This window comes from Oncorhynchus nerka, linkage group LG17 (genome assembly GCF_034236695.1).
Source record: "Oncorhynchus nerka isolate Pitt River linkage group LG17, Oner_Uvic_2.0, whole genome shotgun sequence".
NCBI lineage: Eukaryota > Metazoa > Chordata > Actinopteri > Salmoniformes > Salmonidae > Oncorhynchus > Oncorhynchus nerka.
The window spans coordinates 34,152,086-34,224,174 of record NC_088412.1 but is presented as its reverse complement, the minus strand read 5'-3'; the positions used below and the strand labels follow the sequence as shown (position 1 = coordinate 34,224,174).

Below are 72,089 nucleotides of genomic sequence, written 5' to 3'. Positions count from 1 at the left end.
TTTATTGTGGAACTGGAATTCCTGGGAGTGCATTCTGATGAAGATCATCAAAGGTAAGTGAATATTTATAATGTTATTTCTGACTTCTGTTGACTCCACAACATGGCGGATATCTGTATGTCTTGAAATGTTGTCTGAGTGCTGTACTAAGATTATTGCATGGTGTGCTCTTTCGGTAAAGCTTTTTTGAAATCTGACACAGCGGTTGCATTAAGGAGAAGTGTATCTATAATTTAGTATCTAAGTATCGGACTGAGCAGTGGTAGGCAGAAGCAGGCGCATAAACATTAATTCAAACAGTACTTTTGTGCGTTTTGCCAGCAGCTCTTCGTTGTGCGTCAAGCTGTTTATTACTTCAAGCATATCAACTCCCGAGATGAGGCTGGTGTAACCGAAGTGAAATGGCTAGCTAGTTATCGTGTGCTAATAACGTTTCAAACGTCACTCGCTCTGAGCCTTCTAGTAGTTGTTCCCCTTGCTCTGCATGGGTGACGATGCTTCGATGGTGGCTGTTGTCGTTGTGTTGCTGGTTCGAGCCCAGGGAGGAGCAAGGAGAGGGACGGAAGCTATACTGTTACACTGGCAATACTAAAGTGCCTATAAGAACATCAAATAGTCAAAGGTTAATGAAATACAAATGGTATAGAGGGAAATAGTCCTATAATTCCTATAATAACTACAACTTAAAACTTCTTATCTGGGAATATTGAAGACTCATGTTAAAAGGAACCACCAGCTTTCATATGTTCTCGTGTTCTGAGCAAGGAACTGAAACGGTAGCTTTCTTACATAGCACATATTGCACTTTTACTTTTTTCTCCAACACTTGTTTTTGCATTGTTTATACTAAATTGAACATGTTTCATTATTTACTTGAGGCTAAATTGATTTTATTGATGTATTATATTAAGTTAAAATAAGTGTTCATTCAGTATTGTTGTAATTGTCATTATTACAAATAAAGAAATTGGCCGATTAATCGGTATCAGCTTTTTTGGTCCTCCAATAATCGGTATCGGGGTTGAAAAATCATAATCGGTCGACCTCTAGTAACAACACATCTGCCACGCTGATCCCCAAAACGGGGGCCCCTCAGGGGTGTGTGCTCAGTCCCGTCCTGTACTCCCTATTCACTCATGATCGCATGGCCAGGCACGACTCCATCACCATCATTGAGTTCGCCGACGACACAACAGTGGTAGGCCTGATCACTGACAATGATGAGACAGCCTATAGGGAGGAGGTCAGAGACCTGGGCATGTGGTGCCAGGATAACAACCTCTCCCTCAATGTGATCAAGACAAAAAATATGATTGTGGACTACAGGAAAAGGAGGACCGAGCACGCCCCCATTCTCAATGACGGGGCTGTAGTGGAGCAGGTTGAGAGCTTCAAGTACTTGGTGTAAACATCACCAATAAACTAACATGGTCCAAACATACCAAGACAGTCGTGAAGAAGGCACAACAAAACCTATTCCCCCTCAGGAGACTGAAAAGATTTGGCATGGGTCCTCAGATCCTCAAAAGGTTTTACAGCTACAACATCGAGAGCATCCTGACGGGTTGCATCACCTGGTAAGGCAACTGCTCAGCCTCCGACCGCAAGGCACTACAGAGGATAGTGCGTACGGCCCAGTACATCACTGGGGCCAAGCTTCCTGCCATCCAGGACCTCTATACCAGGCAGAGCACGCATTTGAATATGAAGTACATGTACAAAAAGAAAGCATGTGATGAAAAAAAACATTCCACCTTCACCCAGTCTCAGTGTAATCCCCATCCATTTATTTATCTTTACTGATTTACTGTTGTTCTGGGTCATCCCAGACTGGGACTGTGTGTACCCTGTTCCCTCCCTATGTATGTGTGTGTACGCACAGGGGGCTGGGAGCAGGAGGGTAGGTGTCGGGTGTACCACAGGAGAATTGCAGTGTACCTTAGATAAATCATGCTTACTGTACTCCCCCGCCCCCTGTCTCTTGTTGCCCACTTTGCCCATCTCTTTCCTTTAACCCCACTGCGGTTTTTATATCTTCGAGCTTCTGGCTGGCAGGCTGTGGTGTCACCCCCAGCCCGCAGCCCGTAGCCACACAGTCCCCCCACACACAGAGGCACATGTTTCCTGAGCAGCTGGGTGAATGTGGGAAGTGGTGGTGACCCACAAACGCTCCCATATGTGACACTTACCTCCTCTCCACTACTCACCGTTAAACTGATCAAATTCAAGAATGATCAACAAAAATCTAAATTTAAAAAATATATATAGTAAAGAATCAGAATGTACAGGATGTACAGTGCAGCAAATTCTCTTTACTTGTTGTCACCAGTCACCTGTTGATTTAAGTGGAGTACAGACATAGATTTTTCACATTGGAGAGCGCATGATGTACCTTGCCCCAGGCAATTAAAAGCTGGATTGGGAATAGGTCCCTATAGTGGGGATCTATAGCTGGTCCCTATACCCGCCTGTTTAAGTATGGGAGTTTAAGATAATGAGCCATTGTCAAATTGTGATGCTAATCTTTTCCTATTGAATGCGATGTATTCAGATAAGCATCAGCATGGTGATGCTCATCTTTTCACATTGACTGCAGTGTATTGACATAAGCATAATGTGTTGTCATGCCTAACTTTTTGCAAAATTGTCATAGGATGTTTCCCGATATCATGTTAGCAGTTGTCACAAAGTGCTTATACAGATACCAGTGTTGTAGTACTCGGTCTACAGTCGGCTTTTGAGACGACATATTGAGTGTCTCGGTCTTGTCTCGGTGTCTGATTCATTTGTACTAGGTCTTGAATCGGACAGCGAGGATTCAATTTCTTCCCGAGACCAATGGAGTAAAACGCTCATAGTTATCAGCTTCCATTCATTTAGCGCATCGGACAGCGAGGATTCAATTTCTCCCTGAGACCAACGGAGTAAAACTCTCATAATTATCAGCTTCCATTCAATCAGCGCATAAAACCGTTTCGCCAGGCCAAATATATACACTCCACTGCTTTCTTGAAACAATATCTTAACAGCCTTATCTATTATAGGCATTTGCGCAGTGGCGAACCTATAGGCCTTCAATGTGTGACAGGTTCATGATTCTGAAAGGACATAAAACGTAATACCAGCTCACTAATGTAGGAGTGCACTTTTTGTAAAACACTAAGGGCCAATGGTGTATTGGAGGGTATACACCGTTATAAACAGCATACTGATGTTTTGCCCAGTGGGCATTACTTATGCTCACTTCTTAATCCCTACTAATGCGCATCAAAGTAGTGTAGTTGAGGTATACGATTTATCAATGATGTAGTACAATAGAGAAATCATGCTCAAAGTAGCCTAGAAAATCGCAAAGCACGTGTAATATATTCTCATGCGTACTGTATACATAGCGTAGTTTCAGCTGAATATCATCTGCAGGCAGGCAGCAAGTGTGCAGCTCTCAACTGGCTTTGGCATCAAGCAGATCACAGAAGAAAGACATCGGTAGCCGTTAGGGTAGGAAAGACGTTTCAACTTATGATATCTACCAGTAAATGCTAACTAAGGAAACAATGGGTATGCAAACCAGGTAATGATAAAGTTTAGCCTGAAGTGTTGGTTAGTAGGCTATTTGTGATGTGCAATTGTCATCATGCTCTGTTTGCATCAGTGGCGTAGACATGGATGGGCCTGGGTGGACAGAGGCCCACCCACTGAGGAGCCAGGCCCCGACAGGCCCACCCAATCAGATTGATGTGGTTTAAACATTGTTGTGGACTCAGACCATCAAAATATGTACATTTTTATAAGGTGTGAATTTGAGAGTGAACATCTGAAAAATCTGTAGGAAAACGAATAAAAAACAGGGTTTTCTTCACACAGGGTGTCTTTCCTTCGCTAGGTGGGCCGTTTGGGAACTTTCTGGCAAAATTTGAGCATTCACACTTTTCCAGGCCCCACTACACAGGGCCGATGGAAAGACACGAGTCACACAAAGCACGATGTTGAAGGATAAGCAGTCCATAAACTAGGTCCCAATCATAACAATACAAAAACACAACCGTCAAGAATTTCCCAATTGAAATGTACAACTATTACTTCCCATTGCAAAAAAAAACATTTCACCTTTAGCACAAAAAGTAACCGGCGACCTAAAGTCTAAATTGGAACTGAGTGTTTTAACTCATTTGCATATATGAAACAAACAGACAATCATAATATCAGTAAAAAAAATATCAAATTCCCAGTTTATGCTACATAACCAACTTTATTTGGTTATACAAAATAGGTTTGATTTGATTCAACGTTTCATGACACTAAGGCATTGTTGGCAAAATAGATGGATGCAGTTCAATGCATAATTAACATAATTCACCAAATACATTTCTTGGTAGTCCCAAAAATAATGCTACTGTATAAGGTTGTAAATCACAGTTGGTCTGGTACATTGTTTGCTGCCTCCATTCGGGATGCACTGTTTCAGTTTCAATGACTCAATGTTCTGGAGAAAAACGGACGAATGTAACTAAGGCTGGGAATGTCAATACAATCAAACTAGCAAAGGCAATGCCCACAAGTCAGTCATGTGGCTAATAGGCTAGTGTATATATTTATATAGAAAGCTAAAAACACAGAGGCTAACTTTAGCTAGATAGCTAGCTGCTAGGAGGATGTCAGGTCATGCCATTGGAGGAGTGAGTGACTGACTGACTCTTTCCCATCATATCGTTTTTCAGTGGCTATACACAGCTAGAGATTCAGGTGTCATTTTTTTTTAGCTAGCATGAACTTGAACGACTGTTATACAGTTAGCATATCTCTTGCATTCGCAAATTCACTCTGGCTATCTACTCTGATATCAGAGCACTCTCGTCTGAGTATGCCAGTGCGCAGAACAGCTGATGGATTTACGGACGTGCAACACCTGCTGAATATGACTGGTTTCAGTAAACGTAGGCAAAAAAAGTAATTGTTAGTCAAGAACGCTCTAAATGACATGTAAACAGCTTAATCAGCTCTGGTTCTGCAAGTAAAATGGTAAGAGTGAGGTGTTCTCTCATTTGTGTCTGGAAGTAGCTAGCTAGCAAGCTAGCCAACTTTAGCCAGTTAGCTTGGGTGCTTGGTTGGGACAAGAATGCATTGGCAAGCAAGCTGCAGAAGGACGAGGAGGCTACAATTCCCCATCTTTATCAGTGCAATTTTGACGGCTAACTAATGACTTTAGCTCATTTTGTTCTGGCTAGCATTAGTTGTTGATCTTGTTGTTGTTGATGTGCATTAGTGAGGGAGAGAGCCTACCTTTTCATGGTTGCTTGATCAATAGGACTGTAAATGTTCCCAATCTGGTGCTTACTTATTTGTAGAAATCCATTCAGATGTATTTTGTGGCATATGGCAAAGGTGTTCTAATGATCTAAAGTCGCGCTGTTGCAACTGCCTGTAAACACACAGTCCAGTTCAAAGTGAATGATGGCAGGCCCGTGTGGCAAATGGCTTGTTTGTCTACTGTAGCTCTGATTGGCTATAACACACCGGTCTGCAGTGATGTAAAGTACTTAAGTAAAAATACTTAAGTAATTTTTGGGGGTATCTGTACTTTACTATTCATATTTTTTACAACTTTTACTCCACTACATTCCTAAAGAAAAGAATATACTTTTTACTCCATACATTTTCCCTAGTCCAATTCACCCACATCAAGAGAACATCCCTGGTCATCCCTGCTGCCGCATATCTGTCACTAAACACAAAACGCTTCCTTTGTAAATTATGTCTGAGTGTTGGAGTTTGCCCCTGGCTATCTGTAAATTAAAAAAAATAAGAAAATTGTCCCGTGAAATGATTTATTCTTTTACTTTTGATTACTTAAGTATATTTTAGCAATTACATTTACTTTTGCATATTTAAAACCAAATACTTTTAGAGTTTTACTCAAGTAGCATTTTACTGGCTGACTTTCACTTTTACTTGAGTAATTTTCTATTAGGTATCTTTACTTTTACTCAAGTATGACAATTGGGTACTTTTTCCACCACTGCCGGTCTGTGTAGACTCCGGTCCTGAACAAGACAGGTGTTTTTTTCCCTGTTTTATTTCAAATCAAATCAAATCAAATCAAATCAAATTTTATTTGTCACATACACATGGTTAGCAGATGTTAATGCGAGTGTAGCGAAATGCTTGTGCTTCTAGTTCCGACAATGCAGTGATAACCAACAAGTAATCTAACTAACAATTCTAAAACTACTGTCTTATACACAGTGTTAGGGGATAAAGAATATGTACATAAGGATATATGAGTGAGTGATGGTACAGAGCAGCATACAGTAGATGGTATCGAGTACAGTATATACATATGAGATGAGTATGTAGACAAAGTAAACAAAGTGGCATAGTTAAAGTGGCTAGTGATACATGTATTACATAAGGATGCAGTCGATGATGTAGAGTACAGTATATACGTATGCATATGAGATGAATAATGTAGGGTAAGTAACATTATATAAGGTAGCATTGTTTAAAGTGGCTAGTGATATATTTACATCATTTCCCATCAATTCCCATTATTAAAGTGGCTGAGTTGGGTCAGTGTCAATGACAGTGTGTTGGCAGCAGCCACTCAATGGTGGCTGTTTAACAGTCTGATAGCCTTGAGATAGAAGCTGTTTTTCAGTCTCTCAGTCCCAGCTTTGATGCACCTGTACTGACCTCGCCTTCTGGATGATAGCGGGGTGAACAGGCAGTGGTTCGGGTGGTTGATGTCCTTGATGATCTTTATGGCCTTCCTGTAACATCGGGTGGTGTAGGTGTCCTGGAGGGCAGGTAGTTTGCCCCCGGTGATGCGTTGTGCAGACCTCACTACCCTCTGGAGAGCCTTACGGTTGAGGGCGGAGCAGTTGCCGTACCAGGCGGTGATACAGCCCGCCAGGATGCTCTCGATTGTGCATCTGTAGAAGTTTGTGAGTGCTTTTGGTGACAAGCCGAATTTCTTCAGCCTCCTGAGGTTCACGACGCTGTCAGTGTGAGTGGACCAATTCAGTTTGTCTGTGATGTGTATGCCGAGGAACTTAAAACTTGCTACCCTCTCCACTACTGTTCCATCGATGTGGATAGGGGGGTGTTCCCTCTGCTGTTTCCTGAAGTCCACAATCATCTCCTTAGTTTTGTTGACGTTGAGTGTGAGGTTATTTTCCTGACACCACACTCCGAGGGCCCTCACCTCCTCCCTGTAGGCCGTCTCGTCGTTGTTGGTAATCAAGCCTACCACTGTTGTGTCGTCCGCAAACTTGATGATTGAGTTGGAGGCGTGCGTGGCCACGCAGTCGTGGGTGAACAGGGAGTACAGGAGAGGGCTCAGAACGCACCTGTGGGGCCCCGTGTTGAGGATCAGCGGGAGGAGATGTTGTTGCCTACCCTCACCACCTGGGGGCGGCCCGTCAGGAAGTCCAGTACCCAGTTGCACAGGGCTCGAGACCCAGGGTCTCGAGCTTGATGACGAGCTTGGAGGGTACTATGGTGTTGAATGCCGAGCTGTAGTCGATGAACAGCATTCTCACATAGGTATTCCTCTTGTCCAGGTGGGTTAGGGCAGTGTGCAGTGTGGTTGAGATTGCATCGTCTGTGGACCTATTTGGGCGGTAAGCAAATTGGAGTGGGTCTAGGGTGTCAGGTAGGGTGGAGGTGATATGGTCCTTGACTAGTCTCTCAAAGCACTTCATGATGACGGAAGTGAGTGCTACGGGCGGTAGTCGTTTAGCTCAGTTACCTTAGCTTTCTTGGGAACAGGAACAATGGTGGCCCTCTTGAAGCATGTGGGAACAGCAGACTGGTATAGGGATTGATTGAATATGTCCGTAAACACACCGGCCAGCTGGTCTGCGCATGCTCTGAGGGCGCGGCTGGGGATGCCGTCTGGGCCTGCAGCCTTGCGAGGGTTAACACGTTTAAATGTCTTACTCACCTCGGCTGCAGTGAAGGAGAGACCGCATGTTTTCGTTGCAGGCCGTGTCAGTGGCACTGTATTGTCCTCAAAGCGGGCAAAAAAGTTATTTAGTCTGCCTGGGAGCAAGACATCCTGGTCCGTGACTGGGCTGGGTTTCTTCTTGTAGTCCGTGATTTACTGCGGTGTCTATTAATTGTCCAAACGCAGCGCCTCATTCCCACTCTATGTTGCTATAGAATTTTCACATATGCCTTAGTATACGTAATTCCCAAACATTCTAAGAATTGATGAAAACATGAAAATGACCATATCTAAATTCTGTTGCTTGTCAGATTGTTGTTGTAAGTATCATATCAAAGCAAAGCTTTCTTAGTGTCCAACAAGCGTTCTCTACCGTTAACCTTGTTCTGAACACCCTGTGTAAGAAGAATGCCCCTCTCCCCACAAGGAGGGTTTAGAGCTTGAGGTAGTCACCTCATACAAGTACTTGGGAGTATGGCTAGACGGTACACTGTCCTTCTCTCAGTACATATCAAAGCTGCAGGCTAAAGTTAAATCTAGACTTGGTTTCCTTTATTGTAATCTCTCCTCTTTCACCGCAGCTGCCAAACTAACCCTGATTCAGATGACCATCCTACCCATGCTAGATGACGGAGACATAATTTATAGATCGGCAGATAAGGGTGCTCTCTAGCGGCTAGATGCTCTTCATCATTTGGCCATCAGATTTGCCACCAATGTTCCTTATAGGACACATTACTGCACTCTATACTCCTCTGTAAACTGGTCATCTCTGTATACCTGTAGCAAGACGCACTGGTTGATGCTTATTCATAAAACCATTTTACGCCTCACTCCCCCCTATCTGAGATATCTACTGCAGCCCTCATTCTCCACATACAACACCCATTCTGCCATTCACATCCCTGTGTCTCTCCTCTTTTCAGGTCGATGCAGCTAGCAACTGGAATGAGCGAACACTCAAACTGGACAGTTTTATCTCAATCTCTTCATTCAAAGACTCAATCATGGACACTCTTACTGACAGATGTGGCTGCTTTGCGTGATGTAGTGTTGGCTCTACCTTCTTGCCCTTTGTGCTGTTGTCTATGCCCAATAACGCTTGTACCATGTTTTGTGCTGCTACCATGTTGTGTTGCTACCATGCTGTGTTGTCATGTGTTGCTGGCTTGCTATGTTGTTGTCTTAGGTCTTATGTTATTTTTAATCCCCCGTCCCCGCAGAAGGCCTTTTGGTAGGCCGTCATCGTAAATAAGAATTTGTTCTTAACTGACTTGCCTCGTTAAATAAAGGTTAAATAAAAAACATTTAAAAAGTATTCTTCCTGGGGTATAATATATATGAACAGATTTTAATAAGATTTCATGTTGCTAAAATGCTGTCAGTCCTCTTGAAATGCAATAACATTTATTTTCAAATAGATAACAAAAGCAAGCGCGCAGCAATAACAACCACAGTTCCACTCACCAGATGATCATTTGATACTTCACTTCTTGTTGAAAGTTATTCTTGAAAAGGGATAACCTAACAAATTAGCAACAAAATCCTCTTTGATAACACTTGCTGCAGCCGCTGCAAACTAGCCGACAACAAGAACTATTGCTCGCTATTGCGCAGTGACCTGTTGGCCTTCAAGAAAGCAGAAGTTTCCATACGTATTTGTAAAAACGGTCCCGCTCACGAAGTCAAAATGTGATTGGTTGATTCCACTGTCACTCCAAAATGTTGCCCTAATACAGTTGAATGGCAGATGCCTTTAGCGTCTGATGGCCTACTCAATGACTGATTTAGCTAGCCATATTTATCTCCACAGAGACCAGCAAAGAAGAATCCTGATTGGATCTTTTTTTCTCTTCAGTGTTAACCCTCCCTTTCCAACAAAAACTGAAGAGATTAAATCAGAACATAATTGAAAATAATAATGAAATCCTCTGAAGGCGTAGAAGGCCCAGTGTTCAGCACTGTATTTGGGTTAGTAATAATTTGTAGAGTGGCTCTATTTTCCATCAGCATGTGTTTTCTCACGTCTAAAGAATCCATATGTTGTTCTGAAATATGACCACAGATATACTGGATATTTTGAATTCTTATTATTTGACAAAATTACAACCATGGCCTTGAATTGGTCTCGGTCTTTACTCTGTCTTGGACCCCTTGCTTTCCCCCCTCCGTGCTTGGTCTTGACTCTGACTTGGACCCCTTGCTTTCCCCCCTCCATGCTTGGTTTTGACTCTGTCTTGGACCCCTTGCTTTCCCCCCTCCGTGCTTGGTTTTGACTCTGTCTTGGACCCCTTGCTTTCCCCCCTCTGTGCTTGATTTTGACTCTGTCTTGGACCCCTTGCTTTCCCCCTCTGTGCTTGATTTTGACTCTGTCTTGGACCCCTTGCTCCCCCCTTGCTTGATTTTGACTCTGTCTTGGACCCCTTGCTTTCCCCCTCCATGCTTGGTTTTGACTCTGTCTTGGACCCCTTGCTTTCCCCCTCAGTGCTTGGTTTTGACTCTGTCTTGGACCCCTTGCTTTCCCCCTCCGTGCTTGATTTTGACTCTGTCTTGGACCCCTTGCTTTCCCCCTCTGTGCTTGATTTTGACTCTGTCTTGGACCCCTTGCTCCCCCCTTGCTTGATTTTGACTCTGTCTTGGACCCCTTGCTTTCCCCCTCCGTGCTTGGTTTTGACTCTGACTTGGACCCCTTGCTTTCCCCCTCCGTGCTTGGTTTTGACTCTGTCTTGAACCCCTTGCTTTCCCCCTCCGTGCTTGGTTTTGACTCTGACTTGGACCCCTTGCTTTCCCCCTCCGTGCTTGGTTTTGACTCTGACTTGGACCCCTTGCTTTCCCCCCTCCGTGCTTGGTTTTGACTCTGTCTTGAACCCCTTGCTTTCCCCCCTCCGTGCTTGGTTTTGACTCTGACTTGGACCCCTTGCTTTCCCCCCTCCGTGCTTGGTTTTAACTCTGACTTGATTTGCTCCGGTCTTTTGTTTTGAATCGGTCTCGCTTTAGGTGGTCTCAAACGCAACACTGACAGATACCAGCCTAAAACTCCAAAGAGCAAGCAAAGCAGATGTAGAAGCATAGTGGCTAGGAAAAACTCCCTAGAAAGGCAGGAACCTAAGAAGAAACCTAGAGAAAACTGCAGGTCCGGGACATGGTAGCACGTCTGGTGAACAGGTCTAGGTTCCATAGCTGCAGGCAGAATAGCAGAAACTGGATCAGCAGCACGACCGGGTGGACTGGGGACAGGGCTCCATAGCTACAGGCAGAGCAGCAGAAACTGGATCACACAGGACACCAGATATGATATGATATGAGAGAGAGAGAGAGAGAGAGAGAGAGAGAGAGAGAGAGAGAGAGAGAGAGAGAGAGAGAGAGAGAGAGAGAGAGAGAGAGAGAGAGAGAGAGAGAGAGAGAGAGAGAGAGAGAGAGAGAGAGAGAGAGAGAGAGAGAAAAATATCCGTGAAGCCTTCCTGGACACAAGCGCAGAACCCTGGGAGTCTAACTTTCGACTCTTGTGCTGTCATACAACCAAACAGAAACAGTTAATCAGTCCCTCCAGGATTCTGCGATGGGATAATTCAATGCAAAATAAACCAATCAGCGCATATTATGTGAGAGGTCGCAATGTTGACCAATCCCCGAACTTTTAGCACATAAAAGGGTCCAATCGAAAGCGAGTTTGTAATTTTGACCAATTACTGCACTGTTACCGTGGAAAATGGCCCAATCCAACCACACGTCAACAAAGTGTTTTTCCCCCTGGCCTGTCAGCGTATTCACGTGCGAAGATGATGGGTGATTATTGGCAGTTAAATGAATGGAAATTAATCTCATTTGCTAACAAAAATAACAGCTAAAGACAGTGTGAAACAATTTCCAAAGGTTTTTGGAAACAAGAGAAAGTCGACAATAAACAGTAACTTCGAATCAGCAAAGCATATGAGAATGTCAGAACAGTTCCCACAGCAGTGGCAGATCACCATGACTGAAGTGGTAGCAGGGAAGATTGGGGCAAGTGCTGAAAGAATCATGGTGAGTGGTGTTTTACTCCCCTAACCTTGGCTTTAGTAGGGTGGTCGGCACTCTGCTCTCCCCAGTCTAACCTTGGCTTTAGTAGGGTGGTTGGCACTCTGCTCTCCCCAGTCTCACCTTGGCTTTAGTAGGGTAGTCGGCACTCTGCTCTCCCCAGTCTAACCTTGGCTTTAGTAGGGTAGTCGGCACTCTGCTCTCCCCAGTCTAACCTTGGCTTTAGTAGGGTAGTCGGCACTCTGCTCTCCCCAGTCTAACCTTGGCTTTAGTAGGGTGGTCGGCACTCTGCTCTCCCCAGTCTGTTTTTGGAGAGCGCTGCTCAAAGCACTGAGTGCAATTGGTCAGCTTTGCCATTTTAAACTCTCTGTAAAACTTCATACGGATCACGAAAGCACAATATTTCTGGATTTAAAAAAAGGTAATACTGTTTCAAAAGTACATATCAACCACAATACACTTTTTTTTTTAAACGTCTTCTGTTCTTTATCTCCCTTTCGACCCTTTCAGAAAACAATCTCAAACTCAAGTATTTTGAAGACAATTTATGCAAAATAAATATTGATCCTCAAATGGAAAGCGATCGATCAGCTTTGAATCTATTTGGGGTTTTTTTTAGCGAGAGAGTGTGTGAGTGGGAATGGGAGGTGCATCTTGTGTTGATAGCATGCCCCAAGCCTGATGGAGAGGAGAGGTGTGTGTGTGAGTGAATGTGTGAGTGGATTATGACAGAGCTGTTTGGTCAGAAAAATAAACCAAATTGAAGTCTTTAGATGTTTCTAATTGTATTTGTATAACGTATTCTGCTTAAAATCGTCCTAAAACTGAGCACATATTACTTTTTATTGCTTTATATGAAATTAACGTGAAAAAAAAACATTGCAATATGTATCGCAGAATTTCAGAACAGCTGCCGCAAAATGAATCATTTTTGGAGAAAATCACGTTAAAAAAAGCGACATCCTAGAGGGACTGGTTAATGATAGACATAGGCGGCAGTTAGCCTAGTGGTTAAGAGTATTGGGCAAGAAACCAAAAGGTTACTGGTTTGAATTCCAGAGCTGACTAGGTGAAATATCTGTTGATGTGCCCTTGAGCTAGGCACTTAACCCTAGTTGTTGTAGATAAGAGTGTCTGCTAAATGCCTGGAATGTAGACTCTGAAAAGACAAGGAGGCATCCAAACAACACAGGATACAGAGCGAACGCACTCCACCTGTCAGTCCCATGGGAAGGGGTGAGATTTAACCCCTTTGAAGGGAGCATGAAAAATCACTCTCTGATTTATCTCAAGTTATTTTATTTCCCCAGCTGTCTGGGAGAATCTGGTGTTTACCAAGAGCCTCAGCCTTCTCTTGCTGCCCAGCTGAATTATTTGATGGTTTCTCATCCATTAGAACCAACTCTTCCCTACATGTATCTATCTTTCTCCTGGGCTGTTTTTATCTCTCTCTCTCTCTCTCTCTCTCTCTCTCTCTCTCTCTCTCTCTCTCTCTCTCTCACAACAACATCTCCCCGTCCCCATCCTCCTCCCCGTCTCTCTCTCTCTCTCAGCAACATCTCCCCGTCCCCATCCTCCTCCCCGTCTCTCTCTCTCTCTCTCTCTCTCTCTCTCAACAACATCTCCCCGTCCCCATCCTCCTCCCCGTCTTTTGGGGCCAAACTGCCACAGTCACCACAATGCTACAGGACGGTGAAACACTCATTAAAATATAACCACAATATGTTACACAACGGGGTTTAGCAATAGCAGCTATCAAACTCTGTCAGACTAGCACTGGAGTTTTCACTAAAGGAGCATAGTACAAAAACATATACTGTACAATATAAATAAATATAAAGCCCCACAGTTTCACATCAGAACTTAAAAATCTGCACATCAGTCACTATATGCAGATACGTTTTTAGAAAAGTACGTACAAACACCCACCCCCAAATACAAACATGCAAGTATTAACACATGGCAGCCGGGAAAAAGAATCAACTCCACTGCTGGCAAAATGCTTTTATTTGAACCTTTATTTCACTAGGTAAGTCAGTTAAGAACAAATTATTATTTACAATGACAGCCTACACTGGCCAAACCCTAAAGATGCTGGGCCAATAGTGCGCCGCCCTTTAGGACTCCCGATCACGGCCGGTTGTCATACAGCCTGAGATCAAACCAGGGTCTGTAGTGATGCCTCTAGCACTGTGATGCAGTGCCTTAGACTGCTGCACCACTCGGAAGCCCTGCTTGAAGGTGTTGATGGTTTGAAATGTCTGAGTTTGAGGATAGATTCTGAATGACCTTTTGGAAAGCATATTGATTATATTATAAAACAATTAACTATAAGCTTGGGTTTTACTGTATCCATTAGAAAGACCTTAGTAACCCCACTGCTGCTTCCTATCCTAGACTATGGTGATGTCATCTATCCAAACACAAGTAAGACCTTACTTTGCGAATCAGATGTCATTTAAATCAATCTTTGGAGATACATTATTGGATGCAATTAAAAGACACATCATTGCACAATGTATGAATCACTAAATTGGTTGTCACTCCCCAACAGAAGACAACTGCAATGGTACCAATTTCCCTATATATTATGGAACACCTAACTTTACAAGACTCACACTACTCCTTTGGACAACAGCAGCAGAAATGACACAATTCCAAGGGTACATCATGAGGTTGAAGTAAGATCTTTCATATACAAAGGCCCAACTGACCTGAATAACAGTCTAGCGGTTAAGAGTGTCGGGCCAATAACCACAAGGTTGCTGGTTTGAATCTCTGAGCCGGCAAGGTGGAATAATTTGCCGTTCTACCCGTAAATAAGGCTGTTAACCCCCAACAATTGCTCCACAGGCGCCAATGATCTGGATGTCAATTAAGGCAGACCACCGCACTTGCGTTAAATATGAAAGATGCATTTTGGTTGAATGCGTTACTTTGCAAATGACTAAGTATCTCAATTTACCTATAGAAATCAGGGCATTAATTCACACAGGGAATTTAAGAAAGTTGTTTTTCAAATGTTAAGAACAAACTGTTTGTGTGTTGTTGTTTTTTGTTGTCCAAAAGCCAGGGAAAATGCAGAGCGCCAAATTCAAATAAATTACTATAAAAATCCAAATTGAATTAAATCACACATGTAAGATACCAAAATAAAGCTACATGTGTTGTGAATCCAGCCAACATGTCAGATTTCAAAAAGGCTTTTCGGCGAAAGCAAAATATGCAATTATCTGAGGATAGCACCTCCATAAACAAAAGAGAGAAAAACATATTTCAACCCTGCAGGCGCGACACAAAACGCAGAGATAAAATATAAAACATGCCTTACCTTTGACGAGCTTCTTTTGTTGGCACTCCAATATGTCCCATAAACATCACAAATGGTCCTTTTGTTCGATTAATTCCATCGATTATATATCGAAAATGTCCATTTATTTGGCTTGTTTGACCCAGAAAAACACTGGTTCCAACTTGAGCAACGTGGCTACAAAATATCTCAAAAGTTACCTGTAAACTTTGCCAAAACATTTCAAACTACTTTTGTAATACAACTTTAGGTATTTTTTAACGTAAATAATCGATAAAATTGAAGACGGGATGATCTGTGTTCAATACAGGAGGAAAACAAACTGTAGCTAGCTTTCTGGTCATGCGCCTCTATCTAACAGTACACTTCAAGTTACCCTCGTTCAAGATGGCCGCACTTCATCATTACACAAAGGAATAACCTCAACCAATTTCTAAAGACTGTTGACATCCAGTGGAAGCGATAGGAACTGCAAGAAGGTCCCTTAGAAATCTGGATTCCCAATGAAAATTCATTGAAAAGAGAGTGACTTAAAAAAAAAATCTGAATGGTTTGTCCTAGGGGTTTCGCCTGCTAAATAAGTTCTGTTATACTCACAGACATGATTCAAACAGTTTTAGAAACTTCAGAGTGTTTTCTATCCAAATCTACTAATATGATATGCATATCTTATCTTCTGGGGATGAGTAGCAGGCAGTTGAATATGGGCATGCATTTCATCCGGATGTGAAAATACTGCCCCCTGTCACCAAGAAGTTAATTGAAATGCATTCCAGGTGACTACCTCATGAAGCTGGTTGAGAGAATGCCAAGAGTGTGCAAAGTTGTCATCAAGGCAAAGGGTGGCTATTTGAAGAATCGCAAAGATATAATATATTTAGATTTGTTTAACACTTTTTTGGTTACTACATGACTCCATATACATGACTCCATATAATGTAATTTTATAATATAATATAATACAAATTATTATGTCATTGTTATTATTATTAGACAATAGTTGCCATATTATTATTATTTTTTTATTTTTTATTTCACCTTTAATTAACCAGGTAGGCCAGTTGAGACAAGTTCTCATTTACAACTGCGACCTGGCCAAGAAAAAGAAAAGCAGTGCGACAAAAAACAACAAAAAAGTTACACATGGGATAAACAAAAGTATAGTCAATAACAATAAAGAAAATCTATATACAGTGTGTGCAAATGGAATAAGGCGTTATTTGCAATAAATAGGCCATAGTAGCGAAGTAATTACAATTTAGCAAATTAACACTGGAGTGATAGATGTGCAGATGATGATGTGCAAGTAGAAATACTGGTGTTCAAAAGAGCAAAAAAAGTAAATAAAAACAATATGGGGATGAGGTAGGTAGTTGGGTGGGCTATTTACAGATGGGCTGTGTACAGCTGCAGCGATTGGTGAGCTGCTCAGATACCTCCACCAGCCAAACTCCAACCAGCACCACAACCCTCTCCTTCATTGCCTGGTCCCAGTGGTATTCGATTCGCACTCCCGAGGGAGTACGATGGGACGGCGGCCGGGTGCCAGGGGTTCTTACTCCAGATGGAGTTATACCTGGCAACCGTTCACCTGGCTCCTTCGGGAGGTCGGAGCGTGAACGCCCTCGTCTCCTGCCTCTCAGGCAAAGCCCTGGAGTGGGCTAACGCGGTATGGAATGATCCAGACTCGGCGAGGGACCACTACCCAGAGTTCACCCGACGCTTTCGGGCCATGTTCGACCACCCACCTGGGGCCGAGCGGCGGGTGAACGGCTGTTCCATCTAAGGCAGGAGAAGAGGAGTTTGCGCGAGGACATCCGTAGGGAGCTATCCTGTAGAGACACCACACTCTCCTTGGACCAGCTGATCGACATGTCCATTCGGTTGGACAACTTGCTGGTGACCCGTGGATGTCCGGATCCGGTCCTGCCGGTTTCATCCCTCAGCCCCTCCACTCCAACGCCCATGGAGCTAGGAGGTGTTGCAGCGAGGGCGACCGGAGGAGGAGCGCTTTCCTGTACCAGCTGTGGTCGTAGAGGGCACACTGCTGACCGGTGCTGGAGGGGACACCCCAGGTGAGTCGGCACCAGGCTCACTCAGAGCCCCCTGTTGGTCACATGTATGTGTAATTTATTTTTCTGAATTTTCCCCTCATTCCCAGCATAAGGCGCTAGTAGATTCAGGCGCAGCAGGGAATTTTATTGACCGCGGTTTTGTGCATTGTTTAGGGTTCCCCCTTGTTCAGATTGATAAACCCTTCCCAGTGCACGCCTTAGATAGCCGACCATTAGGGTCAGGGCTGGTCAGGGACGCCATGGCTCCACTGGGAATGGTTACGCAGGAGGGTCGTGAAGGAAATAATTAATCTCTTCCTCATTGATTCTCCTGCGTTTCCGGTGGTGCTGGGGATCTCCTGGTTGGCCCGTCACAACCCCAAGATTTCGTGGCAACAGAGGGCTCTAAAGGGGTGGTTAGAGGAGTGCTCAGGCAGGTGTGTAGTGGTTTCCATGGTGCAACGACGGTGGAAAGTCCAGACCAAATCTCCGCCGTGCGCATTCCCTCAGAATATGCCGAATACGCTATTGCCTTCTGTAAAAAGAAGGCGACCCAATTACCACCTCATCAACGAGGGGATTGTGCGATAAATCTCCTGGCAGACGCTGCACTTCCCAGGAGTCACGTGTATCCCCTGTCACAGGAGGAGACAGTGGCTATGGAGACATATGTCTCTGAATCTCTGGGGCAGGGGTACATTCGGCCCTCCACATCACCTAACTCCTCAAGTTTATTTTTGTGAAGAAGAAGGAGCGAGGTCTGCGTCCGTGCATTGACTATAGATGTCTAAATTCCATCACGGTGGGGTACAGTTACCCCCTACCTCTCATTGCCACAGCAATTGAGTCATTTCACGGAGAGCGCTTTTTCACCAAACTGGATCTCAGGAGCACGTATAACTTGGTGCGTATCCGGGAGGGAGATGAGTGGAGGACAGCGTTTAGTACCACATCCGGCCATTATGAGTACATCATCATGCCGTATGGGTTGAAGAATGCTCCAGCAGTCTTCCAATCTTTTGTAGACGAGATTCTCAGGGACCTGCACGGGCAGGGTGTGGTGGTTTATATCGATGACATGCTGATGACCTGTACTTAAGGCTGAGAAATGCTTGTTCTTCAAACATGCCGTCTCCTTCCTTGGGTATCGCATTTCCACATCAGGGTTGGTGATGGAGTGTGACCGCATTGCAGCCGTGCGTAATTGGCCGACTCCAACTACGGTAAAGGAGGTGCAGCGTTTTTTAGGGGTTGCCAACTACTACCGGAGGGATATCAGGGGTTTTGGGCAGGTGGCTGCTCCCATTACGTCACTGCTGAAGGGGGGACCGGTGCGTCTGGGGTGGTCGGCTGAGGCTGACAGAGCTTTTGGTCGCCTGAAGGCTCTGTTTACCTCGGCTCCCGTGCTGGTGCATTCTGATCCCTCTTTGGCATTCATAATGACGATCTGCCTTCGTCACAGGGCAACACCACGATCCTGGTCGTTGTGGATCGGTTTTCTAAGTCCTGTTTGCCCGGTCTCCCTATTGCCCTACAGACTGCAGAGGCCCTGTTTACTCATGTCTTCCGGCACTACGGGGGTGCCTGAGGACATCGGGGTCCCCAGTTCACGTCCAGGGTGTGGAAGGCGTTCATGGAACGTTTGGGGGTCTCAGGTCAGCCTTACCTCGGGTTTTCACTCCGAGAGTAATGGGCAGGTGGAGGGAGTGAACCAGGATGTGGGTAGGTTTCTGCGGTCGTATTGCCAGGACCGGCCAGGGGAGTGGGCGAAGTATATCCCATGGGCAGAGATGGCCCAAACCTGTTATCCAGCCGGTCCTGGTACCATGGCATCAGAGCCAGACCGAGGCTCCTGTGGTGGACGATTGGGTGAGGCGCTCGAGGGAGACCTGGGAGGCCGCCCATGGGTACCTTAAAGGGGCCGAAGGGCGGCAGAAGGCAAGCGCTGACCGCCACCGCAGCGAGGCCCCGGTGTTCGGAACCGGGGGACCGGTATGGCTCTCGATCCGAAACCTGCCCCTCCACCTGCCCTGCCGGAAGCTGGGTCCGCGGTTTGTGGGGCCGTTTAAAGTCCTGAGGAGAATAAACGAGGTGTGTTATAGGTTACAGCTCCCCCCGTATTACCGTATTAACCCCTCGTTTCATGTGTCTCTCCTCAGGCCGGTGGTGGCCGGTCCGCTTCAAGAAGCTGAGGTGCGGGAGGTCCCTCCGCCCCCCCTGGACATTGAGGGGGTGCCAGCGTATGCAGTTCGGTCCATACTGGACTCGAGGCATCGGGTGAGGGGCCTTCAGTACCTGGGAGGGGTACGGTCAGGAGGAGAGATGCTGGGTGCCGGTGGAGGACATATTGGACCCATCTATGCTGAGGGAGTTTCACCGCCTCCATCCAGGTCGCCCTGCGCCTCGTCCTCCCCGTGTCGGCCCTGCGGGAGCCGCGAGTCGGGTGGTACTGTCACGGCTTCCACCAAAGGTAGTTCCTCTCCCCGATCGGGCGGTGCCGGCCTACTAGCCATCACCGATCCTTTTCTCCTTTTCTGCTTGCTTTGTCTTTGGTTCTTTCACACCTGGTTTCATTTGCCTTCATTTCTGTGTGTATATATTTACCCTGTTGCCTGCCTAGGTTTGTGAGGGATTGTTTTATTTTGTGATGTAGCTCGGTGAGGTTGTGCCTAATTTTTTTGGGTTTCACCCATTCATAAGAGTGTGTTATTTAGGAGCTTTGTTTGTTCCTCCTTGCGTGAGTAACGGGTGTCTCTGTTGTCGAGGGCGTTTGACTTTTGGATTGTGCCATACCTGTGTTTGGTGGACTTGCCTATTAAAAGTACGCATCTCAGACATCTCTGTTCTCCTGCGCCTGACTCCTTCACCTACCTCCTAACGCAACATTGTCACAAATGTGCACCTCGATTAGGCTGATAGAGATCCTCATTATTTCTATATAGCCTACACTTTCTCGTTCTGAAGTTCTAAGGTGAGTGGGATGGGTGTGGTTTCGTGAAAATGATCAGGAGAGCAGTTCCACCTCTGACACTGCCAAAACATCAGCTATGCGGTGTCGTCTATCGCCGGTTAAGCCTTGATCTTATTGAATCTAGGCCTAAGAATTTAAAAAAATTGGGGGAGGCACACTTGAAATTAAGAGGCTGCACCTCAAGATGCAAAATGTCAAAAAAATAATCACTCACACGCACGCACACACACATGGTGTATTATTGACATACTGTACACTGAGTATCTAAAACATTAAAAACACCTGCTCTTTCCATGACATAGACTCACCAGGTGAAAGCTATGATCCCTTGTTGATGTCACTATGTTAAATCCACATTAATCAGTGTAGATGAAGTGGAGGTGACAGGTTAAATAAATACTTTTAAGCCTTGAGACAATTGAGTCATGGATTGTGTATATGTGCAGATTTAAGTGCTTTTGAACGGGGTATGGTAGTAGGTGCCAGGTGCGTCGGTTTGTGTCAGGAACTGCAACGCTGCTGGATTTTTCACACTCAACAGTTTCCCATGTTTCAATAATGGTCCACCGCCCAAAGGACATCCAGCCAACTTGATACAACTGTGAGAAACATTGGATTCAACATGGGCCAGCATGCCTGTGGAATGCGTTCAACACCTTGTAGAGTCCATGACCCGACGAATTGAGGATGTTCTGAGGGCAAAAAGGGGGGAGGGGTGCAACTCAATATTTGGAAGCTTTTCCTAATGTTTGGTATACTCAGTGTAGTGTGTCACATATTGGCACTCTGCCCTTGTAATCCAATCATGCTAGAGAAAAAGCAATGGAACTGCCATGACACAATTGGATGTTTGTTTTTCCATCTTGGTCAGAAGTATCATTTACCAGAGGCTGTTAGAAAACACATGAGACTATTGTGCTGGAATGAGGGCCTGATCAGAATTCTACCCTCACTGAGAGAGAAGGATAGACGATGGACAGAGAAAAAAGAGTGGTGCAGCACAATGAGCCTAATTAGACTGTATTGTGACAGCAATACATATCAAAATCCCAACTGGGCCATATAGAAATCCATATCAGACCCACAGTACAGTAGCTCAAGGGTGAGCAGCGTTTGCTGTCAAAGGTCAGTCTCTCAATGATCTACAAAACATGTGAGGAAATATTACAGAGAATATTCTTCCCTCTCTCTCAGCTGTTTTAAAAAAAAAACTTTAAGCGACCACTCAGTCTCACAAACGTGTTCATTCAACCACTCAGTATCAATGGTGGGATTTCCTGTCCCTCTTATCAGATATATGCTAGAACAATGGACTCAGCCCACGCAGTGACACGCACAAAGCCCTTCCGTCTGTCCGTACACCGGCCTGGCCTGCTGGACAAACCACTGTCCTCGCGGTGTTCCCCTAAAGCCAGATGTCCCCTGCTGGACCCAAGCCAAAGACCCTGACCATTCTGGAGCAGGAAACATGATTTTAAAAACAGATACAGTCCATGGCTATATACTAGAATGACTGTACACTAGCATGGGAAGGAGCTCGTCAGTGAGGTGCCCCGAGGCGTCACCTGCTCATAGGCTCGACACAGATGGCTGACAATATGTCCCTCAGATCTATGAGGGACAATTCAATATGTGACATGTTAAATAAAATGACTCCACCACAATATCAAACTGGATAAAAAAAGAAGACAGCAATGCCACCCAAAACAACTAACCTGCACACATATAAAATATTGTCATGAAAAAAGAAAAATACAAATCTAATACAAATCACAATTAACAAAACAATTTTATGCGTTTATTTTATTTATATTACAGTAACAAGAGACAGCAACCCATTGCAAATGTGCACAACAAACATTGCCTCTAGTAAAATAAATATACAACTAAATGCACAAAATAAACGTTGTATAGGGAAATATACAAATGTTCTAACATTTCTAAAACAACCGTCATATTGTATCAGCCGTCATATTGTATCAGCCGTCATATTGTATCAGCCGTCATATTGTATCAGCCGTTATAGAGTATCAGCCGTCATATTGTATCAGCCGTCATATTGTATCAGCCGTCATATTGTATCAGCCGTCATATTGTATCAGCCGTCATATTGTATCAGCCATTATATTGTATCAGCCGTCATATTGTATCAGCCGTCATATTGTATCAGCCGTCATATTGTATCAGCCGTTATAGAGTAAAATTGTTAGGGATAATCAGACAATATTTTGATTGTGCTTTTTAACAGCGTGATGAATGGCACAGATATAACCATGTAACCTCAGTGTTATTACTGTGTAATTACCTATTTTTATGTTTCCTATTCTACGTGGCATAAGGGAAAGAGCAGAGTATTGATGTAAGTTATTGCCCTACAGTTCTACTTGTTCTTTCTTGTAATTAGCCAAATTAGACAATATTTGCCATTTCCATGAAAGTACAAGGCATTCCTGTTTTCGGGTTGAAAACCAACTTGATTTGTAAGGCAAAGCTGTCCATAAGCGTTTAAAAAGAAATAAATGTGTTGGCTTGCTTGTTGAAGACAGAATGCAATGGTTAGTGCCAAGCCAAGGGGAAAATGACACTACACAAGGAATAATACATTCTACAGCAAAGCCCAAACAAAGACTATGTACAGTACAGGAACAGTTCGTTTACAGTAGTTACCACATCTACAGAAAAACAAGCAGCTTATCTCCAAAGAAGATGTACAGTAAATATTATGTGGGTGTACGTATCTGTGTATCTATTTCTGGTAAGACATTTTTCATATTACAGCATATCAGAGTTGTGCATTAAATGTACCATATCAATAGTGAATAAAAAATAAAACATGAAGACAGCATCCACATTACTTACATTGTATTCACACACATATTTACAAATATCCAGCTTTGGGAAGGACCGGGTTGAACAGTACATTTCATACATTTAATTCAGTGGCACCTACAAATAGCACACATGCAGACACACAGACATGCACACATGCAGACACACACACACACACACACACACACACACACACACACACACACACACACACACACACACACACACACACACACCCTTTCAGTCATTCAGACAGCATTTTCCTTTTCCAGGTGCTCTTCACAACAATATCTCAGTGTGGGAAGAGGGAAGTCCAAGTGATGGGAGTCTGGAGTGATACAGAGCCCTGGTTGAGAGATGTTGGAAGTAGCACTTCCGTCAGAGGAAGCAGCTGGACACAAAGAGTAGAGGGATGGCTGAGAAATCAGCTACTGACTGCTGGGACGGGAGCACTGACGCTACTATCCACAGGACTGTTGGGAGCTATAAGACATGTCACCACCTGGTCGGACTAAACACCTCTAACATCTAACTTTCAAATGGACTTTTTCTCAGAACAGTTCGCTTAGCGGTTGTCGGCCTGTACGGCAAGCTCCACATTGGCATTTGAAACAAGCATCACTGGCTTTACCTCAAAACAGAACGCCTTCTTTGACAATCTGTATGAGTAGAAAAGATCAAATGGCTAATACCTTGAAGTGTGATCGCCTGTTTCCTTGTACAGTACGCTCATTATAACCATGCACTGTTTCAGCCTCCCCCCGTCTTTGGAGACAGTACTAAGTGATACAGCAGTACCTGTCTGATGACAAATGTAAACAAGGGTCACACATACGCTACAGGAACGAAGAGGTGCTGACACCAGAAGCATATTTACATATTTACAAGAAATCTCCAGCAGGCGACCTCCCAGGCGGAATCTAAGCTGATGCTACCTCTCACATCATACACTTATTACTAGTCATACCCAAGGTCAATATGTACATATATACACAGGGACATCAACTGAAAGCGGAAGTCATAGTACCATACTTAAAACATCTCAATCTAATCAAGTGATAAGACTAAGCCCACTGAATGTCATTTAAACCATTGGCCCTAGAAATGTCTGACAAAATGTCTCTCCATCACATAGTCACCAAAACTGAACATGTGGAATAATACTGACATTGATTCTTAAAGGGTGGAAGGTGGAGCAGACAAAAGGTGAAAGCTTCGTTCCACGATGTCTACATCTGGAATGATGTTCAAATTTAAGTGCCTCCACCTCAAATAATAATTGTGCTCCAACCATTGACAACGCTATATGATTTAGTTTGAGATAAAAACGTCATTCAAAGCGACAACAAAAACATAGTCATTCAGTTTAACATTGACAACAGAAATGTGAAGCAAACAGAAACACTGTATGAAACATATTTAGAAACGGTGAAAGCAACATTGAGAAAAGTCCACAGAAAATAGCACTGCTCCGGAGCTATAAAATACACTGTCCATTTCTAACAGCACAAACGTGATACACAGTAGCTCAATGGCCTGGAGAGTAAAGACAGTTTGACTATATCCAAGCTTGTGCGAGACAGGACCAGATACTATGGAGACAGTGGGTGACAGGTCTCGTCCATGCACTAAAGGCGCCAGGAGCAGAGGTTTCGAGAGGACCTCGTCCTTCTTCAAGCCTCTGTCTGAAGAGGGAAGCTAATAGCTAGACATAGTATATGGTTGGGATAGGTGTGGTGGGGTGTTTGGGCTGCACTAAACAGGCACTTTATGGGGCAGCCATCGTGGGGGCGTGGCCTTACACCCGGTGGACCCTGAGCCTGGTGCCCATCTCCTCCAGGAAGACGTCATCGCTGGCGCTGGCCAATAGAGGCTGAGTGGAGGCGTTGCTGCTGCCCACCGAGTTGAGACGCAGGACGTTGGTGTTCTGTGTCCCCTGGTCCACACTGGTACCCTGGGGCCCTATTGTAACCGGAAACTTGGAGCTGAAATTCAGATAGATCTACACAGAGAAGAGAAACAGAGCGAAAGAGTGTTGGAGAGGTGTTTTCATTGCAGTTCTACGTACTGCGTAAGCAACATGCAGCATGGTGAGGAAAGGAGATGACAGTGTAGCACTCTGGTCTGAAGGTGTGAAGGGGAAGGCGTGAAAAGAGAAGACCTGCTCTGTGTTCAGAGCTCACTGGCATGTTTCAGAAGTGAGAGATGAGCTGAGTTCATGAGGAGACTGTTAGTTTGACCTCACACCCCTGTCACTCGCACCAGAGAGGACATGACACAGTGAAAGAGGTGATTATGGCACGAGTGATCGATCAATCATATTAATCTCCTCCTCTTGCCTTCGTGTCACGTTCAATGGGTACTGAGTGTGAGTGTGAGTGTGTGCGTGCATTAATGGAGGGTTGACACATTTCTGTGTGTCAACTGCTATACAGATGAAGGGCTGACTAGTCTGGTGGTATCCTTAACATGTGGCCCTTGGTGGTTGCAGTGGAGGAGCACACAGTCATGTTCTGTATGCTACTAAAACAAGAGGGCAGGTAATATTTTATTGAATTTGTATAGTAGTTCGCTACTATTAAATACAGCAAAATCTCAAGGTGCTTCTACGTCTAGTATGGTGACCTTTTGGTACTTACATTTTTTTTTATCTCAGAATATAGAAATGACTGCTGGTGAATAACTTAAATCCATAGTCTGTCAACATGTGTACACAAGCAGGTTAGATGAGAGTGACCTACGTGTTTGGTGGTGTCTGACAGCTGTTTTTCGATCCTCTCCACCACCTTGCTGAAGGAGGGTCTCTTAAAGGGGTCCGCTTCCCAGCACGACCTCATTATCTCGTACCTGAAACCACACCAGTCACATGTTCAGGGGCGGCAGGTAGCCTAGTGGTTAGAGCGTTGGGCCGGTAACCGAAAGGTTGCTAGATCGGATCCCCGATCTGACAAGGTAAAAACCTGTCTTTCTGCTCCTGAACAAGGAACCCACTGTTCCTAGGCCGTCATTGAAAATAAGAATTTGTTCTTAAATGACTTGCCTAGTTAAATAAAATAATACAAATATTTTCACACACTTGTTCTTTCTCTAAGTGTTAATGTTTTTAGTTTTAATATGAACTTTTATGGTGAAGACAAATTCATAAAATCTGCCATCTGCTCAAATCCCACATATTCACACCCATGCATAGTACACCCACGCATACACGTCTCCTACTCCCTGATTCTTTCTCAAGATACTTAGACACGCACACCACACACACACTCACATTTCACTCGGTGCAAACTCTGGTGCATCCATTCTGTATCCTTCCTTAATCATTTTGTAGAACTTTGAGTCCACAGGTATCCCAGGATATGGACTGCTTCCTATAGGCCAAATAGGAAATAAGATAATAAAAATCAATGAAAACACATATACACACACACACACACACACACACACACACACACACACACACACACACACACACACACACACACACACAGAGAATAATGTGTATGTAAGTACCGAGTGAGAAGATTTCACAGAGCAAGATGCCATAGGACCACACGTCACTCTCAAATGTGTACACACACTCAAAGATGCTCTCCGGAGACATCCACTTGACTGGGAGACGAGCCTGCGTGGAACACAAACCATCACAACCAGTCAAATATGTCAGACGCACTCCATCTATTCAGCAAATTCATCAAAGCAAATCTATTGAATTAGTCCATCATCTCCATCACTTCAGCTGTGGAGGCTTGAGAACCGGTGAGGGGAAATGGTTCATGCAGATTCTGCTGATCTGGAATTTCAAACCAATGTTCAGCATTGCTTGTTTTTGTGTTAGTATGAGAGGAGATCTATTTCCTGGGTTAAAACTCCCATAAGGTGCTGAATGTTTGAGACATTTGTATCTGGTGACCCCATACCAGTGACATTTCAAGTAATTTATAAACACACAGCTGTCTCAGAGTGCGCATTAAAATGTCACATTCACCAAATATACAGATGGGACCAACATTGACATCCTTGATAAGATGAGCAAGAATGCCTGTATAAAATACATTCAAATACTGAGCTAAATTGTATGCACCATTTTGGGGGGAAATTATATTATGTTATACAATTAACAAGTCATATTTTAATTTTTCAATACCTCACCTTGCGAGGGTAACGTCACCGAACCTTTTTCTAAAATGTTTCATGTGATTGGAGAACACATTGAGAGGGATCTTAGACCATTCCTCCATACAGAATCTTTCCAGATCCTTGGTATCCTTCGTCTGCTCGTATGGACTGCCCTCTTCAATTCAAAACACAGGTTTTTATTGTGTTTCAAATCCAGAAACTGAGATGACCATTGCAAAAATATTGATTTTGTAGCCAATTAACAATTTCTTTGTGGATTGTGCTGTATGCTTGGGGTTATTGTCTTCCTGGAAGATCCACTTGCAGCCAAGTTCCAGCCTCCTGGCAGAGGTAACGAGGTTTTGGCTAAAATGTTCATGATGCCATTGACCTTAAGCTAAGCCTTTTTTTTAAAAGGCTCAGTGATGTTAGGCTCAGTGAAGGTGAGGTATTGAAAGGGTGTCAATCATTTTTACTCTTACCTTTTGAGAAATACAAATATTACTTGTTAAATGTATTAGTATATCATAATATATTTTCCACATTTTTTGGCATACAATAATAGCTCAGTATTTGAATTATTTATTTTATACATTAATTCTCGGTACCCCACACATACAGATAATTGTAAGGTCCCTCAGTCGAGCAGTGAATTTGAAACACAGATTCAACCATAAAGACCAGAGAGGTTTTCCCAATGCCTCGCAAACATTTACATTTACATTTAAGTCATTTAGCAGACGCTCTTATCCAGAGCGACTTACAAATTGGTGCGTTCACCTTAAAAGAAGTGCACTTATTGGTAGATGGGTAAAACAAACAGATATTCCCTTTGAGCCTGGGATATTAGTACACTTTGGATGGTATATCAATACACCCAGTCACTATAAAGATACAGGTGTCCGCATCCTTCCTAACTCAGTTGCCGGAGAGGACGGGAGTTTTCAGGATAAAAAAGAAATGGAATGGCTAGTTGAGAGCTCCATGAACACGGTTATGCTAACATTCTTAGAAGCATTAGACCAGAACCTTGATACTGTTTGACGTCTAAATTTGAACATTAGTCATGAAGATTAGGCTATTTTCAGGCAAAATTCTAAAGGAAAACCTGGTTCAGTCTGCTTTCCACCAGAAACAGATGAATACACCTTTCAGCAGGACAATAACCTAAGACACAAGGCCAAATCTACACTGTAGTTGCTTACCAAGAAGACAGTGAATTTTCCCGAGTGGCAGATTTACAGTTATATGAAGTCATAACTGTAAATCTGCCACTCAGGAACATTCACTGTCCGCCAACTGAGTTAGGAAGGATGCGGACACCTGTACTTTATAGTGACTGGGTGTATTGATATACCATCCAAAGTGTAATAATATTCCATGCTCAAAGGGATATTGAATATCTGTTTGTTTTACCCATCTACCAATAGGTGCACTTCTTGAAAATCAATGGCAAGACTTGAAAATGGTTGTCTAACAATGATTAACCACCAATATGACAGAACTTGAAGAATGTAGAAGATAATAATGGGCAAATATTGTACAATCCAGGTGCGCAAAGCTCTTAGAGACATACCCAGAAAGACTATGGTGATTCTAACATGTATTGCAGGGTTTTCCAAACACGGTGCTGGGAACCCCACCCCCTGGGTGCACATTCAGTTTTTTTGCCCCAGCACTACACAGCTGATTCAAATAACCAATCATCATCAAATGTTGATCATTTGAATCAGCTGCGTAGTGCTAGGGGCAAAAACCAAAATGTGCACCCAGGGCCCCAGGACCGGATTTGGGAAACCATGATGTATTGACAGGGGTGTGAATACTTATGTAAATGAGATATTTATGTATTTCATTTCCTAACATTTCTAAAAACACGTTTTTACTTTGTCATTATGGGGTATTGTGTAGATGGGTGACATTTGTACAAAATGTGGAATATTTTCTGAAGGCACTGTAGCTGACAAACACACTTTATATCAATACAGTGCCTGTGCTTGACGGCTTTCACTGCAAAATGTCCAAAGCAGTATCTATAACTCATATTGAGATCTACAGCGAGTGATGGGGCAGACTTACATTGCCTTTGACTACATAATTGGAGTCAGTGGTGATGTCACGAGCAAGGCCGAAGTCACAGATCTTTGCCACTCGTCCCTGGGTCAGGAGAATGTTCCTGGCTGCCAGGTCTCTGTGGATGCACTACACACACACACACACACACACACACACACACACACACACACACACACACACACACACACACACACACACACACACACACACAAATAATGAAACATAATGCAATAAGACAAGGGTCCATAACATACTGTAGAACACTCAATACTACAAATACATTGTGACAGAGTATTTTCTTTCCCAAAAGTTGTTCCATACACACCCAGATACTAATACATGGCCTGGCTGTAGTCTGGTGTCCGCTTGCCTTAATGCCTTATACATTTTTCAGTAGCATGCTCAAACATGCATCCTGGACCTGTTGACCAGCCATGGAAATGTGATCCTGGTATTGTTTGGAAAGAAAGAGGATGGAACTAATGTGTGTGTGTGTGTGTGTATGTGTGTGTGTGTGTGTGTGTGTATCTTAGTGTGTGTCTAAATGTAATCTCATACAATGAACCAATAATACCAGTGGAAAGGGTGCTTTCCAGAGAATGGTTGGACATTAACATGGTCCACCATCATGGATTTAACTAGCTGGACTGAATTGCAGAGTACAATATAGACCTGTTGTTCTAGATAGCTGGTGGTGAGGGGTTTCAGGAGCTTATTAGGACAGGAGATCTTCGGTGAGGACATGAAGGGCTTACATTTTTGGAAGCCAGGAAGTCCATGCCTTTGGCCACTTGATAGGAGAAGCTGAGCAGATCCTCTGTGTCCAGAGAGAGACCGTCCTCATGGAGCATCTCACTCACAACATCTGGCTCACTACTGGAACCACCTGAGAGAAAGAGAGAGGATGGAGCAAAAATAATTAGAGAGGTGTATAGAGAGAACAGCATTGTAGAGGGAGATACATTGCAGGTTGTATAAATTCACTCTGAAATGATAAATGTGACAATTATCAATGAACATCAGAGTGGATGTCTTGCCTGCTTTGCGCATCGAGCGCCTCTTCTCTGAGGAGAAGCCATTTGGCAAGACGCCAGTGACAGAAGGCCTCATATCCACGTAGCCATTCCTGCTGTCTCTGTGAGGAGGAAAGGAGCAGTCTGATCTCAGTTCAGCTGCCATGCCAATACTACATATTACTCCTACACACTGGGTAGGAAATCCTCCCTTACATAAATTGTGAATCTCCAGATACATTTACTCTAAGTATGTTTTCTGAATAACAACAAAAAGTGCTTCATGCTTTAGTTCAATTGGGGAATTTTCAACAAAGGCCGTGGTATTTACTTCCGTGAGCAGGTGAGATGACATAAAGCAAAAGCACATACATACCTTACATACTGTGCTGTGATAATGATACACCACTCAACTACCACCCTCTCCTTGTAATTGTAAAAGGTCCACACTGACCCAGCTGTAGCTGTTCCCCTCTGCAGCATGACATTCCTGTAGTAGCAGTCGTCCCCTAGCTTGGAGCAAAAGAACGTCTCTCTCTTCCTTCTCAGAAAGTTCAGGAGGTCACCAAAGCAACAGTACTCTGTGATCACCAGGGTTGGGCCTGAAGACAAGGAGCACAATTGCCATGTCACATGACAGTAGAAATAGAACACAAAGAAGCAACACACAAAAGACAAACAAAGATAAACAAAATACTCTGACGTATAGACACACCAATACAATCACAGTAAGTTTCAGGATCAGCACTCCTACATCATAAAGCATGATCCAATGCTCAACAAGCCATAAAATCATTGGTGATAAAAACAGGGAGTGTTCAGGTTATTACTGTTTCTCAAAAACCTCTGACAAACCAGTTACCCACACCATTCAGATTGATGATACCATAGACTTCTAGTCTTGGATAAACTCTTCTTCTTCTATGGTTGGTACAGTCCTCCAAACATTCTGCCCCTTACCTCCAACAGTACAGGCTCCAAGAAGGTTGACGATGTTCATGTGGTTTCCGAGGTAACTGAGAACTTTCAGCTCTGACATCAGCGCCTCCTTCTCAGTGGCATGGGCACTGGCTGTGGAAAAACCATCGGAACGTGATCATTTTAAAGTGCTTCAAAGTCATCATCAAAGAAAACATGAAAGGAAATCTGCTTGTGCTAGTTTCACCTCGTGCTAGCACAAACACCTCTGGCCGCTGTCGGTGTCACAAGCATACATACATCAATGCAAACATGCACACACACACATACTCAATAGCTACTGAAATATATTTGGTCAAATATCTGTTGAGGGTGTTCACCAATCATCATTCGGGCCAGGGGTCTTCTGACTGTGCCTTGACCAGGTCTGATTAGTCAGACACCATAAAATAAACCGATTTGTCACCAACATGTGTCTCTTTTTATTGCCATTAAACTTGTCTGAGGCTGCGCGACCAAAGGTAACCCACCCGGTACCGCCACCCTGGAAGCCTCTTCCCCAGAGCTAAAGAACCGAATCACGCTGTGCGCATGTGTTCACTTTACTCACCCTCTTCTGAACCCTTATCATCAAGCCATTTGATCGACATGATGATGTAGCCTATGTCTCTATTTCTGAACAGCTGATATAAAAAGTAGCTGCGGTTTGAACGAACATTCCACAAATATATATACACTGAGTGAACAAAACAACAACCTGGCGACCTGCTCTTTCAATAACATAGACTGACCAGGGGAAAACTTTGATCCCTTATTGATGTCACTTGTTAAATCCACCTCAATCAGCGTAGATGAAGGGGAGGAGAACGGTTAAAGTAGGATTTTTTTAAATTTAAATTTTACCCCATTTTTCAAGGTATCCAATTGGTAGTTACAGTCTTGTCTCATCGCTGCAATTCCTGTACGGACTTGGGAGAGGCGAAGGTCAAGAGCCATGCGTCATGCCGCACCAATGTGTCGAAAGAAACACTGTACACCTGGCGACCGTGTCAGTGTGCACTGTGCCCGGCCTGCCACAGGAGTCGCTAGAGAGCGATGGCACAGGGTAATCCCTGCTGGCCAAACCCTCCCCTAACCCGGGCGACACTGGGCCAATTGTGCGCCACCCCATGGGGTCTTCCAGTCACGGATGGCTGCGACAGAGCCTGGACTCGAACCCAGAATCTCTAGTGGCACAGCTAGCACTGCGATGCAGTGCCTTAGATCACTGCGCCACTCGGGAGGCCAAAGAAGGGTTTTTAAGCCTTAAGACAACTCTACTCAATATTAGGAAGGTGTCCTTAATGTTTTGTACACTCAGTGTATTTTGTAGGCTAATTTAGGATGTAGGTTACAACTTTCTCTGTGTGTTGTTACTAAGGACATTTCAGGAGCACAAGCAGGACACAGTCTACACATTGCATTGGGGCAAAAACAATCAGCGTTTTAACCACAACTAACATAGAACCGTGAAAAGCTGACTGCCTCTGCCTCCTGTTTAACCAATCAAGGTTTGCAATGATGATGAAAAAACAACATTAAATCACTATTTCGACTGTCTGTCTGTGTCCTGCGTGTCTTTGTTATGTTGCTGCAGCGGAGGGGGAGAGAATACCGCCTCATACGCAGAAGCTTCGGTTGTTTAACTATCCGGAAGAAGATTCCAGAGGATTCGTCAACGCAGCTCCTCTGAAATGTTTTATTATCACTTGTGTCGTCACTTCGGTCTTACGTTTGAGCATTTTGACCGCCACTGTCATCACTGTATCAGCTTTGGACATTCCATAAGCAGTAGCCTCCACCACCTTCCCGAAGGCTCCGGAGCCCAGAGTTTTCCCTGCAGACAGACATGGAACACAGACAGACTAATGTTAATTCCATCGTTGTTCCCCTCCCACATCCTAGCTCTGCTTCCTGCACCAACGATCACCAGGTTTACCCTGCAAGGGCGGGGAAAGCAGACACCAGGACACCCAGAATCCTGTTTGGGGTGGTTTCAAAATGTCCAAAAAACAACAGAAGATTTGCTTAAAGGGAGGGGTTGAGGTTGTTTATGAAAGAAAACAGCTACATTGAATACATCATGCAGTTAGTGTGTGCTCACAGCCATTGCAAAAGTGTCAAACTGTAACCAATTGGTCTGCAAATAGGGTGTGCATCCATCATTATGAGCCCGCAAAGATACATTGGCTGGCTCCAAATACCAAAACAAAACAGACTTTCAACAGCTGCTGCTATGACTTGATACTACACATCTTAAATAGACCTGGGTAATACTAAAAACTAACTAAACATCATACAGTCCTGTATTAGAGATGACGGATATACTGTAAAAGATGTCTGGGGCAACCTCCCCGCTTGGTGATGATTAAATGTGCTATTCCTGAGTGTGATGAAAGCCAAGGAACTCACCGAAACGCAGTTTGTCCCGGGGGAACTCCCACTGGTGATCGTATGGGAGCTGGGTAGGGTCAATATACACATAGTTGTTTCCGTGGATACCTTCAATGACTTTCCACTGGATCTGGTATTTGGGTTTCTGTGAGGCAAGCAGGGAGTTTATATTAGGAGAAGCACAGAGGATGCCATAAAACTCACATCAGTCATGGTACTTCAGCACAGTTTATGCTGAGATACTGTACCTTATCGTTGGCTGTGAGTTACTGTGTGTCATTTTTATACTCAGGTGTGTAACCTGCAGTAGAAGTGGGTGTGACATGCATGAGAAGAGGTGAGTTACCTGCAGGTACTTGTAGAAGAGCACTATGAGGATGACACAGAGGAGGGCCGCTGCCGACACAAAGCCAATCAGCAGAGGGGTGAAGAGCTCATGGGGCACTGTTCTCTCTGTAGGGACAAACACACAACACAGAGAGATATAGAGATATCAGTGAAGGACGTTAGAGAGAGGAGAGAAGCACTATGAGAGAATGACAGAAACACAGGAAGAGATCCGATCTTATGTTTGGCTTTGTATTAGGCTTCTTATGTGGAGAGTGCTAAAGTAATCCTATTATTTGAGTCAAACTTTATTTTCTGTATTTTGTTAATGTCTTTGTATATTATTACCTACATAATTCCTGTTATAGTCACAACAGTGCCTTTGGAAAGTATTCAGACCCATTAACCTTTTCCACATTTTGTTATGGTTACAGCCTTATTCTAAAATGGATTAAATAAATACAAATCTTCATAACGACAAAGCGAAAACAGGTCTTTAGAAATGTTAGCTCATTTATTAAAAATTAAAAACAGAAATACCTTATTTACATAAGTATTAAGACCCTTTACTATGAAACTTAAAATTGAGCTCTGTTTCTACAACTTGAGTCCACCTGCGGTAAATTAAATTGATTGGACACTTCTGTCTATTTAAGGTCCACAGTTGACAGTGCATGTCACAGCAAAACCAAGCCATGAGGTCGAATGAATTATCTGTAGAGCTCAGAGACAGCACTGTGTCGAGGCACAGATCTGGGGAAGGATACAAAAAATGTCTGCAGCATTGAAGGTCACCAAGAACAAAATGGCCTCTGTCATTCTAAAATGTAGGAAGTCTGGAACCACCAAAATTCTTCCTGGAGCTAATGTTTGTATCTAGGAAGAGCAATCGGGGGAGAAGGGAGGTGACCAAGATGGTCACTCTGACAGAGCTCTAGAGTTCCTCTGTGGAGATGGGAGAACCTTTCAGAAGGACAACCATCTCTGCAGCACTCCACCAATCAGGCCTTCATGGTAGAGTGGCCAGATTGTCACGCCCTGACCTTAGAGATCCTTATTATTCTCTATGTTTGGTTAGGTCAGGGTGTGACTCTGGTGGGACAATCTATGTTTTCTATTCCTTTGTGTTTTTGGGTGGGAAAATCTATGTCTTCTATTCCTTTGTGTTTTTGGCTGAGTATGGTTCCCAATCAGAGGCAGCTGTCTATCTTTGTCTTTGATTGGGGATCAGAAGGCTCATGAAAGCCCACTTGGAGTTTGCCAAAAGCCATCTAAAGAGTTTCAGACCATGAGAAAGAATATTCTCTGGTCTGATGAAACCAAGATTACACTTTTTAGCCTGAATGCCAAGTGTCACGCCTGGAGGAAACCTGGCATCATCCCTACAGTAAAGCATGGTGGAGATAGCATCATGTTGTGGGGATGTTTTTCAGCGGCAGGGACTGGGAGACTAGTCAGGATCGAGGGAAATATGAATGGAGCAAAGTAAAGCGAGATCCTTGACGAAAACCTCCTCCAGAGTGCTCAGGACCTCAGACTGGGGTGAAGGTTCACCTTCCAACAGGACAACGACCCTAAGCACACAGCCAAGACAACGTAGTGGCTTCGGGACAAGTTTCTGAATGTCCTTGAGTGTCCCAGCCAGAGCCCAGACTTGAACCCGGTCGAAGAACTCTGGAGAGACCTGAAAATAGCTGTGCAGCAATGCTCCCCATCCAACCAGACAGAGCTTGAGAGGATCTGCAGTGAAGAATCAGAGAACCTCCCCAAATACAGGTGTGCCAAGCTTGTAGCGTCAAACCAAAGAAGACTTGAGCCTGTAATCGCTTCCGAAGGTGCTTCAACAAAGTACTGAGTAAAGGGTCTGAATACTTATTTAAATGTGATATCAGTTTTTTATTTTTAATAAATTAGCAAAAAAAGTTTTTAAAGTTTTTGTTTTGTCATTATTGGGTACTGTGTGTAGATTGAGGATGGAAAAAAAATATTTAATCAATTTTAGAATAAGGCTGTAACCAAACAAAATGTGGAAAAAGTCAAGGGGTCTGAATACTTTCCGAAGACACTGCACAGTATGTAGCATGCTGTGGTGTTGTGCAGCATGACGCAGTACTGCTGCTGTTGTTGTGTAAAACTGCTGTATAATAAGTCGTCTGTTCCTTTGTGTACTGTAGCGGTTTGTGGTGTTATTGTTTTCCTAGCTCTGTACACTAGGTGTAATAAGCTCTTTAGCCATAAGAGGATTTCTCTCCATTTCAAATCATCTCAGAATGCAGAGTCTGCAGGAACTAATCTTCTGTAAACCTGTCAGTGGCTTTTAAAGCTCTCCCTCCATCCCTTTATTCTTTCCCTACAGCTTCCTGCCTCCTTGGCTGGCCACGTCCAAAATTCCCACAGTGTTTAAACATTCAGGCTGGCAAGGGCTCCAACTGTTGTCCAGACTTCCCTGCAAGTCTCCGCGTGTCTGCCCTGCTCCAATAAGCACTAAGGCCTGGGCACAAGCTCCCACAAGCCTGTCCTGCCTGCCTACACACTCCTCGTCCATAATGCCACCCACATGCCCGATGTGTCCAGGCAACTTCCCCTCCTCCTCTACACCATGGCAATCTCCTTCTCCATACCCACGCTAAGACAACTCTCTTCTCACTCTGGTTTCAATTGGCGTCATATCAGAGTCGCGCATCAGACAGTATATAAACAGGATGTTCTAGAAAGTTGGATTTGGGTTCCAAAATGTACACTATGCCCCTACTACTGATGATCATTTCTGTGATGATGAGACATTATCACACATCACACAGGTTTGTGTTATCTCTCCCCACCTATGTTTATATGAACAGACTCCGGCCCTATAATCAATGCTTAATATTGCACCTCTGTTTATGGGTAAGATCTATGTCAAAAACCCAAGTCTTTCGTAAACAATCAGCGGATTATAATTGCGAAATCCTTCGAGTTGATCTGAAGAGGGTTGAGGGTGCGGATCACTTACATGACCTTGAGCCACATAAAGAGAAACAGCTGTAACGCTGCACCTCAGCTCAGACATAATGGGAGCAGACCTGAATGGACTTTTGACTGTAATGAGTGCGCTAAGAGTCGCGAAGCAAGTACAGGGAGTGAGTGTATTAATAAATAAACAAAACAATAAACACGAAACACAAACCACGCAGCGACATGAAACCGAGTCAATGACGACTGGGGAAGAAACCAAAGGGAGCGACATATAAAGGGCAGGTAATCAAGGAGGTGATGGAGTCCAGGTGAGTGTCATTATGCGAGTAACGCTGGTGACAGGTGTGCGCCATAACGAGCAGCCTGGTGACCTAGAGGTCTGCGAGGAGGCACACGTGACAGTGACCTGAATGTAACACAGCCGAGACTTTAGTTAGTACTGCATTACTGACATTAATTCAGTTTTTTGGTATTGAGTATTATCTATATAAAAAAAACAACTCCCCACTCATTTGTATATTGCTATGTGTGTGTGTGTGTGTGTGTGTGTGTGTGTGCGCGCATGTCACCACAACTCACCACTGATAGAGAACAGTGTGTAGGCCTGCTCTCCCTCCACAGTGGCCACACACTCCAACGTGTGGAATCTTCCCGTGGTGATGTTCAGCCTGCTCTCCACCTCCGTCTTCCCAAAGGAGGGACTCAACAATGTCACTGTGACAATGTCCTGCTCCTCCTGAGTGGCATTCATCTGGTGGGAGCACCTGAGGGATGGGACAAACTGTCAACCAAACTAATGTGACTGCATTTGGATGTCGTTTGGAGTAGATTTAATGCAATGTTGCTTGTTTCACGTGGCTCTATGAACACAGCAGTTGTAAATGTAAAATGGTTGAATGAGCTGTTATGAGTAAACAAACAGGAGACTAAGGAATTGTTGACCATGTGTTCACCATGTGTGCCCTCAAAACAACAGCCAGGTACATAGAGTCTTTGGACAAAACTGGGGCATGACGCATACAAGCATACATTGGTCTTAAATGTCTAAATAAAACCTCACTGTGCCAGGCTAAATCAGTCCATCCCCATACAATGCCAGTCTTCCACACCAAACTAAAGGATATACTGTATGTTCCTCCATGTCAGCATCTACTAAAACAACAATACCTTAGAGGTACAGGAAGTGAAAACAATCTCAATAAAACAAATATATGGGGGTGGGGGGGGGGCACATTCCATACCATCACCTTGTGCCTTATGTAAACAAACATTTCAAAGGTGTAACTGTACGCATGTTTGTTTGAGTTGGACAGCTCTCTAAGTCGTTTTGATCATAATTGAAAGCGATAGGATAATGACTAGCCAATCGCCTCTGACTCATTGCCAGAGTTTGCTTGGATTGGTGTTGCCATGCTTATTATAAATAGAGTGAAGTTATGAATATTACTACTGTTTCCTGAATGAGGTATAACATACTATGGGGAGTCAACGACCCATCCTATTCACCTGCAGCAAACTGAAAGCACGCCCAATGGGCCAATAGATGCCGAGCCAGACTCGGAAGCTCCTCCTTCCTGGCTATAATACCGGGGCTCACATCCATTTCCTCAATTCAATACCGCTCTTCAGCGAACCCAAACCCCCTGAAGGCACAGGCCAAAATATGTTATACCTCGTTCCCGCCTTCAGGGAACAGTAGTTACATTCATAACTGTCCGTTCCCTTTCAGTTGGTCACTGGGTATAATTTACTATGGGGACATGAGAACTTGCTGCAACATGGCTATGTGTACTGACACACTGTCACTGCAACCCAAATCCATAGACCCCATGGTTCCAAGAACAATATTTACATACCGAGCCTGAAATGTCAGGACTCGTACCTGTAATCACAGGTCTAAAACGAGAACACCTGTTGTGACTTGGTAAAGCGCTCGCACGCGAGCTGCATAACATTGACCAGAGTTGTTATGCAGAATATCAGAAAGGGAAGAGTACAGGGGGGAACATTGTTTTCATATGTGAATGTGTCTTTACCTATTCTTAAACCATGTGAAGGGATGGCTTGATTAATGGGGAACCAATTACTTGTCTCCACAATGTCTGTGCGCCAGTCAATCCCTCCACTTCCCATTGGGGGAAGGTGTATGGCAGTGTCTGGAAACATTGTATGTCCTCTCTGATCTTACATTTATCCTGGGATAGTGTATGACCTAGAGGCTCACTCCCCTCAGTGAGCTTGTCCAGGAGTGGGGTCAAGAGGGGGTTTACTTGAGATGGGGGTATCTAGAGTTGATAATTGATATATGCCATTGGATGAGTTGGTGTTTTGTACTATGAAGTACCAGGAACGAGATTAGAACCTCGTCTGAGGGACCAAACTGAACGATAATTTATAGTGAATGTTATCTGGATTAGGGATACTCCTTTCTAAAGAAAAATTATTTCTTTGTGAACAGTTCCTAAGATCTGTGGTTCGTCATGTAAGTTGAGAGGGGTGTATCTTGGCTATAAAAGATCTTTGTACTTTTCTGGTGGTACTTTTCAATGGTTCATTAGAGATAGCGCGTCATTGAAAGTCAAAAAGGCTATTGCAAAGCTCTTATTAAAGTATAACTCTGACTGGTGTGTGAAGTTTGTAACTCCTCATTTGGTAAAGCAGAAATATGCCACCACAGGGTGTAAACTCACTTTGAAGTCAACAGGCGCAAACTCCAAATAGGAAAGGTGTACTGATAGCATTTGGAGATCCTCCTCCCAACAGGCTTGGCTGACACCAAGGCCATAAATAGCAGGGCAGTCTTGAAGGAAAGGACTTTCAGGTCCACACACTCTAATGATTCAAACAGAGGCTCTGATACGCCAACGCATCCGTTCCTAATGGAGCACTCAGATCCCACATTGAGAAGAACAGACGACAATGCGCGTTTACTCGCGATGCGTAAGATCTACATCGGCCATGCAGAACCGGTCCCAAATCTGTGCCACCACCGAGGAGTGCAGTCCCCACTCCGGACGTTCCCTTAAAAGTAGATCTGCACTCAAATTGAGAAAACTTGGAATATATGTTGGCCTGTGCAACAGGGCATGCGCCCTGCTTTATACGAGCAGATAATGGGCCAGGTTAGGAGACTGAGAGACAGCGTCCGTCCCTGCCTGTTGATGTACGCCACCAACAAATGGACCTTACCAACACATGCTGGCCCTCCAACATCAAAAGGAAATGCCTCAGCACTAGCAAAACAGTCAGTAGCTCTAGGTAGTTGTTTCGCAGTGGCCTTTGCGCTGTTGACCAAATCCGAGTAGCCGAGTAACACACAGCGGCTCCCCATACCAGTAAGGATACGTCTGTCGTGACCACCCCTGCGGGACACTACCCGGCCCATTTGAATCCCCTGACACAGCAATTGCGGACCACTCCAAGGAGTCAACACCCTTAGGCATGACAGAATACCTTGAGCAACCGATGGCAGTGGCGAGATGTGCCCAGTGCTGAAACAGATGCATCAACAGAAATCCCAGAGGCCCCACAGCTATCATAGAGGCCATCAGACCCAATAATCACAGGCACAAGCAAGAAAACCACCAAGTGCCCCAGCTGAAACTGTGCCAGACAGAGCCTGAATGCGACCCTTCTTTGTTGGGACAAAAACACAATTCAGAATTGATTCCATTATGAGATCCAGAAACTGAATGCGCCGAGCCGGAGTCAAACAACTTTTCTGGGGATTCACTATGAACCCCAAAGACTGAATATGCAAAACCAGGGTGGCAGTGTGGAGCTCCACCTGTTCACTTGACCAGCCAACCGCCCAGATAATACTCTGACCCCTGGCACCGAAGCGGTGCCAAAGCCACCTCCACAGCCATAGAAAAGGTGTGGGGTGATAGGTGGGGAGGATGTATAGCGCATGAAAATATGCATCCTTCAGATCTATGATGTGAATCAATCGCTGGGATGTACCGACTGCAATAGCCAGCACAGTGTGAGCATTTTGAACTTTGATGTGCTTGTTTAAAACATGTAAGTCCAGGATTAGGATGCAATATTCCAATTTTCTAGGCAACTACGAAGTACCGGCTGCACTAACCGCTCTGTACTTCTGACATGGGAACCACCCGAATAACTTGCTTTTGAAGGAGAGAGGAAATCTCCTCTCTCAAGACAGGCGCTAGGACCTTGAGGACCAATGACGTAATGACTCCACGAAAAGGAGGAGGATGCACAGCGAACTGCAGACCGTAGCCCCTCACCACTGTCCTCATCAACCATGGTGAAACTGCGCCTGCCCACCACTTGATAGAACACGCTGCCAGTCTCGCATACATTATATCCTGAAGGGGCAGAATGCCACCCTGAGTACTGGGATAAAAAAAAATAGTTTTTAAATATCCACCACTCTTGACAACCGAGTGTCCGAATGTGGGGAAGGAACTAGGTGTTCTGATACCCGGCCCACACCGGGTTCAGGGACCTCTGAGCTAGGAATAGACCCATTGTTAGCCTCTGGAGCTAAGTAATTCGCCACTCATCGGCAGAATCTTTACACAGGGTTAAGCAACGACTCACTGCTGCAGGGACAGGAGGTAAACACCTTACCCCAAACCTGGAGGAACTCCACTGAGGGAGAGAAAAACACCAAAGGTGCGTTCATCACCAATGGTTCACTCTCCCCGCCGAATCCACAGCCAGGGCTTCTGGCTGCCCCGGACTGAGGTCATCCAATTCATACTCTGAAAACCCTCCAGAGTCAATCAGGGATAGTCCGGAATCCGGACTCTGAACACTGCCAGAGAAACCGGAATGAGCCTAACTCGGCTTAGATCACCCCTATCAACGCCGACCACCAACCTTCCTCACGAAGTCAGCGTGACTCCCAAAGGACGTTGAACCCAGCTGGAGACAATAGTCACACGAACTGATCCGAACTAAAGCCTGCTGAGTGTGTTTCCACCGCAGGCAAAAGGACAGCACTCGTGAGTATCTTTCATTTTCATTGTGAAACCACATGCCCGGTCAGATTTTCAAACTCAGCTGCTTAGCCTTTTTGGACTTATTCTTACCACTGGCCATTTTACTCAAGCAAGGAAGAACTGTCAGAGTAGAAAGTAGTGGGTTTTCAGCTCACAAATCCTACACAGACAAGGAAGTATTAGCTACACAAGCAGAGCAGAAAGTAGTTAGCTTTCAGGAAATCCAAAAATCTAAACATTTTGGAAATGGATGCAAGCCCCGGGATTATAGCCAGTTTGCTTTAGCTGAATAGGATTGGTTGTTGACTCCCCATAGTATGTTATACTGACTGACTGAAAGGGAACTTCCAAGAACATACTGTCCAATCCCCTAATCATAACACAGTCCTCTCGTGCCAAGCCAACAAACCAATCACAAATCATCTCTGCCCAATCCTTAATCACATAAGGGTAATCTCCCTTCAGTCCACCATCAAGTCATGCTTGTCCAATTCCACATCAAAATAATTAGACCATGTTGAAACCCTCTTACTGAGGGGTGAAACAAATATCTTCTTAGAGTAACATTAAGTAAATACAGTTACATTTCAAAATTCCCTTGATCTATCAACGAAGTCCAATCATAGCATGTCATTTTGAGTATGTGTGTGTGTGTGTGTGTGTGTGTGTGTGTGTGTGTGTGTGTTGTCACCTCATATAGGGCTGTTCACAGTAGTACCAGGTGATCTGTGGGGCAGGGTATCCCTTAGCTACACATCGCACCTGTCCGTCCACCGGGCCCTCGTGAGATACAATCTCTGGTTTACCTGACAGAGGCACAGAGATGTTAGTGACGATACCAGGTGGGGATTCACATTCACACATACTTACACGCCAACACGTACACACACACACACACACACACACACACACACACACACACACACACACACACACACACACACAACACAGGCACACACACACTTACACACTCATCACACACGCTGCTGCTGCTGTCTATTATCTATCCTGTTGCCAAGTCACTTTACCCCTACCTATTTCCTCATACCCCTGCACATCGACTTGGTACTGGTACCCCATGTATAAAACCAAGCTATCACTGGTCATTGTGTAATTATTCCTTGTGTTAATATTTTTTCTATTATTATAATAATTTATTTAAATTATTGTATTCTGCATTGTTGGGAAGTAAGCATTTCACTGTTAGTGTACACCTGTTAGTGTAAAAAATGTATTAGAAGTAAATTGGCAAACTAATATCTTCAACTATTTTCCCTAGTTATGGGCCTGTACATGAATTAACTGTAATGCTCTGATTTACTGTTTTGATGGTTGGGGGGAGGAGGGGAATAAGTGGTTGGGCTTTAACATGGTGAATAATCTGTGAAAATCTAGTCATAAATGTCACACCATGTTAATGATTAATTACATCATATTGATAGCATGTAGAAATTAAGTCTCTAACTACCCATTTCCTTACATAATGTATGTGTGGCTCCAGGGCACAGAAAACATTTAGAGAATATAATGTTACGACTTACTGATTACGTAGACCGAAAATGACTGATTGACTGATGCGTCACCATTGGAGGCATAAAAGGTGTAGACTCCACTCTCCGACATTTTCAAACGCACCAGCCTCAGCACAATGTTGTACCTGGTGATTGAATCAACAACAACATTTAAAAAACAACTCACATTATAGAAGCTGATTTTTTAAAATAAGCCACCAGTGCTCTGCCTAGGTCAGAAACTGCCTCATGGTTATTTACCACCAATAATAAGCCACCAGTGCTCTGCCTAGGTCAGAAACTGCCTCATGGTTATTTACCACCAGTAATACGCCACCAGTGCTCTGCCTAGGTCAGAAACTGCCTCATGGTTATTTACCACCAGTAATAAGCCACCAGTGCTCTGCCTAGGTCAGAAACTGCCTCATGGTTATTTACCACCAGTAATAAGCCACCAGTGCTCTGCCTATGGTCAGAAACTGCCTCATGGTTATTTACCACCAGTAATAAGCCACCAGTGCTCTGCCTAGGTCAGAAACTGCCTCATTGTTATTTACCACCAGTAATAAGCCACCAGTGCTCTGCCTAGGTCAGAAACTGCCTCATGGTTATTTACCACCAGTAATAAGCCACCAGTGCTCTGCCTAGGTCAGAAACTGCCTCATGGTTATTTACCACCAGTAATAAGCCACCAGTGCTCTGCCTAGGTCAGAAACTGCCTCATGGTTATTTACCACCAGTAATAAGCCACCAGTGCTCTGCCTAGGTCAGAAACTGCCTCATGGTTATTTACCACCAGAAAGACAGTTCTTTTCCCACAGTTTAACTGCACAATACGTCCACTCACTAAAAGCCCTGAGGCACTAATTTGTTTCTAGTGTGTGTGTGTGTGTGTGTGTGTGTGTGTGTGTGTGTGTGTGTGTGTACCTATGTTGGTGGTTCTGTGTGGTGATGACATGGTCGGAGGTGTTCCTGAGCTGCTGGCCTGAGAAGCTCCAGGTGAAGGTGTGTGGTTTGGGGTAGGCTTCCATGTCCACATGCAGGGACAGACTCTCACCAGCACGAACACGCACTGTGCCGTTGTCTGACGGAGTCAGATGAATGAATCCTCTATCTGGAAGACAAACAACCCACCCGTCAGACACAATGACATCACAATGCCCTTGATGTATTCTAAACAAAACCACTTCATTTCCACTTAGGTTTTCAAATTAGTGTCGCGATAGCTTCACGTCATGGAAATACATAATACCACCCATTCAAATTGAGAATTTCAATATTGATCAGCAGGTTTTACATAATTGACCATACACTGTAATGCCCTACTCACCATAGACGTCCAGCCAGATTGACTCAGAGTTGATCCCCTTCTCATTCTGACCCTCACATCGATATCTCCCAGAATCCCGTGCCCTGACAGAGTTGATATAGAGCCTAGCGCTACGGACGTGTTTGATGGGCTCAGTCAGGATGCGTGAGGCATTCTCCACCGCCGGTTGCTGTGGATACGAAGCCCACACGGCATCCTGTCAATCAACACCCAGAGATGTCTAGAGATGAACCATGTTAATCCTGGCCTGGGCTGCATTCCTTCCCTCTCCGGCCAGGGGGACAGGAGGGCTAACTTCTCACACACACACGCACACACACACACAGACGTAAACACACACCTCACTGTGACGAGCCTGAGACTCAGTAAATATACACACAAACTTAGTCCTGCAACCTCCCATCACACTGGTTTCTCAAGATACTGAAGTTTCAGTCTTGGAGCGTTTTGGACTCTCTTGTAAACCCTTCATAACTCCTATAGTCCCTTCTAAATATTACAAACATCGTTCTGAGAGCTTTTGTTATAACTTCATATCCCTGAATTTTACATATATCTTTTCAGCTTTTCCAATAACATTCCAATCTCAATCTCTCTTTCAGTCAATTTGTTGGAGATCTGTCCATGGTATCCCTCCAGCTTCCCTGGCCAACCCCACAGAGAGAGGGCAAAGGGTTCTCACCGTGCCGGGCGGTGCGGCCCACTTCAGCTTGATGTCTCCGTTGACGTTGGTGGTGCTGCAGGTCAGGGTAAGAGTCTGGCCCCGTGTCAGGATCACCCTCTTGGGTTCCCGCATCTCAATCACAGGGGCCGCGTCTGGGACTGAGATAAAAAATGTTGAATATCAAATAAAAGATCTGAATACTGTACTTCACATCCTAGAACCCACACAAATAATGTTATTTTACCTGGGCGCACATTCAGATCATAGTGATGTGATTTAACGTGGGCGCTGCCAAGTCTGCCAGTGCAGATATAACAGCCCTCGAAGGCCTTCTGAGTGTCGAAGATAACCATGCCCCGCTCCAGGCTGGCAACATAGTGGAGGCCAGTAGGGAGGGCACCGCCATGACACGGCTCCAGGCTCAGGTTGACCACGCCCGGGTCAGTTGCTAGGCAGGGGATGGAGGCGCTGTCTCCCGCACGAGTTAGGATACTGAACACCATAGTCTTTCTAAAGGCATTATCAGGATCTGCCAAAACAACAACTTAAAATCAACATTGTGGTATGAAAACAACCACAGGTAGACTGTACAAAAATTATCTTTGGATCAACTTTTTTTTAAATCACTTAGGTTCTCAATTGATAAATACTACATTTGCTGAACACAAATATATTATTTAATGGCAACTGTTTTATTTGATTATTATCAAACCTATATTTCAAGTTGGAACTTATTTCTTTCTTTCAACACTTCCCCTTTGGTTCAACCTACAAAATAACACATACAAACTAATATTTCATGTAAATACATCAAATTCTGTCCAAAATCTCATTACATTTTTTATTTGGAATTACGTATTTCTTCAATTGGGTTACAAGCAATTAACTAAGCTCCCTGTAAATTTAGAAAGTTTCTTCAATAATGTTAACAAACATATTTTTTAACAAAATACTTGTATATTTAGTAGCCACAATATTGTAACCAAACACTCTTCAGTATCACGTGCAGTTATGCCAGTATCATTACAAAACCTGGCAGTGTAGAAGTTTAAGTTTGAATGTCGATTACAATAGAGCACAAAAACTGGAATGACATTCACTCTCATTGGGTGGCCAAAATGAACAACCTGAAAGCCATGCCCCCAATAAACCACGCCTCCAAATATTCTGCTAGGCTTCCGCCGTTACATTGCCCCCACCACAAGTGTTGAAAGCAATTCAGAAGCTTTCATTCAATTAAATTCCAAAAATCACATTGATCAGTCAAATTTGTTATTTTATTTCAATCATTCCAATCAGCGTTGTCCCACTTTTTCTTTTACAGTGTATATGGAAAGATGTACACAGTGTATGTACTGTATGTATAATACTGAGAGAAGATATTAAGAGATAGTATGTATAATACGGAGAGAGGAGATTAGCAGAGGAGATAGTATGTGTAATACTGAGAGAAGAAATTAGGAGATAGTATGTATAATACTGAGATAACAGATTAGGAGATGGTGCTAATTGTGTTCTGTTGATACAGATCCAGTTTGCTCTTTAGGCAATAATCAATCAATCCCTGACACACACACACACACACACACACACACACACACACACACACACACACACACACACACTTTCCAAGAAATAAGCAGTTCTATCTAGATGTACTGCCCTATAGTCATGGAACTTGTCTAAGTAGTATTGAAGACTGATCCAAATACCGATCGATCCAGGAGACACTTGTAAAAACCTTCATGCACAAACTCAACCTCAAACAATGCCCTTCTGAGAAAAGGTTTTATCACTTGTTCTGCCTCAAAAAATGTTTTACAAGATCAGAGAAAAACAGGTTCCTTTCTCATGTGCATTCTTTCTCCCACCCCTCTCTTTCTCTCTCTAGCTTGCTGGCTCACTCACTCCCTCATACCCAGATACACATAAAAACTCAATCATATCACATACACATCTCACATACATGCCCACACAGGCACACAGGGCCATGAATGTTGAGTCAGAAACACACACCTTTGACAAAGACGTAGACAGAGCTCTGCTCTCCGCTGCTCTCCTCCAGGCAGATGTATCGGCCCATGTGGACAGGCTGAGCTTTGGGGATTTCCAGGTCGGACGCCCCATTACTCCGCACCTCGCCCCTCAGCTTTGGACGGTCCTCCCTCTGCCACCGCATCACCTGGTCACCCTGGCAACGCAGACTGAAGGGGGCATTGAGTGGAATGACCAGGTAGGGGTTGCTGGGGGTGATGGTGGGCCTGGAGCTGCCTGTAGTAACATGGTCGGGATCTTCATTACAGTACAGTATAGATAAAACAGGCTCTGGATCAGTGGAGGCTGCTGAGGGGAGGATAGCTCATAATAATGGCTGGAACGGAGCAAATGGAATGGCATCAAACACATAGAAACCATGTGTTTGATGTATTTGATACCATTCTACTTATTCTGCTCCAGCCATTACCACGAGCCCGCCCTCCCCAATTACGGTGCCACCAACCTCCTGTGCTCTGGATATCATACACAGAATCACTGAAAATCAGTGATGTAGTGGAGGGTATATCCCGGTATACACCGTATACCCACTTATTTTTCCAGTGGGCATTGCGTACACTCACTTCTTAATCCCCACGGATAAGTATCAAAGTAGTGATAGTGGAGGTATCCACCTTATCAATGAATAGGGCTGATGGAACCGATCAGAATATTTAGCTTAACATGTTGATAAAGTATTATTTCTTCACATTGTAGGTGCAGCAATGTACACATGACAGTAGCCCTACTGTCGTGCAATTTGATAGTATGTAAGGCCTAACAGTCTTCCGGTAGATGGAAGGGCTTCCCCAAAAACCTTCTCAGATAAACTAGCTACAAAGTAGAATTACATCATTATTCGCATCAATCCAGTGTGCATTTATTTTTCAAACCTTTTCATGTGCTACCAAAACACTGCAAACCAAACAACAGTTCTAGGTGCCTGCACACTTGAATTAAAGGGTAACTACATTTAAAAAAAAATCCCAGACCTTAAAAGTGGTCTCCTGATGTGGTTTAAGCATTGTTATGGACTTTCCATTTTGTTGTTTTTCTGTTAAAAAAAAGTGTAACTTTGAGAACAGAAACCTGAAAACCTGTAAAGTCTGAAACCGGTGAATTTCTGACTCAGTTGACAACCTCATTTATCTGTTTCAATAGTAGGCCTACTATAAGTCTACTTGCACAGTACAGCTTGGATTGGCCTGACTGTGAAAGACCAACATGGGATTTATAATTTTAGGTAATTCCGTTTGTCACCCTTTCTCATAGAAGTTTTCCCACAGGGCGCCTTTCCTTCGCTGGAAATTTTTGGGCAAAATTAGAGTATACCCACTTCTCCAGGCACCACTACACCACTGCTGAACATTTTATTATAACACACATAGTCCTCACGACTGACAGCAGTTAGTTTCCAAAGGACCTTAATCAGTATCTATAGGCTAATGGTAATTCAGTTTTACTGTACATGTCAGGCTTTCACTCTCATTTGTGTTTAGATGGGTAAATGTTAAGATTACAGGTATGTTTCACAGAACGGAGTAAATAAGTAACTGCCAAAATAAAGGAAACACCAACATAAAGTGTGTTAATAGGGTTTTGGGCCACCATGAGTCGCTAGCACAGCTTTAAAGCGCCTTGGCATAGATTCTACAAGGGCCTGGAACTTTATTGGAAGGATCTGACACCATTCTTCCACGAGATATTCCATCATTTGGTGTTTTGTTGATGGTGGTAGAAAAAAACGCTGTCTCGGGGGGCCGCTCCAGAATCTCCCAAAAGTGTTCAATTAGGTTGAGATCTGGTGACTGAGACACACATACTCTAACACACGCAAGCACACACACACGCACACACACAAACACCCTTTAAACCCCCTATGCTCCTTTGAGACCTCTTCTTCTAGCCATTGTAGCCAAAATTGTATACATGACCCGAAGCATGATGGAATGTTATTTGCTTAATTAACTCAGGAACCACAGCTGTGTGGAAACAACTGCTTTCAATATATTTTGTATCCCTTTTTCTCAAGTATTTCCTTTATTGTAGCAGTTACCTGTATCTTTAACAGCAAAGAGTGAACAGCAGTAATAGTCAGTTCGAAATGTATGTCAATACAGAGGATGGGTAGATGAGAGCCTCATAGCTTGTTTTGCATGCATTTTGATAGTAATACAAATCATTATCATAGCCCTCCCATCAATATATTGACACCACTTCATGACTGAAAAATGACAGGTGAGTTATCGCTTTGGCAAAGATGTGAAACTATGCACCATGTACAATTCTTAGCACAACTTGAAATCCACCTGCAGCAATATCAGCACTGGCAGAGAGTCATATTGATTTTGCTTTGAAGGCCAACCAAGTTCTCTCCCGTTCCATTCCCTAGGCACCCTTTGGCTCTCAAGCCGACTGAAATGTTTTTCTTTTTTAATAAAATAGTAAAAACCAGATCACTTAATATAGCAATGGAGGCTCCTCAGGGGAGGAAGGATGAGGACCATATTACTCAATGAATTTCATAAAAATAGTGAAACATTAAAAAAAGTTATCCTTTTTAGATAAAACTATATAAATATATTCACGTCACAAAATAACTGATTCATTTAAAACAGTTTTGCAATGGTCTGCAGTAGCTCAACAGCACCCTCTAGGGTAGCACCCCGGTGTAGCCGGAGGACAGCTATTTTCCATCCTCCTCCTCATTGTTCTCACTAGGGATTCATATTTCCCCGAAAATCGACCAAGTTTCAATGCCGGGAATAATTCATATTTATCCAGAGAAATACAGCAAAAAACTCAAGTGCCCATTTATACCGTTTAAACCAAGCTTTGGTTACTATGGCAGCGCTTGTGCCTTTGTATCGGCTTGGCTGCACCACTATGTAAAGATTACAGAGCAAATGAAACTGATATTTACTAATGATAGAGTACTGAAGAGTCATAGGATGCCACATTTCCAACAAGTCAGTTCGTCAAATTTCTGCCCTGCTAGAGCTGCCCTGGTCAACTGTAAGTGCTGTTATTGTGAAGTGGAAACGTCTAGGAGCAACAACGGCTCAGCTGCGAAGTAGAAGGCCACACAAGTTCACAGAACAGGACCGCCGAGTGCCTCAGTTGCAACACTCACTGCCGAGTTCCAAACTGCCTCTGGAAACAACGTCAGCACAAGAACTGTTAGTCTGGAGCTTCATGAAATGGATTTTCATGGCCGAGCAGCCGCACACAGGCCTAAGATCACCATGCGCAATGCCAAGTGTCGGCTGGAGCGGTGTATAGCTCGCCGCCATTGGATTCTGGAGAAGTGGGAACGCGTTCTCGGGAGTAATGAATCACGCTTCACCATCTGGCAGTCCGACTGAATAATCTGGGTTTGGCGGATGCCAGGAGAGCACTACCTGCCCAAATGCATAGTGCCATCTGTAAAGTTTGGTGGAGGAGGAATAATGGTCTGGGGCTGTTTTTCATGGTTCAGGCTAGGCCCCTTAGTTCCAGTGAAGGGAAATGTTAATGCTACATCCTACAATGGCATTCTAGACAATTATGTGGTAACAGTTTGGGGAAGGCCCTTTTCTGCTTCAGCATGACAATGCCCCCGTGCACAAAGCGAGTTCCATACAGAAATAGTTTGACGAGATTGGTGTGGAAGAACTTGACTGGCCTGCACAGAGCCCTGACCTCAACCCCATCAAACACCTTTGGGATGAATTGGAACATCAACTGCGAGCCAGGCCTAATCACCCAACATCAGTGCCCGACCTCACTAATGATCTTGTGGCTGAATGGAACCAAGTCTCCGCAGCAATGATTCAACATCTAGTGGAAAGCCTTCCCAGAAGAGTGGAGTCTGTTACAGCAGCAAAGGGAGGCCAACTCTATATTAATGCCCATGACTTTGGAATGAGATGTTCGACGAGAAGATGTCCACATACCTTGATAGACAACATGGCCAAAAGTATCTTAACGGGGACCAACTGTGTTTAAAAAAAATATCCATGTCTACTATTATACTGTTTGTTGATCACACATTCTCTACCGAAGCTCTATCATGGGCAGAAAGTACGAGACATGTTATAGCGGTATTTTAACATGCATAGGTGAGAGACGTGTTTTGAAAATATAACCAATGGATTACAGAATAAAGTTAGGAATGTTCATGCAATACAGGAGTCAGGATTTTGGGTTTTCAGTTGGATTGGGACTGGATAGGGAAATAGGCTCTAGGACAGGAGACAGAATTTTCCCTCATGCCTCTGAATTGTTAACAGGCTTCATGTCTGTTACATAGATCCTATGTAGTGAATTGTGCATAGGCTAGGACGATATATAAAATACATTTGATTAATTTGAATGTATGTTTTTGCACAATATATTTCAAATGCCTGTATCGCAAGAATAATTTTTTTTAGTGGGTAACATTTTTTTTACGAGCGTTTATGTCCGTTTCTTCTCATGTATTTTTGGTCTCGTCTCCTTTGCTCCTTTCTGTGCCTTCCCTACACCAGAGATCTGTATATAATGTTGAGATGCTCATGTCTCCGCCCCAACAATGGGAGTCATTGTCCCAAAGGAGGGAAGGCAGGCGACAGTGGGCTTATTTTGGACAGTTTTGGTGAGAGTGAAACCTCTCGCTTTGCATCTTCCTTCCTGTTTACAGACACACACAAACAAACACACACACACACACACCAATATCCTCCCCCTGCCACTCACAACAACAGAGATGAGAGGTCCCCTCTTCCTCTCTGACCTCTGACACGAGGTTTCAACTGGCTATTTGCATTTGAGTTTTGGTCCAACAGAATCGCTCATATGGACACAAACACATTGAGAAGTTAACCTTTCTAACGATAGCCTTTTTATGTCGCAGCATCTCAAATTGCATACAGAGCAGACACTACTAAAACAGGAGTATCAATGAACAAAGATTCTGGATAATTATTGCTCAGTTTGTCACGCGTGGCATTGTGATACCATGTAACACAGCAGCAATTCAGACAAAGACCGTTATGCTAGCTGTCTAGTCTTGTGTTTTATAAATGTGCAATAAGCATAAAGCATAGGTATACAAAGAATTGGCAACTCGTTCTCATTCTGAGAAATAAGGTAGGCCACTTGATTTCATCATCTGAACAAAGTGGACAGGCCAACATGCTGTTCAGACAGTTGGAGACGGACAGAAGGGTGTGTTCATAACAATTCAACTGTTCTACCTTGTTAGCTAGCAAGTAGATCCAAGTTGGCTAAACTTGAAAAATAAAGATTACCTGCCTACTTCCTCACTAGCTCATGGGCTTGCGCTTAAGATATTGTTTATGAGACCGGTGTTAAGTTTCTATAAAGACAGCTACAAGAAGTTAGTCATTATTAGTGAATGTACATTATGCATGGTTCTAATAAAAAATGTTTACAAACAAGGCATTTTAATAGACTTCAACGCCAGATCAGTGATTATTGCAAAGAAGCAGGTTAAACTATTTTGATCAAATAATTTAGTTATTAGGGCAGCAGGTAGCCTCGTGGTTAGAGCGTTGGGCAATTAACCGAAAGGTTGCTAGATTGAATCCCCAAGCTGACAAGGTAAAAATCTGTCGTTCTGCCTCTGAACAAGACAGTTAACCCACTGTTCCTAGGCTGTCATTGTAAATAAGAATTTGTTCTTAACTGACTTGCCTAGTTAAATTTAAAAAATTGTGGGTCTTAAGGTTGTGGAAGGCTCATACTTAGCCTAGGTATAATTTCACATGCCCTGTATTCATTAGATTATTGCTCACTGTTTGGAATGCAGTGTATTTGACCGTTAACTGTACAACAAAGCTTGTGTAGGGATTTTTATTTTTATTTTTTAAATATACTGTATATAGTTGAAGTCAGAAGTTTACATACATTTAGGTTGGAGTCATAAAAACTTGTTTTTCAACCACTCCACAAATTTCTTGTTACAAACTATAGTTTTGGCAAGTCGGTTAGGACATCTACTGTGTGCATGACAAGTCATTTTTCCAACAATTGTTTAAAGACAGATTATTTCACTGCATCACAATTCCAGTGAGTCAGAAGTTAACATACTCTAAATTGACTGTGCCTTTAAACAGCTTGGAAAATTCCAGAAAATTATGTCATGGCTTTAGAAGCTTCTGATAGGCTAATTGAAATCATGTGAGTCAATTGGAGGTGTACCTGTGGATGTATTTCAAGGCCTACCTTCAAACTCAGTGCCTCTTCGCTTGACATTATAGGAAAATCAAAAGAAATCAGCCGAGACCTCAGAAAAAAAATGGTAGGCCTCCACAAGTCTGGTTCATCCTTGGGTGCAAACACCTGAAGGTACCACGTTCATCTGTACAAACAATAGTACGCAAGTATAAACACCATGGGACCACGCAGCCATCATACCACACAGGAAGGAGAAGAGTTCTGTCTCCTAGACATGAACATACTTTTGTGCGAAAAGAGCAAATCAATCCCACAACAACAGCAAAGGACCTATTGACGATGCTGTAGGAAACAGGTACAAAAGTATCTATATCCACAGTAAAAAAGAGTCCTATATCGACATAACCTGAAAGGCCGCTCAGCAAGGAAGAAGCCACTGCTCCCTAAAAAAAGCCAGACTACGGTTTGCAACTGCACATGTGGACAAAGATCGTACTTTTTGGAGAAATGTTCTCTGGTCTGATGAAACAAAAATACAACTGTTTGAGCATAATGACCATCATTATGTTTGGAGAAAAGGTGGGAGGCTTGCAAGCCAAAGATCACCATCCCATCCGTGAAGCACGGGGGTGGCAGCATCATGTTGTGTGCTTTGCTGCAGGAGGGACTGGTGCTTAAGAAGGACAAAGTCAAGGTATTGGAGTGACCATCACAAAGCCCTGACCTCAATCCCATTGAACATTTGTGGGCAGAACTGAAAAGGCGTGTGCGAGCAAGGAGGCCTACAAACCGGACTCACTTACACCAGCTCTGTCAGCAGGAACTTATTGTGGGGAGCTTGTGGAAGGCTACCTGAAACGTTTGTCCCAAGTTAAACAATTTAAAGACAATGCTACCAAATACTAATTGAGTCTATGTAAACTTCTGACCCACTGGAAATGTGATGATAGAAATAAAAACTGAAATAAATAATTTCACATTCTTAAAATAAAGTGGTGATCCTGACTGACCTAAAACAGGGTATGTTTTACTAGGATTAAATGTCAGGAATTGTAAAAAACTGAATTTAAATGTATTTGGCTAAGGTGTATGTAAACTTCTGACTTCAACTGTATAAGTTAGTAAAAATAGAGATATGATTTTTAGACCATTTAGCCCAGCCCTAGCATGGCCTTATCAAAGCCTTATCAAATGTGTGTCTGTCTGAAGAGTTACAATGACAGCTCAAAGAGGCACACACTATTTTTTAGGCTATACTGTATACGTTTCCTGTAGGGTTTATTGACTGCATGCGTGTTGCGTGTGCAGTCCTGCAGTGTCAATTATGCGTTTTCTTTGAATTGATTGTGACTGTGTGAAGTAGATACACTAGGCTAAAGGCTTCCATTTGACAACCTGTTTGGATAATGTGCTATTTTATTTCTTGCTAATCTGCTGCTGTGCAGGTTGTGTATTTTGTGCAGGTTGTGTATTTTGTGCAGGTTGTGTATTTTGTGGAATTGCATTCGTGTGACATTGGGGAAAAAATGTTTTAGTTTCCTAGGTCGTGTCATTTAATTTTGGGGAAATGTGTAGAGTTCTTGGGACAGTCCTGGTATCCCGGTTAACCATGTTAATCTGTAGTTCTCACCCCCTTCCATAGATTTACACAGCAATTATGATGACTTCACTGAGCTACAGCTAGCTAGCACTGTAGTGAATAAAGTGTGGTGAGTAGTTGACTCAAAGGGAGAGAAAAACAATAGTTGAACAGTTTTGAACAAATGAATTGCTTCAAAAATGAAGGAGAAGCCAGAGAGAGAGAGAGAGAGAGAGATTTAGTTGGATTTATTTTCTTCTTAGTTTACCTTTCACATACTTAGATAATGCCGCTAATTTAGCAGAGCGCCAAGACTAGGTCCGAAAGGCTTCTTAAACAGCTTCTACCCCCAAGCCATAAAACTGCTGAATAGCCAATCAAATGGCTACCCAGACTTTTTGCATTGACCCCCCACCCCTTTTTAATGCTGCTGCTACTCGTTGTTTATCATCTATGCATAGTCACTCCCCCCCTACCTACATGTACATATAACCTCAATTACTTATAGCCTCGTTATTGCTATTTTATTGTTACTCATTCATTTTTTAACTTTAGGTTATTTAGTCAATATTTTCTTAACTCTTATTTGTCTTAAAACTGCATTGTTGGTTAAGGGCTTGTAAGTAAGCTTTTCACGGTAAGGTCTACCTACACCTGTTGTATTCGGTGCATGTGACAAATAACATTTGATTTGATTTACTCAACCTGACTCAAACAGAGAGGAATGTTATTTATGACAGCTAGCTGGCTAAGGCTATCCAACACAGCAACCCTTCCAAGCCAAGATAAGCTTTCGATTTTATTAATTTATTGCCACCGCGACCAGCTGGTGTAACTGCTAAACTCCTTACCGTACACTGTACTGCATGATTTTACACATGGATTGGATTGTGGGTTTACTGACGCGTTATCGCTAGTTTGTTGACTATGACGTTAATATGGTGACAACAGTGTAAACTGTGTAGCTGTTAGCAGTTAGGGTATGAAGGTTTGTCTTGGATGGGCTTTTGCGCCTTGTCACAGACAGCTGTTGTGTTGTGCACTGAAGTCCACAAGCGAAGGAAAAAGGTGAGTGGAAGAGAGCACGTAGATTTGAGAAGGAATTAGACATCGAGCAAAGTGATGATGCCGTATGTGACTGCTATGTGCGGGTGATCAGGGGTGTATTCATTCCCCTGATTCTGTTGCAAAAACAAATTCTTAAACGGAACGAAATGGGGAGGGACCTAACTGAATTTGGCACATTGTTTGGACTAATGATTACACTCTAGATAAGCTAGATGGGAAACTCCAGGTCTCTGGGGCCGGAGTGGTGTCACAGATTTCTCCATCCCTAGCAAACACACATGATTAAACTAATTGTATTCTAAACTGAAGAACACGATTAGTTGATTATTGGACTCATGTGTGTTAGCTGGAACTGCGGCAAAAGTGTGACACCAATCAGGCCCCCGAGGACTGGAGTTGCCCAGCCCTGGGCTAGATAGATGCAGGCAAGATTGTGCAAGGTGGTATTGAATGTGTCTCTGTTACCTTGAGTACTCCAATTTGTCTCTCAACCGTTATAAACTTTAATTTGTAGGATGGGTTGTAGCAACCTCATGATGGGTATAGGGCTAATTGAATTATAGTATCATGTAGTAGTCTAAACCTATTGATGTTACATTGAGCTGGGTGAATGGAATATGAATGACGGTCATCCAATATGCTGTAATGGAAATAAGGGCACACTCATAAAAATTCAAATAAATCCTCCCTGACCACCACTGGAATGAAGCCTAAATTGAATTTAGCAGAATGTATGTAGAAAATGAATATCACCTGCGCTCAGAACAAAATAAACGCCACCTGCAGAATACAACTGGTGAAAATAACCCCTGCACAGGCGAGAAGCAGTGCTTGCCTGAGCTGTACATCCAGGACAAAGACGTACCAGGCACAACGCAATTCGCGCCACTCTTTGTAACAGACCACAAACCAACCCCCCACCCACCCTGTAGACAAACTCCCCCATCCCTTCACAGGATCACTGACATTTTTTAATCTGTTTTTGCCTGTTGTGTTTTCAAGTGGGTGTTTGGATTGATTCTTTAACGATGTATGCAATTACAAGCATAGGAGATAGGCCTTTACCACTCAGAGCTCAATACTGCTCATTCACAGGTGAGGCATGTTGTAAATCATGTCAAATATTTTTTTCATGGCACCTAAAGTCCCAACATCAAAACACCATTCCAAGGCTTACAAAACTGAGTTTGAGTGGGAATGTTGACATAAACATCGTTGATGTAAAAAATTATTACAAAAGCCTCTGTATAATGGTTATAAAAAATCTATAAACATTCACAGTCCAACAGTAGGTCTATGCAAAACCAATTTGTCGACAATTTCACTGCCAGTGTTAATTTTCATACTTCCAAGGAATTCGTATACATTTCCATATTTACAGTCATCCCTGAGATGGCAAGACTTGACAACAGTAACTGATCAGCGCAGCGCTTTCTACGCCAATGACTAAATGCTCTTGGAAAATAGCAATTTAGCGAGCATATACATATACGCCTAATACTTGGCTGTTGAACTAATGTTGTGCATTATAACTAGGTTACCTGTCATATTCCCAAATCATATAGTTGATCAAAACAACAAGTTTCATTCTTTCAAGAAGAACGATTCCTAATTGTAATGTCTAAATCTTTACTTTACTCTACAACGAGGTCAATTACAAATCTCTCCATAAATAAATCGCTGTTTATTTACTTTTTGCCAATGTCTCCGTACTGTGCACGGCCTGCTAGATTAATAATTGAGAGGAACACAAACTGATGCTCAGCGCACAAATATCCAATTTCCTCATTAGTTTTCAGTGACTAACTGAAAATGTCAAGGTAATGTTACAAGGTAACCAACAGGTAGGAAGGCTACCTCTACATCCTGAACGACCTGTGTTGACAAAATTATAGACTATACAAAGTTATAACCTGCTGAAAATGTGTGTAGTTTAGGCTACAATACAATCCTTAACTGAATAGAAGTGACATATTCATAGTCCACATGAAAAACTAACAAAATTACGATGAACCAAACAGTGGCAAAAAATGCAATTTAGTGTAGTGACCAAGGTGACCATGTTCGTGAAGTGTGATCAATAAACTTCTGTAAAACAACAACTAGAACCACAACAGTTGGCAGAGAGACAATGTTGACCAATATTATGCCTTACCTGTTTGGAAGGTTAACTGCAACAAGACAGAAAACAGTACCCAGTGGTATTCCATTATTACAATTCCATCTATATTGCGGTGCTTTATCAGTGTCTACTCTCTGAAGTGCTCGCGCTTGTAAATGGCTGAGTGAAGGCTTGCTAAACATGCAGTTGAATGTCTTAAAGACACAGTGCAGCAGCGGGGTATTGCGTTGAAGTACTAAGGATCAACTGGTGTTGACGTTGTGTTGGACTGAATCCAGAGGTCGGTAGCAGACAGCTATAACATCAACAACAAGCATTTCAATTAGATGCCTTGCATGCCCTGAACAGCCATAATTTGCATTGGCAGCCGTGGGGATAAAGTCCACCAATAGTTCATCTGACAGATAGTTGTAATGTGTATGCAATAGACTGGTTCAGTAGACATTGGCATGTATTCATGACTGCCAAGGGAATCCAGGCTTCCCCCCAAAATTGACAACAAATATATATATAATTTATATTTTGTCTCTCTGTGTTTCAGAATGTTCCTTCAATTCGCTAGAGGCTGAAAGTATCTCACAGGATAAAGTGTTCGACCAAGCGAAACAGCGCCCCCCTGTCTCTCTATGTGTAGCCCATCTATCTGATGCTGTCTGGTCAAAAAGAGTATGACATTGTTGCCGCCCATAGCATTGAGTGCAAGGGAAGCCAGCGAGCATTTGTCCTCCCTTGATAAAAAAGTATGAAATAATAGCCTGTCAGCGTTGAGCTAAATTGAGTGAGCTCAACTGTGAAAGGTCCTGGCATACCAAAAAAAAAGTGTCCAAAAAACTTGAATTGTTGCATCTCGTTGTGTTGTCCTCTTGTGCCTAGCTAGCTAGTTAAAATCGTCCAATTCCTAAATTAGCCATGGATGGCGATAGGGATTTGGACTTGTGGTTTTACTTAAATCTCCATACTGGCCAATGATGATAATGGTGATTATGATCCAACCATAAATTAATACATTGTGCCCCTGGCCTGAGAGGATGGAAGTTTAATATGTTGCTAGATGTAGTAGGCTAATGTTAACGAGATGACTCATCGTTGCCCATGATAGGATGTTAGGCTAGGGAGTAAGCATTTTAGCCAGGTAGCCGAGGACAACAACTAAAAGCATGTGCTGTTTCGTCAAGATAAGAGAAAGGAGGATGGCAATGGCATTTCTACTAGTAGGGTGAGTCAACATGTTTTTACTACTTGCAGGAAAGCACACATGCACACACACAGAGAGAGAGATGAATCAGAACCACATCATATGTAGCTTACGTTGATTGGATAAAATTGTTTTTGGTATCTTTTAGTTGTCACTGTATTAGACTAAGCATAGGTGATTTGATGATGCTGAAATGTTGAAGATGAAATGGTACTGGAATTAGTAGAGGCAGCTCCTGTTTTCGTTGCGACTTGCTATAATTCTCTGTGGTTCTAAACCCATAGTTGTTCAGTAGTTAAAAAATGTTGGAAACATTAACTAGCTTGACCACGCTATAGGTCATGTAACAGTTTGTTATATGCCATATGCTTTGTGGACTGCACCTGAAAGTTGCTCTGCGGTTTTGTGATGAAACAAGGGTGTGGTTGAATTTATTCTGCCACTCTGTCTTCTTATTGTCTTGGCCTTAGGCCGATATAACATGGTGGCAAGGCATATGAACTAACAGGTTATAGAGCAAACAACGAAAATCATAGAGTATGAGGGTTTGGTATAGCTTACTAGGCATGTTCTAATTTTGAAATCTAGAAACACCTTATGCAAACCTGGAGGATGTCCAAAATGCTGTTTTATCCTAGGTCATTGTATACTCTCGAGACAGTCTGTCACGTTCGCCGTAATGATGAGACCAAGGCGCAGCGTGAGTAGAGTTCCACATAATTTTAATAAACCGAAACTCACTGAACAAAAACAACAACCAACCGAAACGTGAAGCTACTGTTGTGCACTCAGGCAACTAAATGTAGACAAGATCCCACACCAGAAAGTGGGAAAAAGGGCTGCCTAAATATGATCCCCAATCAGAGACAACGATAAACAGCTGTCTCTGATTGGGAACCATATCAGGCTAACATAGAAATACACAACATAGAATGCCCACCCCAAAATCACACCCTGACCTAACCAAATAGAGAAATAAAACGGCTCTCTAAGGTCATGGCGTGACAGTACCCCCCCAAAGGTTCGGACTCCCGGCCGCAAAACTGAACCTATTCGGGGCGTAGGTTCGGGGCGTAGTCCCCGCTCCCTACACTGATCCCTCCACTTCTGTGGAACCGGACCGTGGACCGTTGCCGGAGGAACCGGACCGTGGATCATCGTCGGAGGCTCAGAACTGGGAACCCCCGCTGGAGGCTCTGGACTGCAGCTCGTCGCCGAAGACTCTGGACTGGGGACCGTCGCCGGAGGCCCCGGACTGGGAACCATTGCCGGAGGCCCCGGACTGGGAACCGTCGCCGGAGGCCCCGGACTGGGGACCGTCGCCGGAGGCTCTGGACTGTGGACCGTCGCCGGAGGCTCCGGACTGTGGACCGTCTTCGTAGGTTCAGGACTGTGGACCGTCTTCGTAGGTTCCGGACTGTGGACCGCCTTCGGAGGTTCCGGACTGTGACACATCGCCGGAAGCTCCGGACTGTGAAACGTCGCCAGAAGCTCTGGACTGGGAACTGTCGCCGGAAGCTCTGGACTGGGAACTGTTGCCGGAAGCTCTGGACTGGGAACTGTCGCCGGAAGCTCTGGACTGGGGAAGCGTACTGGAGGCCTGATGCGTGGTGCCGGCACTGGTGGTACCGGGCTGATGACACGCACCTCAGGGCGAGTGTGGAGAGGAGACACAGGACGTACTGGACTGTGGAGGCGCACTGGAGGCCTGATGCGTGGGACCGGTACAGGTGGCTCCGGGCTGATGACATGCACCTCAGGGCGAGTGCAGAGAGGAGGCACAGGACGTACAGGACTGTGGAAGGGCACTGGACGTCTGGAGCGTAGAGCTGGCACAATGCGTCCTGGCTGGATGCTCAATTTAGCTCGATAAGTGCGGGGCGCTGGCACAGGACGCCCTGGGCTCTGAAGACGCACCGGGGATACAGCGCGTAAAGTCGGAACAGGATATCCTGGTCCGAAGAGGTGTACTGGAGACCAGGAGCGCTGAGCCGGCAGAGCACGGCCTGGCTGGATGCCCACTCTAGCATCCACAGAGCGCACCGGGCTATGAATGCGCACTGGAGACACAGTGCACATCACTGCATAACACGGTGCCTGACCAGTCACACGCTCCCCATGGTAAGCACATGGAGTTGGCTCAGGTCTAAACCCTGACTCTGCCAATCTCCCCGTGTGCCTCACCCTTTTTTGGGGCTGCATCTCGTGCTTGCTTCATTGGTATAGCTCCTCGTAACGTCGCCGTTCCGCTTTCGCTGCCTCTATCTCCTCCTTAGGACAGCGAAACTCCCTGGCCTGCGTCCAGGGTCCTTTTCCATCCAGGATCTCCTCCCAAGTCCACTCCTCCTGTACACGCTGCTTGGTCCATTTTTGGTGGGATCTTCTGTCACGTTCGTCATAATGATGAGACCAAGGCGCAGCGTGAATAGAGTTCCACATAATTTTAATAAACCGAAACTCACTGAACAAAAACAACAACCAACCGAAACGTGAAGCTACTGTTGTGCACTCAGGCAACTAAATGTAGACAAGATCCCACACCAGAAAGTGGGAAAAAGGGCTGCCTAAATATGATCCCCAATCAGAGACAACGATAAACAGCTGTCTCTGATTGGGAACCATATCAGGCTAACATAAAAATACACAAAATAGAATGCCCACCACAAAATCACACCCTGACCTAACCAAATAGAGAAATAAAACGGCTCTCTAAGGTCATGGCGTGACAGTACCCCCCCAAAGGTGCGGACTCCCGGCCGCAAAACTGAACCTATTCGGGGCGTAGGTTCGGGGCGTAGTCCCCGCTCCCTACACTGATCCCTCCACTTCTGTGGAACCGGACCGTGGATCGTTGCCGGAGGAACCGGACCGTGGATCATCGTCGGAGGCTCAGAACTGGGAACCCCCACTGGAGGCTCTGGACTGCAGCTCGTCGCCGAAGACTCTGGACTGGGGACCGTCGCCGGAGGCCCCGGACTGGGAACCGTTGCCGGAGGCCCCGGACTGGGAACCGTCGCCGGAGGCCCCGGACTGGGGACCGTCGCCAGAGGCTCCGGACTGTGGACCGTCGCCGGAGGCTCCGGACTGTGGACCATCGCCGGAGGCTCCGGACTGTGGCCTGTCGCCGGAGGCTCCGGACTGTGGACCGTCTTCGTAGGTTCAGGACTGTGGACCGTCTTCGTAGGTTCCGGACTGTGGACCGCCTTCGGAGGTTCCGGACTGTGAAACGTCGCCGGAAGCTCCGGACTGTGACACATCGCCGGAAGCTCCGGACTGTGAAACGTCGCCAGAAGCTCTGGACTGGGAACTGTCGCCGGAAGCTCTGGACTGGGAACTGTCGCCGGAAGCTCTGGACTGGGAACTGTTGCCGGATGCTCTGGACTGGGAACTGTCGCCGGAAGCTCTGGACTGGGGAAGCGTACTGGAGGCCTGATGCGTGGTGCCGGCACTGGTGGTACCGGGCTGATGACACGCACCTCAGGGCGAGTGTGGAGAGGAGACACAGGACGTACTGGACTGTGGAGGCGCACTGGAGGCCTGATGCGTGGGACCGGTACAGGTGGCTCCGGGCTGATGACATGCACCTCAGGGCGAGTGCAGAGAGGAGGCACAGGACGTACAGGACTGTGGAAGGGCACTGGACGTCTGGAGCGTAGAGCTGGCACAATGCGTCCTGGCTGGATGCTCAATTTAGCTCGATAAGTGCGGGGCGCTGGCACAGGACGCCCTGGGCTCTGAAGACGCACCGGGGATACAGCGCGTAAAGTCGGAACAGGATATCCTGGTCCGAAGAGGTGTACTGGAGACCAGGAGTGCTGAGCCGGCAGAGCACGGCCTGGCTGGATGCCCACTCTAGCATCCACAGAGCGCACCGGGCTATGAATGCGCACTGGAGACACAGTGCACATCACTGCATAACACGGTGCCTGACCAGTCACACGCTCCCCATGGTAAGCACATGGAGTTGGCTCAGGTCTAAACCCTGACTCTGCCAATCTCCCCGTGTGCCTCCCCCTTTTTTGGGGCTGCATCTCGTGCTTGCTTCATTGGTATAGCTCCTCGTAACGTCGCCGTTCCGCTTTCGCTGCCTCTATCTCCTCCTTAGAACAGCGAAACTCCCTGGCCTGCGTCCAGGGTCCTTTTCCATCCAGGATCTCCTCCCAAGTCCACTCCTCCTGTACACGCTGCTTGGTCCATTTTTGGTGGGATCTTCTGTCACGTTCGTCATAATGATGAGACCAAGGCGCAGCGTGAATAGAGTTCCACATAATTTTAATAAACCGAAACTCACTGAACAAAAACAACAACCAACCGAAACGTGAAGCTACTGTTGTGCACTCAGGCAACTAAATGTAGACAAGATCCCACACCAGAAAGTGGGAAAAAGGGCTGCCTAAATATGATCCCCAATCAGAGACAACGATAAACAGCTGTCTCTGATTGGGAACCATATCAGGCTAACATAAAAATACACAAAATAGAATGCCCACCACAAAATCACACCCTGACCTAACCAAATAGAGAAATAAAACGGCTCTCTAAGGTCATGGCGTGACAGTACACCCCCAAAGGTGCGGACTCCCGGCCGCAAAACTGAACCTATTCGGGGCGTAGGTTCGGGGCGTAGTCCCCGCTCCCTACCCTGATCCCTCCACTTCTGTGGAACCGGACCGTGGATCGTTGCCGGAGGAACCAGACCGTGGATCATCGTCGGAGGCTTCGTCGCCGAAGACTCTGGACTGCAGCTCATCGCCAGTATATAGAGATTTTTGTTTTCGCAATTCGTATGATATGTTACTAATTCCAAATCTTACTCTATGTTATGAATTTATAATTGCCTAAGCTCCCGGACTGCATCTTTAATCATGTACTTTATTATTTTTGTTATAGGTTCAGTTACACACATGGCCCAGATGCACTAACCTTTTGCACAATGTGATTTTTTCAGTAAGGGATTTTGTCAGGATTTGGCCAGGGTTGTTCCGGTTTTTGGTCACTAGATGCCCCCATTGTGCCTTTTGACCTTTTGTTTTCCCTTGATCCCCATTATTATTTGCACCTGTGCCTCGTTTCCCCTGATTGTATTTAAACCCTTTGTTTTCTTCAGTCCTTTGCTCTGTGTTTGTATGTTAGCACCCAGCCCTAGTATTCTGTTAACTCTTGTTGATCCCGGTGGACGCTCTTGTGGAATTCTGTTTTTTGTTCTTGTTTATTTATTTTTGAGTATCTTTTGAGGCTTTTTGTGCTATACCTACCACCTTGTGGATTTACCTTTTTGTCTTGGAGGATTACCTTTGTTCTTGTGGAATTCCTTTTGAGGTTGTGGAGTTACATGTGTTCCTGAAGGACTTCACTTTTTACTTCATTAAATACACCGTCTCAAGTACTGCTGTGTCTGCCTCATCTTCTGGGTTCTGCCGACTATTCGTGGCTCAGTTGGTTAAGTGACTGTTTCTCACTCCGGAGACCCGGGTTCGCAACCGGGTCCTGACAGGATTTAACATCTTAAACAAAGCTAGTCTAGAAAAGATTAGTGACTGTAGACCAATTTTGTGGCTTTAATGTTGTTGCTGCAGAGTTTTAGTTACAGGTCACGTGTTTTGCACAGTTTTCTCTGCTTAGCTTTCAAGGAAAAGCATTTCAAGTTTCACTTTTGGTTATGAGAGGAGTGATCAAATCAAATATACGTTTATTGGTCATATACACAGATTTGTCAGCTAAATGCTTATGTTACTAATAAACAGCGCAGTAGAATGTCTCGCAAATACAATACAAATACACAAATAATAAAAAGAAAGAAATAACAATCCAAAGTAGATTCGAGTGTGTGAGCATGTGTATTAGAGTGAGCATGTGTGAGAATCCAGAAATTGTGGTGACGGTTGGTCACCAACCGTTTCTGAGTCAAGATCACTTTCGCAGTCAAAAAGCAAGCCGAGATCTACCGCTCAGCATTTTTTTAAACATGACTTTAAAAATTTAACCTGAACCTAATAAAAACAGTTCTGTCGGAATAAAGTTTGTGCTTTAGACCTAACACATTATCACAGCACATTGGCAATATGTCTGTTCTGCCAATATTGTTCTTCTGAGACCAGATCATTTTCCAAAACTTGAGCTTTGATTAGAAAATAGATCAGTTGTTGTAGCACTTGAGGCACAGCTGACTGATGGTACCTGCATCTGATGGTCATGGTGCTTTCAAGACAACTGGGAACTTTGAAAAAAAAACATCAGCGATCTTTAGGTCGGAATGAGTTTCAGACTTCGAAATCCGAGTTAGATGACCATTCAAAATTACTTTTCACAGTCGGATCTCGTTTTTTTCCGAGTTCCCGAATGTCTTGAACGCACTGAGGTCGGAAATCTGAGATTTGCTAATTCTGAGAATCCAGTTGTTTGCAACACTGCATTATGGATGGCTCAAAATTTACAGAATGGGGACCTGGAGGGAAATGGAGGAGGGTCATGCTTTTTCAATTTCAGTCAAGGGGAGGGTTTAGTATTTTTGTTATTTAATCCAGGGGAGGGTCATATCATTTGTAATTGATGTAATTTCAATACTTCTCAGTGTTTAAGAATACGTTTCTTATTAGGCTAGGCTATATATCGATGTGTACCCGATGCCGCACCTCATCTCTGATTCTCCGCTGGGCACGCAATATCACGTGCTCCTATAGGCTATTTAGTGTAGTCTCTATCAAATAATCCATAGCCTAGACAATACGAAGTGCATACTCGAAGAAGTACAGAGCAAAGTTATATTTCTAAGAAAACTAACTTTCTTACCAAGTATTTTTCGCTGCTGGGATGGTGTAAATAAAACTAGGCTGCATTACACTCTGCAATGGATATTCCAACCCTGAGCACCGGCCTACTCTGCTCTTGCTGAACAAAATCCTGTGATGTGTAGGCCTACGGTGGCAGTACAGGCGAAGAGTCAAACGCTTGTTCCGAAAATAATTTAGGATTAGTAAGAAAAAATATCTATATCGTGCGCGTGGACTATCCTATATTCTGTTCAATTTGAACAATGTGCAAAGATGAGAAGGACGGAGGTCAACTTTGATAGCTTGTTACTACTATAATTGTTTAGAATAAAAATAATAGGCCTAATTTTCTTGCCCATGATGAAGGTATTTATAAGAGTTATTGAGCTCACAATAAAACAGATTTGAGTAATTTACTTTGTGGTGCTGAAACTTCAAGTGGTCGCTGCAGCACAATCAAATGAAAATGTACAGGTCTTGGTGCGGAAAATAGTGAAGTTCGAGTAGGCCTAATTAATTTAAACCGTCCTCATTTTAATTAAACTTTACGAACAACAAGAGGGCTTTGTGTTGGAGCCCATTTCTTGCTATTTAAGAAATAAGATGTAGGCTTACCTGCATGACAGACAAAATTAGGCTAGGCTGTTGTACACAGTTTTATTTTTTATTGCACCTTTATTTAACCAGGTAGGCCAGTTGAGAACAAGTTCTCATTTACAACTGAGACCTGGCCAACATAAAGCAAAGCAGTGCGACAAAAACAACAACAAAGAGTTACACATGGGATAAAACAATGTACAGTCAATAACACAATAGAAAAAGTACATTGTATGCAAATATAGTAAGATTAGGGAGGTAAGGCAATAAATAGGCCATAGAGGCGAAATAATTACAATTTAGCATTGACACGAGTGATAGATGTGCAGATGATGATGTGCAAGTAGAGATACTGGGGTACAGGTACAGTGATTGGTAAGCTGCTCTGACAGCTGATGCTTAAAGTTAGAGAGGGAGATATAAGTCTCCAGCTTCAGTGATTTTTGCAATTAATTCCAGTCATTGGCAGCAGAGAACTGGAAGGAAAGGCGGCCAAAGGAAGTGTTGGCTTTGGGGATCACCAGTGAAATATACCTGCTGGAGCGAGTGCTACGGGTTGGGGTTGCTATGGTGACCAGTGAGCTGGGATAAGGTGGGACTTTACCTAGCAAAGACTTATAGATGACCTGCAGCCAGTGGGTTTGGCAACGAATATGTCGCGAGGGCCAGCCAATGAGAGCAGATGGATCTTCAGCAACGTCGCAACGGAAAAGCCTGTTGAAAACACTTCGGACGATTATGTCGGCAGACCAGTTGTGATGGATCTCAGTGTTGGCAAAAAAGGGTCCAGGCCAATTGGCAAAAGAGGTATTGTAGCACAAGAATTAGCTGGTGGACCTCTTCGGCTAGCCAGGAGATGGGCCTAGCTCGAGGCTAGCTCAAGGCTAACTGGTGCTTGCTTCGTGACAGAGACGTTAGCCAGGAGTAGCCACTCAGATTGCAGCTAGCTAGCTGCGATGGTCCGGTGTAAAGGTCCAGAGCTTGCGGTAGTAATCTGGAGCAGTCCGATATTCTCCAGGTTGATATTTCCCTGTGCAGACTTGCAGGTATTGACCAAGCTGAGGCTGGCTGGTGTCTGAGTTAACGGTGAAGACCGCTAGCAGTGACTAACTGACAACTAGCTAGTAGTTAGTTAGCTGGCTAGCTTCTGATGGGGGTTCCGTTTCTAAAGTATAAAAATATCAGATCCGTGCCACATTGGGTGTTGCGGGTTGCAGGAGAGTATATTCAGTCTGTAGATGGAAAGTGAGATTAATATATATACGAAAAAACGAGGAAAACAATTATTTACACGGGACAAGACGGGACAAGACAAAACACACGTCCGACTGCTACGCCATCTTGGAATGGTAATGCCTTCCTCCGTGTCAGTGAAGTGTCAGTGAAGTTAAAACCAGGACTCTAATTGTGGGGGTATGAGAGGGTATGCCATAGGCCTACCCTTTGTTAAAGAAAATGGCAAAGAGCATAGGCCTACACTTTATTAGCTTAAGATTTTGAAGAAAATAAAACTGATCCAATTCTATAAAGTGATATATAACAGCTGTAAAATGTTGTTTCTATGACATTAATTTGCTGAGCTACAACCTTCGATAGCTGAGGAGACACAAAATGTATTTTGCTTTGGAGGTAATCTAATTCTGTCGCTATCAATTTATTGAGCTATTCACTTTTATGTTTAAACCCAGACAGCTTTTAGGGAAGCACTTGAATGAATCTGAATCCAAGATGGTGTAGCAGTCAGACGTCTTTGTCCTGTCATGTCCCTTGTATATCCTTTAAAATATTTTGCTAAACCTCAACATCTAAATACTCTCCTGCAACCCGCCTCACCCAATGTGGCGTGGATCTGCTTTTTTTCCTAAAGTATTTATATTTACTTCGGATCTGGAATCCCTCAACTGAATCTAGCCAGCTAACTACCAGCTATCAGTCAGCAAACCATTGCCAGTGGTCATCAGCTAACCTTCAGCTCGGAAAGCTTTCGTCAGTTCGAACAACGTGACTCTAACTAGAGCATAACGGACCTGTTATTTTTATCCCCTGATTCCTACTACAAACTGAACATTTTCATCTGGATCTTCACAATTAGCTAACCGCAATCCCGGATGACTACTCCTGGCTAGCATTTCCATCCCAGAGCAAGCACCAATTAGCTTGAAGCTAGCCCGGCCAGGGCTCCTGTGCTACCACTGAAGTATACTCCTGGGCTACAATATCCACACCCCTTATACAGCCGGTACGGGGCATGGAACCCCGCAGATCCCCTACGACTGGAATACCGACATAATCTGCCCGAGGACTCCAACAGGCCCCTCAGGCGTGACGCCCACTGAAGGCCCATTATGCTAACCAGCTAGGCCTGCTAGCTACCTAGAGCTACTTGGAACCCTACTAATTCCACGACTGGTCTATCGACGTCACCTCACGAAGAGGCAAAAACAGATTTACCCCCATCGCGACGTCCCCCAAAGGCTAACTTTCTAGCCCCTGCTATCTGCTTGCTTGCTAACCCGGTCTGCTAACTGCTAGCTTGCCTGCCCGGTCTGCTAACTGCTAGCCCTTGCTAACTGCTAGCTTGCCCCGGTCTACTAACTGCTAGCTGCCGGCCTGCTAACTGTTAGCTTACCTGCCCGGTCTGTAACTGCTAGCCCATGCTAACTGCTAGCTTGCCCCGGTCTTCTAGCTGCTAGCTTGTTTAGCCCCGGCCTACTAACTGTTAGCTTGTTAGCATCGGCCTGCTAACTGTCTGAATTGCTGTGTCCCCAGCCAGCCCAACCACTCACTGGACCCATATGTTCACTTGGCTATGCATGCCTCTCTCTAAAATCAATATGCCTTGTCCCTTACTGTCCTGGTTAGTGATTACTGTCTTATTGCACTATAGAGCCTCTAGCCCTGCTCAATATGCCTTAACCAACCATGTTGTTCAACCTCCTACATATGCGATGACATCACCTAGTTTAAACATCTCTAGCGACAATACCTCTCTCTACATTACTCAATGCCTAGGTTTACCGCCAATGTACTCACATCCTACCTTACCTTTGTCTGTACACTATGCCTTGAATCTATGCTATCGTGCCCAGAAACCTGCTCTCTGTTCTGAATGTGCTAGACGTCCAGTTCGTATAGTCTTTACCCTTATCCTACTTCTCCTCTGTTCCTCTGGTGATGTGGAGGTTAATCCAGGTCCTGCAGTGCCTAGCTCCACTCCCACCCCCCAGGTGCTCTCATTTGTTGACTTCTGTAAACGTAAAAGGCTTGGTTTCATGCATGTTAACATTAGAAGCCTACTCTTTAAGTTTGTTTTACTCACTGCTTTAGCACACTCTGCCAACCCAGATGTTTTAGCCGTGTCTGAATCCTGGCTTAGGAAAACCACCAAAACCCCTGAAATCTCCATTGCTAACTATAACATTTTACGTTTTCCGCCAAGATAGGGCGGTGTTGCAAAGGGAGCGGTGTTGCAATCTACTGCAAAGATAGCCTGCAGAGTTCTGTATTACTATCTAAGTCTGTACCCAAACAATTTGAGCTTCTACTTCTAAAAATTCACCTTTCCAGAAACAAGTCTCTCACTGTTGCTGCTTGCTATAGACCTCCCTCTGCCCCCAGCTGTGCCCTCGATACCATATGTGAATTGATTGCCCCCCATCTATCTTCTGAGCTCGTCCTTGACCAGCACAAAAACATCCTGTTGCGTTCTGCATTAGCATCGAATAGCCCCCGTTATATGCAACTTTTCAGGGAAGTTAGGAACAAATGTACACAGGCACTTAGAAAAGCTAAGGCAAACTTTTTCAAACAGAAATTTGCATCCTGTAGTACTAACTCAAAAAGGTTCTGGGACACTGTAAAGTCCATGGAGAATAAGAACACCTCCTCCCAGCTGCCCACTGCTCTGAGGCTAGGAAACACTGTCACCACCGATAAATCCACTGTAATTGAGAATTTCTCTATGGCTGGCAATGCTTTCCACATGGCTACCCCTACCCCGGGCAACTGCCCGGCACCCTCCACAGCAACCCGCCAAAGCCCCCACCATTTCTCCTTTACCCAAATCCAGATAGCTGATGTTCTGAAAGAGCTGCAAAATCTGGACCCCTACAAATCAGCCGGGCTAGACAATCTGGACCCTCTCTTTCTAAAATGATCTGCCAAAATTGTTGCAACCCCTATTACTAGCCTGTTTAACCTCTCTTTCATATCGTCTGAGATTCCCAAAGATTGGAAAGCTGCCGTGGTCATCCCCCTCTTCAAAGTGGGTGACACTATAGATCCAAACTGCTACAGATCAATATCTATCCTACCCTGTCTTTCTAAGGTCTTCAAAAGCCAAGTTAACAAACAGATTACTGACCATTTCGAATCCCACCATACTTTCTCCGCTATAAAATCTGGTTTCAGAGCTGGTCATGGGTGCACCTCAGCCACGCTCAAGGTTCTAAACAACATCATAACCGCCATCGATAAGAGACAATACTGTGAAGCCGTATTCATCGACCTGGCCAAGGCTTTCGACTCTGTCAATCACAACATTCTTATTGGCAGACTCGACAGCCTTGGTTTCTCAAATGACTGCCTCGCCTGGTTTACCAACTACTTCTCTGATAGAGTTCAGTGTGTCAAATCGGAGTGCCTCTTGTCCGGAACTCTGACAGTCTCTATGGGGGTGACACAGGGTTCAATTCTCGGGACGACTCTCTTTTCTGTATACATTAATGATGTTGCTCTTGCTGCTGGTGATTCTCTGATCCACCTCTACGCAGACGACACCATTCTGTATACTTCTGGCCCCTCCTTGGACACTGTGTTAACTAACCTCCAGACGAGCTTCAATGCCATACAACTCTCCTTCCGTGGCCTCCAACTGCTCTTAAACGCAAGTAAAACTAAATGCATGCTATTCAATCGATCACTGCCCGCACCTGCTCGCCCGTCCAGCATCACTACTCTGGACGGCTCTGACTTAGAATACGTGGACAACTACAAATACCTGGGTGTCTGGTTAGACTGTAAACTCTCCTTCCAGACTCACATTAAGCATCTCCAATCCAAAATTAAATCTAGAATCGGCTTCCTATATATATATATAAGCATCCTTCACTCATGCTGCCAAA

General features: G+C 44.2%; 1 protein-coding gene across 3 annotated transcripts; it reads right to left on the bottom strand.

Annotated features, from left to right (window-relative positions):
• Positions 1-22,073: 22,073 nt before the first annotated feature.
• Positions 22,074-58,664, bottom strand: kita (KIT proto-oncogene, receptor tyrosine kinase a). Of its 3 annotated transcripts, none has more exons than XM_029686415.2 (21): positions 58,438-58,664; positions 47,459-47,713; positions 45,687-45,971; positions 45,461-45,600; positions 44,779-44,974; positions 44,376-44,562; positions 43,479-43,594; positions 42,629-42,743; positions 37,544-37,728; positions 34,029-34,135; positions 33,701-33,827; positions 33,021-33,125; positions 31,292-31,402; positions 30,786-30,933; positions 30,356-30,453; positions 30,074-30,204; positions 29,322-29,444; positions 26,637-26,748; positions 26,395-26,494; positions 25,868-25,973; positions 22,074-25,128 (listed from the first exon to the last, which is right to left on the bottom strand). In XM_029686415.2, the coding sequence occupies exons 1-21, from the start codon at positions 58,490-58,492 to the stop codon at positions 24,925-24,927; spliced, it is 3,006 nt and encodes a 1,001-aa protein (XP_029542275.1). In that variant the 5' UTR covers positions 58,493-58,664; the 3' UTR covers positions 22,074-24,924. The 3 variants fall into 3 exon arrangements, with proteins under 3 accessions (XP_029542275.1, XP_029542276.1, XP_029542277.1); XM_029686416.2 differs by having other exon boundaries at positions 44,779-44,947; positions 58,438-58,663; XM_029686417.2 differs by lacking the exon at positions 47,459-47,713 and having other exon boundaries at positions 58,438-58,662.
• Between the last annotated feature and the right edge of the window lie 13,425 nt (positions 58,665-72,089).

Bases quoted from the DNA above. Each gene is read 5' to 3' on its own strand.
- kita (XM_029686415.2), bottom strand. From the start codon at position 58,492: ATGGAATACCACTGGGTACTGTTTTCTGTCTTGTTGCAGTTAACCTTC. The intron at 31,403-33,020 runs GTAAGACCGAAG...GTTTTTCCACAG, and splicing joins GGCGGTCAAAATGCTCAAAC to CCAGTGCCCATGCCACTGAG. The intron at 26,749-29,321 runs GTAAGTCTGCCC...TGTTCCACGCAG, and splicing joins ATTATGTAGTCAAAGGCAAT to GCTCGTCTCCCAGTCAAGTG.